Source organism: Narcine bancroftii, chromosome 3, assembly GCF_036971445.1.
Source record: "Narcine bancroftii isolate sNarBan1 chromosome 3, sNarBan1.hap1, whole genome shotgun sequence".
In the NCBI taxonomy this organism is placed as follows: Eukaryota; Metazoa; Chordata; class Chondrichthyes; order Torpediniformes; family Narcinidae; genus Narcine; species Narcine bancroftii.
In genome coordinates this window covers 56,713,287-56,785,375 of record NC_091471.1, presented here as the reverse complement: position 1 = coordinate 56,785,375, position 72,089 = coordinate 56,713,287, and the positions used below count along the sequence as shown (strand labels likewise).

The following is a 72,089-nucleotide window of genomic DNA, read 5'->3' as shown; positions in this document are numbered from 1 at the left end:
ATGAATATGCATGAGATGTATTCACCTGACCGGAAGTCACATGGTATGAGAGAGAGAGAAGAGCGCGAAATGGAGGAACAATGAAAACTGGAGAATAAAGACACGGAGATGTTTAACCGGTAAAACTTGCGTGTAATGTTATTAACTTCACATTTCGGGCCACAAATGTGACATTGGCGACGAAGATTAAAACAACAACATTTTGGAACTTCATTGTGATAAGAATTTTGATCTTTGATTCGGTGGCTTTGGGCTGAAAAAAGTTTCCTCATGGCAGACGCAGAAGCTGACTTTCTAACACTTCGAGGTGTTCCTCATTTTGACCCAAAGGGTGATGCAGGCACTGTAAGTGTGAAGTGGAAGGCATGGCTGGAAGAATTTGAAGCCTACGCCGACAGTCGTGGCCTATTTCTCGATAGCGGTACAGTGAAACAAAAAGCGCAGAGGACGGCGTTACTTCTTTTCACCGCAGGACCTGCAGTTCGGGAAACTTTTAAGACACTTTTGAATACAGGAAGGAAGGATGAATACCAGAAAGGGGTCGATGCATTGAATGCACACTATGTAGTGACACCGAATGCTACATTTCAATGCCATTTGTTTCGGAGAACGAAACAAGAAGATGGACAAACAATTGCTCAGTATGTGACAAGATTGCGCCAGCTGGCTGTTGGATGCAATTACATGGCAGCTGATTTGGACAACCAATTATTGGATCAAGTCGTGCAGCACTGCAGATCAGACAAGCTCAGGAGACGTCTGCTGGAAAAAGGGAGTGAGTTGAAGCTCACCAATGCTTTAGCCATTGCTGCTGCATTAGAGGCTGTTGAGGGGCAATTTCATACCATGACCCTGAAGGACAACTCAAGCCAGCAAGTTAAGAGACTCTCGCATCGCCATAACCAGCCAAGATATACGCTGACACATGACGTGGAGTGTTATTGATGTGGAAATTGAGGTCATTTTGGAAAAGACCCATGCTGCCAGCAAAAGGCAAAGTTTGCAGAAAGTGCGGAGGGAAGGACCACTTTGCAAAGAAGTGCAAAAGCAAGTCCAATGCAGACCAGAAGGGGAAGAGCACAGCTTCCAAAGGCAAAGCTTGGGGGAAAGGAAAGTATCCTGGAAAGAAAGACACTATTCGCCATATCGATGGTGACCCAGAAAGTGACGATGATGATGATAACCAGGATGGACAGAGATATTATCAATTTACATTGAATTATGTACATCATGAGAAGGTCCCAATGATCATTGGTGGTGTGACAGTTCAGGTCATTGTAGACTCAGGCAGTGACAGTAATGTAATTGATCGAGATTTATGGGAGAAATTGAAGAGGAAAAAGATCATCTGTACCTCAAAGAAGTGCTCCAAGAAACTGTATCCATACACAGGAACCAAGCCATTGCAGACCATTGGATGTTTTACTGCAACTGTTGAAGCTGGTGATAAGTACACCGAAGCAGAGTTTGTTGTCATAGACGAGAGGGGAGAACCATTGCTGAGTAGACGCACAGCGCAAGACCTGGCAATACTTCATATTGGAGCTCGTGTCAATTCAGTTCAGTCATACGAGGATATGAAGCAAGAATTCCCCGCAGTCTTCCAAGGAGTAGGAAAGCTGAAAGGTTGACAACTAAAGCTAACGGTGGACAAAACGGTCAAACCCAAGGCGCAACCAGTGCGCAGAACTCCGTTTGGACTTCGTGGGAAAGTCGAAGCCAAAATTAAAGAGTTGATCAAGCAAGACATCATTGAACCTGTGGAACATTCGACACAATGGGTCAGCCCAGTAGTGATTGTGCCCAAACCAAATGGTGACATAAGACTGTGTGTTGATATGAGGATGGCCAATGAAGCTATAATTCGAGAACGACACCCTATACCAACAGTGGAGGAAGTACTTCAAGAGTTAACTACCAGTAAGATATTCTCAAAATTTGATTTAAAATCGGGCAAAGCTGTACACAGATTCGAGACGTGGAGCCAGGTACTCAGACATCATGCCTGGAGATAAGAATTAGAGCTGGACCCAGAATCCCGAGACGTAACAACATTTGTGACTCACTGTGGATTGTACTGATACAAGAGACTATCGTTCGGCATTAATGAAGCTTCTGAGATCTACCAGTATGAAATCCATCGAGTGATTCAAGGCATTCCTGGAGTTGCCAACATTTCTGATGACATCATAGTCCATGCACCTACAAAGGAAGAGCATGACAGACGGTTGAGGCGTGTACTATCTAGACTACAGGAGGCAGGCCTTACCGTGAATAGAAACAAGTGCCAGTTCGGTGTGTCAGAAATGGACTTCATGGGACACAGACTTACACAGGAAGGACTAAACCCAGCAGAGGCCAAGGTGAAGGCTATTGCAGATGCACATGCACCCCAGAATGCAACGGAGGTGAGGAGTTTCCTGGGATTGGTCAATTATTGCGCAAAGTTCATCCCTAACTTTGCTACAGTGGCAGAACCACTAAGGAAACTAACCAGGAAAGGTGTACCATTTCATTTTGCCACAGAGCAGAAGAAAGTGTTCACAACGCTGAAGCAAAGTCTGACAGATGCTGATACTCTTGGATATTATGATCCGGCTGCACCAACCAAAGTCATAGCGGATGCTAGTCCCGTTGGTTTAGGAGCCGTGTTGGTCCAGATCCATGATGGAGGACCAAGAATCATTGCCTATGCCAGCAGATCATTGTCAGATGTGGAAAGAAGATATTCTCAGACAGAGAAAGAAGCACTCGGACTTGTATGGGCCTGTGAGAGGTTCCATGCATATTTGTATGGCATCGAATTTGAACTCATCACAGATCATAAGCCATTAGAGGTGATCTATGCAGCTAGATCCAAACCGTGTGCCAGAATAGAGCGATGGGTACTCCGACTCCAACCCTACAAATATAAAGTAGTTCACATTGCCGGGAAAGCAAACATTGCTGATCCGCTGTCCAGATTGGTGAAGGATGGATGCCCACAATCCAAGTCAGAATTGGGGATGGAAGCAGAGAGCTTTGTACGCTTCATAGCTATTCAGTCGACACCGAAATCTGTGTCCACACGAAGGAAGTCGAGAGAGAGTCCGAACATGACCCAGAACTCATGGAAGTGAGAGAATATATCCAAAGAGGACAATGGGACAAGTGTACTCACAAGGCTTACATTCCCATTAGAGTGTGTATTGAGAGGTTGTAGATTGGTAATACCACAGAGGTTGAGACCGAAGATCATATCCTTAGCTCATGAAGGACACCTAGGTATTGTTGGTACCAAGCAAAACCTCAGGAGTAAAGTATGGTGGCCAGGTTCTGATAAAGACGCAGAGAAATTCGTCAAAACTTGCCATGGATGTCAAATCACAAGTAGGAGTAATCCTCCAGAGCCGATCCGGAATACGCAACTCCCGACAGGACCGTGGATTTTCTTGGACCTTTACCAACGGGTGAATCAATCATGGTAGTGATAGATTACTACAGCAGATACTATGAGTACGTTGTGATGAGGTCCACGACCACTGAAAAAACAATACAAGCATTAGCAGTGATCTTCGCAAGATATGGATTGCCCGTTACTCTATACTCTGACAATGGTCCACAATTCCTTTCAGAGACATTTGCTGAATACATGAGGACCACAGGTATCCACCATCATAAAGTAACTCCAAAATGGCCGCAAGCCAACGGGGATATAGAGAGACAAATTCAGTCCATTGAAAAACGATTGCGGATTGCTCACGCAGAAGGACAAAATTGGCGAGAAGCATTGCTATCTTATGTGGCTGTCTATCGGGCAACGCCTCATGCAACCACAGGAAAAAGTCCTGCAGAAGCATTTTTTGGGAGAAAAATCCACACAAAAATGCCCGAAATAAAGGAAATCTGGGATGACCAGGAGATGAGGGACCACGATGCTGAAAAGAAAGGAGCAGCAAAGCTGTACACAGATTCGAGACGTGGAGCCAGGTACTCAGACATCATGCCTGGAGATAATGTTCTGGCGAGGCAGGAGAATGGTGGTAAGATAGACACTCTTTATTACCATCAACCCTACACTGTCATATCCAGAAGTGGCAGCATGGTAACAGTCAAGTCTCCGGCTGGAGTCCTGTACAAAAGAAATGTGTCAGATGTAAAAAGGTACCAGTCCAGAGAGACATCGAGCGAGGTGGTTGAAAGTCCAATATGAGATGCTCAACCTGAGAGACCAGATGATGTTCCCGAGGCGGTTACCAGCATTCCTGATGAAGTGACTAGAGGGCCAGAAGCACCCGAGGCCATGGCGAGCAGTGTTTCCGGCGCTGAGAGTGAACAACCAAGTAGCGACGATAGTATCACAGGAAGGCCGAAACGAGACAGGAAAGCGCCTAAACGATACGAAGACTTTGTGCCGTATTTCTAATTGTGCCCGCATTATTACAAAAGGGAAAGTTTGTGACGGTTGGAATGATAAAAGAACATTGGGACAGTGATTTGATCATATATCAAAGTGCGTGTATGAGTGCTGTATGAAGTACATTTTATTTAGTTGAGTTATTGTATTACAGTTAGTTACGACATGTTCATGTTCATGTTACATTCTGTGTAGAAGGAGTTTGAACTTGTTTGTTTGTTTGTTAGACATTGTTTGTTGGTTCCGAGGGATATTGATAAGGTGACGGTGTTTACATTTCAACATTAAGGTGTAAAGTTTATTTCTGGTAAAAGGAGGGATATCATGATAATGAATATGCATGAGATGTATTCACCTGACCGGAAGGGCGAGAGAGAGAGAGAAGAACGCGAAATGGAGGAACAATGAAAACTGGAGAATAAAGACACGGAGATGTTTAACCGGTAAAACTTGCGTTAGTAGTGTTATTAACCACATTTTGGGCCACAAATGTGACAGCTGATAATTGAAATGATGTCATCAAATGAATCAACTGGAGACAGGTCATCAGTGTTGAACATTTTTACAAGGCTTCTGACCTTTCTGAAAAGTGCACAGAAAGGTCACTCCTTAGAAGTTTGTTTACCTAAAACAACAGAAAGGAGCAAAAGACTAACTCCTATTGCTTGCTGAAGAAGGTGGTGGGGGGAGGGGGTTTGCAAGTGAGAGAGTCACATGGGCTTTCTAGCAGTTGGAAGATGAAGAGAGAGAGAGAGAGAGAGAGTCAAGCCAGGAAGATTGTTGGAACTGAAACAGAAAATTCAAGAGTGGTGGATGGCTGGAAGTGCTATCTGTCTGATGTTTCTCTTAGAATAAAGGGAACAGAAAGGAACTCTGTGGTAGTCTGAATGAAAGAGGTTATCATCTGGAGAACCCTAATGGGGAAAGTTTCATCAGCAAGATATTGAGGTGACTAATGGTGGTACCTCAGTTGTGGAAATCCTGGAACAACAAATCTCTGTCTGCAAACCCTAAGAGAATCTTCCTGAGCAGTAATCATTTAACTGTGAACTTTATACATGTTAAATTTTGGGCACAGTATAAGAATTGCCTGCAACCAGTGAACTTGGAAGAAAGAGAAGTGAGATTGAACTGTGAACTAAAGAACTTTTCTTAATTTACACACACATCATACACGTGCACTTAGAATTAAAAGGGGTTTTAATTTGAGTTAGCTAAGATAATAGAGATAAGTTAAAGTTTGATTCTGTTTTCATGTTTAAAGATAATTAAAAACAACTTTTGTTTAAGTAACCATTTGTTGTGATGAATATCTATTGCTGCTGGGTTTGGGGGTCCTTTGGGCTTGTAACACTTGTCAACAATTGCTATTCAATAGGATAGGTAAAGAGAAAGCCAAATTTAGTTTTAAGTTCTACTCCTCTATCAATCTGGATTTTTATCTTGAGCCAATTATAAATCGATTTGCTTAATCTAATTAATTATTTCCATCTTTTCTTTATTGGTCTTCTTCTCAATAGAGACTGTATAAGAAATAATTTGTCCTCTCAAATTCTTCTTTCTTTTTCTTTGGCTTGGCTTCACGGACGAAGATTTATGGAGGGGGTAAAAGTCCACGTCAGCTGCAGGCTCGTTTGTGGCTGACAAGTCCGATGCGGGACAGGCAGACACGGTTGCAGCGGCTGAAGGGGAAAATTGGTTGATTGGGCTTGGGTGTTGGGTTTTTCCTCCTTTGCCTTTTGTCAGTGAGGTGGGCTCTGCGGTCTTCTTCAAAGGAGGTTGCTGCCCGCCAAACTGTGAGGCGCCAAGATGCACGGTTTGAGGCGATATCAGCCCACTAGCGGTAGTCAATGTGGCAGGCACCAAGAGATTTCTTTAGGCAGTCCTTATACCTTTTCTTTGGTGCCCCTCTGTCACGGTGGCCAGTGGAGAGCTCGCCATATATCACGATCTTGGGAAGGCGATGGTCCTCCATTCTGGAGATGTGACCCACCCAGCGCAGCTGGATCTTCAGCAGCGTGGACTTTCATTGAATCCCATATAATAAATTTAGACACAGTTGAGGAAGAATTTGTAGTTAAAAAAAAAGTTTGTTTTCCCATAACATCTAAAAGAAATCTTTGTTTGAAAGTAAATTAGTATTGAATCACCGTTGCCTTTTTGTAAGAGGAATGTGAGAAAAAAATACAATGTCAAAATTACAGGAGCATGATAAGATAACTATTCCTTGATATTCATATATTTTGATCAAAAAGATAAATTGGCTATCAATTAAAAAGTAATCAATTCTAGAATAAGAATTATGCACATTTGAAAAAAAAAGAATATTTTCTATTATTGGGATTTTTAAAAAAAACATCAGGCCAGAATTTTAATATCCATGTGTAATAAACAAATTGGCCTGTAGGATCACTCCACTGGATCTTTACCTTTCTTTGGTATGAGTTAAATATATACCTTGTGAATGATACTTGTAATTAACCATGTCAGAACCTAAATTAGGTGAAAGCAATTGAGAGAATATTTTAAAAAACTCATCAGGTCCTCAAAATTTTCCTACTGTGTAATTTGAGTAATGAATTCCAACCTTCATTTTTAAAAATTTACTGCATAAGAAATAATTTGCTTCCTAAGATAAGCTTTCAGGTGTCCTATACAATCAAACTAGAAGCTTCTAATGCAGTATTAGTTTCAAAGAAAAACAGTTAAAAGTTCCTCTATAAATTAAAAAAAAAACTGAGAGTAACGTCAATTTAAAACACCAGTGCCTACTAATTTGAGCAATATCAGGATAGAGCGTAGACAGGGGCATGGTCTGATATTACAATATTTTGATACTCACAGGAACATGTCTGTGAAATCATTTGTTTATCAATAAGAAAATAGTTAATCCTTGAAAATGTATGGTGAAAATTTAAAAAAAAACTCTCTTCTATTAAAATGAATAAAAATTACCAGACTTCATAAACACTATCATTTGATTAAAAAAATAATGAATGGCTAAGGTGGACTTAATCAAGAGAGGAATGATCCAAGACAGGATATAACCAGCAATTAAAATCCTCTCCAAGCACCAGAGAATATAAGCTCAGGTCCGGTAGGGATGAAAAAAATGTTCAAAAAACACTGTGTCATCTACATTAGGAGCATAGTTATTATCTAATACTACTATCTTATCTACACAGAAACAATAACATAGTGACCATTTGTATCTGATACAACACTGTGTTGAACCAATTTAAATATTGAAACCCCCCTGCTTTTTGATTGAAAAGTAGAATGAAAATGTTTTCCCTCCATTGTGACATAATACAATAGTTATCACATCCATGAATTGGTGTTTCTTTTTAAAAAAAAACTGCAGTTTTAAGCTGCTTGACATGTGAGAACATCGTTCACTTGAATGGATGGTTAAATCCATTCATGTTCCATCTAACCAAATTTAATCAATTAGCCATTACTAAAAACTAATAATGTGGATTAATTAAGACACATGTTATTGAAGTCCCAGATGTTAGCCTTGAAGTAGGAACTTGAAACCAAAACAACATTAAAAATAAGCAGTAGAATGCCAGTGTTTATAAAAGTTCCCAGTGCCATGGAAACATCAGAAAAACATACCCCTACCTCCCCCACCCTAGCCCTAGCCCTTATTTCACTCTTCCAGAAAGTTGCTTAAAAAAAATCAACAACAAGCTTCCGTTAAATAAAATGAACACAAATACCTTCCTGCTAATCATTTAATCTCACGCTCCTTGGCTTCAAATGTAAACATTCTCTGCATTTCTAAATTAGAACAAGATTGTGTTTAGTCTTCAGCCAAGCATAGCAAATAAAAATCATTTATGAAGTTTCTCATGCAATTTTTAAAAAAACTACATGTTTAAAAAGTAGCAATATTAATTGTTTTGCATCTTTAGTAGTTATTACTAAATTATATATATATATATATATATATATATATATATATGAAAGTATACTTAAGATTCTTGTCATGAAAATTAAATAACTCAATGAATTGAATATCAAGAGAAACCCTTACATAACCTCAATCCAAATGGATGAATCACTCTGTATAATATTATTAAAATGAACTTGAAATAATCAAACAATCTTCATCCAATGGACCTTGTATATTAAGTTATAGAAACCTTAAAACTAGCAGTAATTTATCAGCCTCAGTCATGAAATAACAGTTCACACAGGGTGAGATGCAGAAGTAAGATCATCAATATATTTCTGAGACTCATCCACCAAACTCAATGACTTCTTATGACCATTAGAATGTGTAAGGCAGAGTAAAAGAGGGTATATCAATGAAGGTTTAAAATCCTGATGATATAGTTCTGATATAACTTCTCTGTACTTGACACATTGATGCCTCTTCAGGACAATAATCTTCGACAATCTTGATCTGTTGGCCATGATATTCAAGCTTCCCTCTTCGTAGGGCTTCACCGATCAAAGATCTTTGGTTTGGTAATTATGTAATCTGAGAATGACCAATCGTTGTTTCTGACCCATGATCAGCTTGGGTACTAAGGAATGGTGAGCTTTAACAATCTCAGGTGGAGATGCAAGATGATATCTCCCAAACACCTCACAGAGCAGGTGTGAAAAAAACTTTTCATAAGCTTCCTATTTTCAGACAAGCCCAAAATATGTTTATTTTGGCTCCTGCTTTCCAGATCAATGGCCCTTGTCATTAACTTCAAATTGGTGTTGGTTAGATTGGAGCATACATCTTCTAATTCTTTAACATGGCCACACAATTTATTTAATTTGATCTCAATAGATGACAACCGCTCACAGTGTTCCTGACCTGCTGAATGGATCTGTTGAAGTTTAACTTCATCCTAGCCCAAGCCATTTTTAATTCTTCTGTCAATGCTTGCTTAAGCTGCTCCATTATCTCTGTGAAGGTCTCTGTAGTTAAACTTCTCACTTTTTCTTCTTTTTTCCCCTGCTTGTGCACTTCTTGTAGACATTTTAAAATAATTCTTGGTGAGAGAAGCTGATAATGAAATGTATGGAACACTTTGGTGGTATAAAAAAAAGTGGAGGAAAATGAAAAGTAAGCAGGAGCAAGTAACACACACTGTTACTTCATCCCACAGCTAACTGGAAGTCAGTGATGTCTTAAAGATTGTCCACAAACCCAAACAAGAAATTGTATAAAGCTAGGAGGATAATCGATGAGATTAAAGACGTGACAACTGGGAAGTGATTGACTCTCTCCCCGGCTAGTCATCAGTCTTTATTCTTATGCCTTCCTGTTCTTTGCTTATTCCTTGAGGAAAGGCTCAGGCCTGAAATGTTGGTAACGTGGTCGTTGCAAAACAAGCTGAGTTCCTACAGCATTTCTGTGTGTTTGTATTGACAGTTGTTTGCATGCTTTCAGAAGCTGAATATTGAAGTTATTTCAGTTGACATGTACAGTACTTGTCCAAATATCCATTGACAAATGGTAATGACTGTTCTATTTAATGATACTGAATTTTGGAGGCAATGAGTAATGCATCGCACATTGAGTGCTTCAGTCCATTGATTAAGTTCTGGACAGGCATCTTTATGCATTCAATATAATTGTTTTGTTCCTATTGTTTGAGAATGGGTTTTGGATACTTTCCATAACTCATCCAGCACTTTCAAAAATTACTTCTCCACAAATCATATTATCTGTAACAACATTTAACTTAGACCAGTAAGCAAAGTATGATCTTTGGCTTGGCTTTGCGGACGAAGATTTATGGAGGGGGTAAAAAGTCCACGTCAGCTGCAGGCTCGTTTGTGGCTGACAAGTCCGATGCGGGACAGGCAGACACGATTGCAGCGGTTGCAGGGGAAAATTGGTTGGTTGGGGTTGGGTGTTGGGTTTTTCCTCATTTGCCTTTTGTCAGTGAGGTGGGCTCTGCGGTCTTCTTCAAAGGAGGTTGCTGCCCGCCGAACTGTGAGGCGCCAAGATGCACGGTTTGAGGCGTTATCAGCCCACTGGCGGTGGTCAATGTGGCAGGCACCAAGAGATTTCTTTAGGCAGTCCTTGTACCTTTTCTTTGGTGCACCTCTGTCACGGTGGCCAGTGGAGAGCTCGCCATATAACACGATCTTGGGAAGGCGATGGTCCTCCATTCTGGAGACGTGACCCATCCAGCGCAGCTGGATCTTCAGCAGCGTGGACTCGATGCTGTCGACCTCTGCCATCTCGAGTACTTCGACGTTAGGGATGAAAGCGCTCCAATGGATGTTGAGGATGGAGCGGAGACAACGCTGGTGGAAGCGTTCTAGGAGCCGTAGGTGGTGCCAGTAGAGGACCCATGATTCGGAGCCGAACAGGAGTGTGGGTATGACAACGGCTCTGTATACGCTTATCTTTGTGAGGTTTTTCAGTTGGTTGTTTTTCCAGACTCTTTTGTGTAGTCTTCCAAAGGCGCTATTTGCCTTGGCGAGTCTGTTGTCTATCTCATTGATACAGTATATGAAATTAGGTGACACAGAATCCTATTACTAGTCTCAATTTATAAACATTGAGTCAGAAGGAAAAGACTATCTGCCATCCATCCGTCTAAACCCAGCAATGAAACAGAAATTCATTGAAGGTGCCAGATACAAACAGTAGTGACACATGTCCATTGGGTGTCTTAAAATTTGAATGAATCTCGGAAGAATACATTTTATGATTAAATACAACTGTCAATCACAGAAGGCTGTAAGATATCAGAGTGGTCTCCAAGTAATAGCAAACACCCTTTTAACAAGACCAAGCTCTGAAAGCCCTGCTTCTAAGACTCCCTGATGAGACAAACAATCACATAAGATTAGTTGTGTCTATTACTTGCAGCCAGGCAATCAATATTAAGTGTTTCCATCACCGATGCAGACTTGGCAACTATGACAATTTAAGCAGTCCATGTGGACTGAGGTGACTCATTCTGCCCTTTAAAGTGACAGTGGCAGCTGAGTAAACCTCTCACATTTCAGCAAGCAAATTAAAAGACCCTCAAAGAATAGACAACTTGAAGATTCCATAACTAAATATTCAAGCTTGGAAAAAACATTCCAACATGATGTGCCACCAGTCATACAGGTATTATTAACTCTCATCCTTTCACCACTAAATCAGCCAGATTTTAGTGGAAATCTATTCTATTGTAGAATGGTTGAGCAGAATTATAGTATAAAGCATTAACTGAGTTCCATATTAATTCATAGAATACAGCATTAAGAATTTTTCCTATCTCAAATGTGGTTGGCCAAAATAAATTTTGCATTATTTGAGCAGTAGTGATACAGTTTGCTGGTATATGATTGAACATAATTGGTGAATAATTTTGGCTTATTGCCTGCAGCATGAATATGATAATTGAAATTATACTCAGTTAACTTCATAGCTGTGACACCTTTTAAATGTCATCATGTCAACAAAAATGGAAAACAAAATTTCGATAAAGCTGTTAGCCCATTATTTTAATCTAAATGCAACAAAACCCAAATATTACTGTGTTGTAGTATTTTCATGCTTTTGCATTCAGCAACATTTCAATGTTAAAATTCTCATTCTAGTTTGAAAATATTTTTCTTGCTTTTTCCCTCATCAATTCCATAGCTGTCTACAGCTCTGCAGTTTGCATCACCATCTAATTCTGGTCTGTTGTGGATTCCCAATATTGTTCACCTATCATTTGAGAATCTCAAAGACTTTGCCTTTGCTTGGCTTGGTTCTGCAATTCCTTTTCTAAACCACTCTGACCCTCTTTCAGATGCCCATGAGCATTGATGCCCAATTACACCCAATTGACCTACAAACCCCATAAATTTTGAAGGGTGGGAAGAAATCAGAGCACCCAGAAGAAACCTACGCAGACACGGGGAGAATCTTCAAGCTCTTTACAGACAACACAAAATTCGAACCCCGGTCCCTGTCGCTGGTGCTGTAACAGCATTGCACTAACCGCTACGCTATCCATGCTGCATGAAAAAAATAGTTATTTGGCCAAACTTCTGGTCTCAAGTACTAAAACCCCCTTACAGGTGTTGGTAAAGTATTTGTTTGATATTTATTGCACAGGGCATTCCAGATAAAATATGGATCCACATTTGTACTTGAATTAGCTTTCATATTATAAATTATAGTAGATTGAGAAGAATAAAGCTCCAAGCATAGCTAATAACTCCTTTTAATAGAGTGCAAAGGAGATTCAGGGGTAATCCATGAGTAAACTTGGCCCATTGGTATGTTCCTCCTGCACTATGTTTGAAATCAGGGACATTTCCAGTATCCCTAGTGAGTATGGGGAATTGTGTCCAACTATAACTTCAAACTGGCTGCACTGCTCAGCTGGAATTGCAGATGGTTTTACAATGGTGCATCAGGAAGCTGAGGATCCCACAATTGTCACTGCACAAACAGAAAAGCAATGTATGACCACCAGGTGGGGCAATAGCTGAAGACAGGCCAGGCAAGAGGGCTTTGTTTGCATTGCCCTCTCAATAGGTAGACTGCATTGCCTATTCCTGAGAAGAGTGACCTCCCAGGGCCAAACAGTAACAGTCAAGTTCCTGGATCTGTAAGTGCCTCTGCTACAAAGGAAAGGTGAGAGGATAAGACTGGTACAGTTAGAATGACAGGAGATTCAATAGTAATGGGAGCACACAGGCATTTTTCACAAAAGAAGATTGAGGTTGTGGTCAACATTAGTGCGAACAATGTAAGCGAAAAGAGGTGTGAGATTCTGCAAGATGGACTTTCAGAGCTTGGTAATAGATTAAAGACAACAATCTCTTAGTGGAATACACAGATGTCCAGGAGAAACCCAGCAGATCACTCAGCATCCATAGAAAGTAAAAGGTAACCAATGTTTTTCTAACTAACAATCACTAACGTTGTGAATGCTAGATTATGTCTGGTTCCACATTCAAATGATAACGACTGACCAGACAAATGGGTGGCTGATGCGATGATGATATGTGAGAGAAAACTTTATGTTTTTGGATTGTTGGGATTATTTCTAAGGAAGATGAAACCTGGACAAACTGGATGGGTTAAATCTGGGAGAGAGAGAGACCACCTAACATACCTGCAGGGGTATTTGTTCCTTTATTTTTCCAAATTTAAAGTGATTTGTCAGGAGAAAATCCCAAAACCGATAACACACATCCTTTTTCAGTTAGGAGAAATTTAGAAACACAAAAGCTGCAGATGTTCGAATCTGAACAGACTCAGCAGGTCCTGACAGTATTTCAGTTATGAGGAGACACTGAATAGGGATGGGTTTGTTTTCCAAGGAGCAGAGGCGGTTGAATGGGAATTGACAAAGGTGTACACAATTATGAATGGCATGTTGGTTTAACTAGGGCATTACATTCGGTACAGACAAAAACGTGATGATCTGTTTTCTTTTTCTATACTTACTGTTATGTGCATTATTGGTGTGAATAGAATTAATATCTAGAGTAAATGGGTTTGAAGAGATTGGAATTTTTTTTTCATCCAGACCATAATTGCCTTGTGGAATACATTACTTGAGATGTTGGAAGAGAAAAATACTCTATATAAACCTATATAAATGTATCTGGGTGAGCACTTTTATTTGCCAAAACATAGAAGGCTATGGAACACGTGCTTTTAAATTGAATTAGAATTCTTTCTTTGGCTTGGCTTCGCAGACGAAGATTTATGGAGGGGTAATGTCCACGTCAGCTGCAGACTCGTTTGTGGCTGACAAGTCCGATGTGGGACAGGCAGACACGGTTGCAGCGGTTGCAAGGGAAAATTGGTTGGTTGGGGTTGGGTGTTGGGTTTTTTCTCCTTTGTCTTTTGTCAGTGAGGTGGGCTCTGCGGTCTCCTTCAAAGGAGGTTGCTGCCCGCCGAACTGTGAGGCGCCAAGATGCACGGTTTGAGGCGATATCAACCCACTGGCGGTGGTCAATGTGGCAAGCACCAAGAGATTTCTTTAGGCAGTCCTTGTACCTCTTCTTTGGTGCACCTCTGTCACGGTGGCCAGTGGAGAGCTCGCCATATAACATGATCTTGGGAAGGCGATGGTCCTCCATTCTGGAGACGTGACCTACCCAGCATAGTTGGATCTTCAGCAGCGTGGATTCGATGCTGTCGGCCTCTGCCATCTTGAGTACTTCGATGTTAGGAATGAAGTCGCTCCAATGAATGTTGAGGATGGAGTGGAGACAACGCTGGTGGAAGCGTTTTAGGAGCCGTAGGTGATGCCAGTAGAGGACCCATGATTCGGAGCCGAACAGGAGTATGGGTATGACAACAGCTCTGATACGCTAATCTTTGTGAGGTTTTTCAGTTGGTTGTTTTTCCAGACTCTTTTGTGTAGTCTTCCAAAGGCGCTATTTGCCTTGGCGAGTCTGTTGTCTATCTCGTTGTCGATCCTTGCATCTGATGAAATGGTGCAGCCAAGATAGGTAAACTGGTTGACCGTTTTGAGTTTTGTGTGCCCGATGGAGATGTGGGGGGGCTGGTAGTCATGGTGGGGAGCTGGCTGATGGAGGACCTCAGTTTTCTTCAGGCTGACTTCCAGGCCAAACATTTTGGCAGTTTCCGCAAAACAGGACATCAAGCGCTGAAGAGCTGGCTCTGAATGGGCAACTAAAGCGGCATCGTCTGCAAAGAGTAGTTCACGGACAAGTTTCTCTTGTGTCTTGGTGTGAGCTTGCAGGCGCCTCAGATTGAAGAGACTGCCATCTGTGCGTCTTCATTGTTGAGGTCTTTCATGGCTTAACGACCGACATGAATGCAATGGGCAGGTAGTTCGTTTCTTTGCTTTATGTTGCCATGGTTCTATGATGTTTTGCCTCTCATTTTTTTCCCAGACCTGATGGAAGGCCATTGATCTAAAACATAAATTGCTATCTCCATAGATGCTGCCTAACTTACTGAGTTTTAAGCACCATTTTCTGTTTTTCTGTTTTTGCTGTCGTGTAGTATGACATTGGAAATCCTGGCAAATTTCAACAGATGTGTGGGGGAAAATGTGCCAAGTGGCTGCATCGCCATGGGGACACCAATACCCCTGAGCATAAAGGCCTGTAAACAAGGTAGTGCACACAGCCCAGGACATCAAAGGCAAAATCTTCCCCACTGTTCATATCCTCTGTGGAGAACGCTACCATCAGAGAGCAGGAGCAATCTTCAAGGATCCAACTCATATAGTACACACTAGGTTCACGCTGCTACCATCAGGAAAGAGGTATAGATGCCACAAGACTCACATCACCAGGTTCAGGAACAGTTGCTACCCCTCCACCATTGGACTCCTCAATCAGAGACTCATTTCAGGACTCTTGCTTCTGCACTTAATAGATTTTTTCTCTCTGCATTACATTTAGTTTCTTTACATTTCTTTATTTGTTTACATATATATACGTGGTGTACAGTTTTTTTGCACTACCAATAATTGGTAATCCTGTCTCGCCCACACAAAACTGAAGCTCAGAATTGTATGTGATGTCATGCATTTATTCTGACAATAAATCTGAAATCTGTTTTACTTCACTGGTTTCTTGTTTGGGCATTTGTCATTCTATTTCAGGATCTTTGGGTTTTTATTAGGATTCACTCGCTCTTCTCTGGATAATGTGATTGTGCAAGAAAGCAGATTTGTACCTTACAAATTGCACTACTTTCAAATTAGTCTGAAAGACAGAAAGAGAAGTCCTGAAAGATTCTTTTTTAAAAAAAGAACTCCAGGGATACTTTACCTTGTGCTGCCTTGAAAATAAAATGAAGGGATTCTTCTCCTTCAGATGTAATTACATGGATTTTCTGTCTTGTATGCACAGAACATAGTGCAGCAATCTACAATGTCTTCTGGCTATGAGCATTGTAGCTCTGATCAGGGCCAAAGATGCTTACAAGTTTCCAATCAGAGTGTAATAATAAGTATGTGAGGCTGAGCTAAATGCATATGAGGCCAGCGTTTTCATTAAAGTTGCTCGTGGTATTAAATTATTTGATTAACAATGTATTGTAACCAGCAGTAGGGATTATAAATTTTGCTGAAGGAACTCAGGATTATAGTTATTTGTAACTGATTTATAGTGGGTGACAAGAGAATTAGATAACGATTGTAAAGTTAACTCATTAATGACATATTATGACTAACTTGTGCACTAAATGTAGTAACTTTTGACATTATTTGCACTTTGTGATTATTGCATCAGATTATTTTCTTTTCCATGGGTCTTTCATGTTCTTATCTCTTTTTTTAATCATTTAGTTAAAATCCTCTGGATATAAAACCCAAGCTCTGCTTTCCATAATCTTTATTTTTCAGATTTAGGTTGTCTTTTTCACTTTGCTGTCATGATGCTTTGCTGCATTAGATTTAGCCCTTTATCTTAATTTCTTGTTAAGAAGGAATAAAAATAAATGTGAAGGTCATGGAAAAGTAACATGTCCTTCTATTGTCCTAGCACTCCAATTAACAACAAGAGGCTCTACTGTGTTCATCATGATTTTAAATATAACAATGCAGATTCAATACATTCAATGCAAATTTAAAGAATCTCACAAACTAAAACTGAAATCCAAATAGGAGTATTCCTAGAATGGTTGTAATCCTTGTCAGATTCTTTCGCTGTGCCTTAGCCAATCACAGTAAAATGGAATCTATAATGTTTGTACTGTCATTTGTGGTATTTATGGTATTAAGGAAAATTGTTTTAGACCAAGGAAGGAAAATTTGCTCTCTACACTGCATACTTGTGTCTGTGGCAAAAATAATGAGCCTTAAAGATTGGAAAAGTTGCCAGTTTTTAAGCAAGTTATTTTCTACAAAGCACATGATTGCTTTTCCATGGATCTCAACAAAGCTGAATTTTAGTGTTACAAATCAAGTTAATATACCATGTGTTATATCTTTCTCATTTGCTTTGATTCTTTTTACTCCTGCCATTTGTGGTTAAGGACATATTGCGTGTCCTTCCTTAAAATGGTTGACAAACCTTCCTGAATTATTTGGAGAGATGAAAAAGAGAGTAGATAATGAGAATCTACAGAGTGTAATTTATATAGATTTTTTAATGGCCTTTGATAAGGTATACTAAAATAGACATACATATAAGATAAGAAAATGCAGTCAGGAGACAAAATAGCAGAGTTGATTGAACAGAATAGTGATCTTTCAAGAATCACACGTCAGGAATAGTTCCCAAGGACTGGAAAATTGTAAATTTCACTCCACTCTTTAAGAAGTGAGAAAAGCAAATGACAGGTTAGCCTAACTTCAGTAGTTGGCAAGATTAGAATTGTAAGTGATGAAGTTTCAGGGTCCTTGAAAGCTCAAGATAAAATAGGCCTTTGTCACCATGGTTTTCTTCAGGGGAGATCTTAGTTAACAAATCTATTGGAGTTCTTTAAGGAAGTAACGAGCAGGCCAGACAAAGGAGCATCAGTTTATATTGTTGATTTGTATTTTCAGAAGGGGTTGACAGGGTGCTGCTTATAAGACTGATAAATTATATAGGAGTCATGGTACAGGAAGAAAGGCAGAGCCTATTTTCCAAATAGGGATTGTAGTGAACTGGGATTCTCAAAAGTGTGCTTTACTGACAACTGGTCCCACCACCTGGCTCCTCCCCTGGGGGCCCATATATAAGTCTGGTATCCCGCCTAAACCCAGAACCCCTCTGAAGCCTGTTGATGAATCTTACCTGAGTAGTAAGTTAATCAAAGTGTTAGTTCTCCCTTCAGTTGAGTGTGAGTTTTTATTGTATTAGCTTACAAACAAGGATGGAGGTGTTTCTCAAGCCCAGTATGCTGTTAATAGACCCCCAGTCCCCCAACACGGCTGAGGAGTTCACATATTGGCTAGACTGCTTCCAGGTCTACCTGATCGCGACCAGGGACATCTTCCATAAAGACGAGCTCAGGAGGTTGATCCTTATCTCAAGGGTAGGAACAAAGGGGTACGCAGTAGTCCAAGACTACCCGACATACGAGGCCGCCATCGAGGTGCTGAAGGCCTGCTACATGAAGACTCCGAACGAGGTCCTTGTGAGACACCAGCTCGCTTTACACCACCAACAGCCTGGAGAATCAATTGACGACTACCTGCTGGATCTACAGATGCTGGCTAAGAAATACAGGTATGAGGCTGCTTCGGGCTGGATCTGGGAAGATGAACAGATCCAGGACATCCTAGTTGCAAGGGTTCATGAAGTACGTGAGGCAGCAACTGCTCGAGTCGGGAAATAAGGACCTCGCTAGCCATGTCGAGCTGGTCAAATAACTGAAAGAGGCCATTTTCAAGAACAATAACCTGGAGGCCAGCGAACTCATATTCTCGGGTGAACACCTCCAAGGACCGGCTGCTCCCGCTATGGCAGCCCCCGCTCTAATGGCTGCTGTTTCTCGAGCCCGGGAGTGCTTTTTCTGTGGCAAGGGACAGCACCCCCATGCCCGGTGCCTGGCCAAAGACTTGGCGTGCTCCAGCTGTGGGAAGAAGGGACATTGAGTGAGGGTCTGCTGCGTGATGGGAGGTCTGGGAAAGTCCACAACCTATACCATTCCTGGATCTAATTTCAGTCCCAAGCCATTTGCCCTGGACTCACCCAAGATCATCTGCTGCACAACCCACCGCCTACGGAAATGGTGCGTAAATGAACGATTTTGCAGCGGCACTATTTTGATTCAGTGCCATTATCATCATCAGAGGAGGAAGGAGGGTGGCCATCTTGCTGCAGCATGAGGTCAGCACCATCTTATCTGCACAGGTTGACTCAGGACTGAGGAACCCACTCGAGGGAAGAACACGATGTCTCCCGCAACCTGTCATTGCTGGTCCTCAACTAGAATAGACCTCACCAGCTCAGCAACTCAATGGTAACGGTGAAGGTTAGTGGACATTCGACCAAGTTTCATAGACTCATTGACTGTGCAAAAATATAACTTAAAAATGTACCCCTCTTATTTCAGAATCTTCCTAGCATCCCAGTCCCATTTGGCATGTGTACAGAAATATTAAATAGTTCATCTGTCATTTGAAGGGGAGGGACTTTTGTAAATTTTGCATGTACATTTTAGATGAATTGTTTGCTCCAATATTGTTGGGTCTGAACTCCCTGTGTCATCTTAAAAGCGTGACCTTGGCATTTTCTGGTCCCCTTCCCCCAGTAACAGTTCAGAAAGGAGGGGCCTCAAAACCAGCACTCACTTGCAGCCCCTCCACGCTGAACATCGATCCCCCCGCCTCTGTACCAAAACCTGTCTGCTGACTGTAAGCCCATTGCCACCAAGAGCAGAAGGTACAGCACGGCAGACAGGGAGTTTATAAAGATGGAGACCCAGCACCTGCTGGAGGAGAGGATCATCAAACCCATGGAGAGCACAAGTGGTGGTAGTAAAGGGTGAAAGCAAGACCAGGGTAGTGATTGACTACAGCCAAACTATTAACCAATACACACTCCTGGATGCATACCCCTTCCCTCGCATTTTAGATACGGTGAACAATATCGCGCAGTATTGAGTCTATACAATTATCGACCTGAAAGCTGGCTATCACCTGCTGCCAATCCATTCTGAGGACCACCTGTACACAGCATTTGAGGCTAACGGTCAACTCTATCAGTTCCAGAGGGTCCCTTTCAGTATTACCAAAGGGGTGTCTATTTTCCAGTGGCAGATGGACAGGATGGTGGACAAGTACAGGTTGAAGGCTACCTTCCCCTACCTTGACAATGTCACCATCTGTGGTTATTCCATGGAAGACCATGATGCCAATCTCCAGAGTTTTCTCCACATGGCGAGAGCCCTGAATCTCACCTACAATTCTGACCAATGTGTATTCAGGTCTACACGACTGGCTATCCTTGGCTACATGGTGGAGAATGGCGTCATTGGCCTCCACTCTGATAGGATGTACTCTCTGTTAGAGCTTCCCCTCCCTGGAACCACAAAGGCTTTGAGGAGGTGTCTTGGGTTTTTCCTCATATTACGCTCAGTGGGTCCTTCAATACGCTGACAAAGTTCATCCCCTTTGAAAGGCCACCACTTTCCCCCTTTCAGCTGAAGAACAGATGGCTTTTAATTGCCCCTGAAGTTACATTGCAAAAGCTGCCATGTACATGGTAGACGAGAATGCATCTTTCCAAATGGAAAGTGATGCTTCAGACATAACCCTGGCCGCTACTCTCAATCAGGTGGGCAGGCCAGTTGTCTTTTTCTCATGGACACTTCAAGGCCACAAGCTTTAGAACCCATTTGTGGCAAAGGATACTCAGGCAATTGTAGAAGTTGTAAGGCACTGGAGGCACTACCTGGCTGGTAGATGATTTACGCTCCTCACGGACCAGCGCTCAGTCGCATTCATATTCACCAACTCTAAGACAGGCAAAATCAAGAATGACAAAATTGCTAGGTGGAGGATTGAAATCTCCACCCACAGTTTTGACATTACCTACTGGCCAGGGGGCTCTTAACCACCCTCCAGATGCTTTGTCCAGGGTATGCTTTAGGTATCCTGGCTATATTCATAGTGACCGGGGCTTAGCCTTCATGAGCGATGAGCTGTATCAGTATCTGCTGGTGAGGGGCATCGCATCCAGCAGGACTATCAGTTACAACCCCTGGGGTAATGGGTAGGTTGAAAAAGAGAATCCCACGAAATGGAAGGGTGTCAAACTTGTCCTGAAGCAAAAGGCCTTCCAGACTCGCCCTCCCCATTGCACTCTATTCAATATGGTTGCTACTCTGCGATGCGACTAATGCTACACCTCATGAGCTCATGTTTACATTCAACAGAAGGTTGGCATGAGGGACTACACTCCCAGCCTGGCTCACGCTCACTAGTCCTGGTCTGGTCCTTCTCAAGAAGCACATGAGGAGAAGCAAGACCCACCCACTTGTGGAAAGGGTGAAGTTGCTCCATGCCAAACCCACATACACCTAGGTGGAGTACCCGGATGGCAGGGAGGACACCATCTCCATTGGGGACCTGGCATCCATCGGAAATGAGGATCCTTTGCTCAAGGTGCCCCATGAGGTACCAAGCTCTTTTTTCCCCACCTCCATGCAGGGCCTCAGGGGACCTGGTTCAGGAAGAGAGTGAACCGCCCCTCTTTCATCAAGCCAGAGCTCCAGCCCACTACCTTTCCATCACAGGTGAACCAGGAGACTCAAGGAGCCCCAGGGCCCCCCCAATGCTAAGATGCTCCACTAGGATCTCCAGTCCCCCAGGCCACCTGAATCTGTAAATAGTATTGTAAATATTTCTCTTCTGTGTCTATTGCCGGCTTCTGATCCTTGTTCTCTTCATCCATAGATCCTTAATTCTGAAGGAAGGGTTGAATGTAGTGAATTGAGATTCATTAGAAGTGTGCTGTACTAACAACTGGCCCTGCCTCCTGGCTCCTACCCCTCCCACCTAAACCCAGAACCCCTCTGTAGCTTGTTCATGAACCTTACCTGTGTTGTAAGCTAATCAGAGTGTTAGTTCTCCCTCCAGTCGAGTGTGAGCTTATATCTACGCTACAGGGGTATAATTTAGAAAGCAGATATCCAAAGGGACTTGAGAGTCCTAATGCAGGATAACTTGCAGGTTGAGTCAGTAGTAAGGAAGACAAATGCAATATTAGCATTCATTTTGAGAGGAGCGGAATATAAAAACTAGGATGTAATGCTGAGGGTTTATAAGATGTTGAGCAGTTTTGGGCCATATGTAAGGAAGGACATGCTGATGATGGCGAGGGTCCAGAGAAAGTTTACAAGAATGATGCTGGGGTGAGGAGTGTACTCACTAAATTTAAGGCAGGAGGGGGGATCTCATTGAAACATATCAAATATTGACAGGGCGGGGTGGAGAAGATGTCAAGAAGATGTTTCCATAGTGGGCAGATCAAAGACCAGAGGGCACAGACTCAGAATAACAGAATGCCCCTTTGGAACAGAGATGAGGAGAATTTTACTTTCAGCTAGAGGATGGTGAATCTGTGGAAATTGTTGCCACAGATAGCTCTGAAGACCAATTCATTGGAGAGATTTAAGCAGATGATGATAGGCTCTTTATTAATAAGGGTGTTAAATGTTATGGGGAGAAGGCAGGAAAATGTGATTGAAAGAAAGAACACATCAGAATTTACTTGAAGAGAGGATCAGGATTGATGGGCTGAATGGCCTAATTTCCTATAAATTATGATCAATGTTCTAACTAGTTTCATGACAGAACATTGGAAGAAAAGATCAAATCTGGTATTCTACATGGATCATTTGCTTCAATTATTTTGATTTTAGAGACAAAAACATATTTTAGAATTAATAATTACATCAAATTGGGTAAGTATGTCAATAATGGAGAGGCCTGTAACAATATGGATGAAGACACAAATAAACTTTGAAAATGAACAAATAATTGATAAATAACATTCAGTACAGATAATTGTGAGGGAATATATTCAGTGGGAGAACTAAGAGGGAACTTATTCCAAATTCTGCAGTCTTGGTTAGACTACTCGGAAACATGGTATATCCAACCATATGATTAAAGAGGGATATAAAGGCACTGGAGAGGGTGCAGAGTAAACATTAAAGGATAAGATCAGTAAATGAAGTACTTGCAGAAGTGAATAGACTAAAAATGAATGCTGAATTGTGGGCTCATCAAAATCTTTAAAATCATGGAAGATTTTGACAGAATAGATATTGTGCAAATCATTTCTCTTTTTTAAGGATGAATACAACTAGAGATCTCCAAATTAAAACAGTCACCAAAAATCAAAAACCCAAGAGGAAATTCAGAAGAAACCTTTCACCCAAAGGGTGTTGAGATGATGGAAGTTATCTTGGCAGAAAGTGGTGAGGTGAATACACTGGATGTGTTTAATTGGAGGCTGGAGGGGAAAGGAAATAGATGCCCACACTAATAGATTTGGATGAAGAAAGAATGAAAGAGGTATTTGGCTTTATACCTCTGTACTTGTTCAAGTGTCTGTAAAGACATTTGTTTATTTATGCAATCCGACACACTCCATATTCTGCCTTCAAGCTTTTTTCTAATGACAGGTGGTTAAAGTTAGAGCCATTAAATAATTTGGAACAAAATTCTGGTGGGTTCATAAACATTAAAAAGGAGCACAACTTTGGAACTGCCAGTCAGAGGTGGCTTCCTTTCACACTTTTGTTTCAGATCAGTGATAATTCATCAAAACACAGTTGCATTGAAAGCTAATTGACCCTGAAGTGTTTGTTTTTTTCTTTCACAAAGGTAAAGGTCAAGGTTTCATTATTGTCACGTAATACTACATTTGGAATGTAACATACATTAAGTTCTTTAACTTTGTCTATCGTAAGGCAGACAGAAAGTCACTATTTTTTTTCCAGTACCTCTCACAGAAACTAGCAGCATCTCTTGTTCCGAGGCGGTTTCCCCTCCAAGAACTGACCAGGCCTACTTACCTTCTGAGATCAGATAATCTCAGGTGTATTCAGGAATAAGGCTTCTAATAAGGCTTAATCTACTGGTGACCATTTCCAGCAGTTTTGATTTTTAATTTATTCTGTATGCAGTGGTAGGCACTTAAATTATCAAAACCACCCAGCCAGCCAAGTTAAAAATTGTACCTGTGGGGAAGAACATGACAGTTATAAGCATCAAGAAGATAAAAACAGATTAACATTTCTCATCACCTGAAACCTTTCACTTTGTTTCTGCTTCAGTGTCATTGGTAGTGAGAAGTAACGTGAAGACACTTGTGTTTGTCCATATCAGTGCCATTTGGTTTTTAGGCATCTCATTCTATATCTGAGTCGATGAAGGATGTGGAGGTTTTGGAGAGGTTGACCAGGATGATGTCTGGATTGAAGAGTATTAGCTATAAGGAGAGGTTGAACAAATTTGTTTTCCTCTTCGTTGGAAGGTGACCTGATTGAAGAATATATAAGTATGAGAGGGATAGGCAGGGTAAATTTTTGAATCTATTTTTTTTAAAGGTAGAAGTGTTAAATACTATAGGGGATGAGTTTCAGGCAAGAGGGGGGACATTTAAAGGAGATTTACGAGGCAAGTTTCCTTTTTAACACTGGAGTATTCTGCCAGGAGAAATGGAGTAAGCAGATATGAGAGCAACTTTGAAAAGACATCTTGACAGACACATGAACAGGGAGGGAATAGAGGAAAATGCAAGAAGTGCCAATAGATGTTGCTTAAATTGGCATCCTGGTCAGCACAGATATCATGGGCCAAATGTTCTGTTCCTGTGTTATGTTCCATGTTCAATGTGACAACGGTGTATTGTATAAGTTACATGTTACACTTTTTCATCATTTTGGTATTCAATGTTTGAATATTTTCTGCCAATATTTCCAAAGTATATTGCATTGAAACAAAAGGGGAGTATGCCGGTCATATTATATTGGAAAACTAATGAGATTTTTTTTTAATTTTCAACTTATGATAATTGAATGCAAAATCCAAGAACCTATTGATTCCACAGATTTAGGAGGCAAAGTGGAATGCAATTATTTTTAATGAGTTATTTCACTTTATTATTGTAATTGCTTTTAAAATTATGAGATGTTTTAGCTAACTTTATTTGCAATAAATTTTAATTAATTCAGTTTTACTGGTCACTAAATGTCTCTTCAGGCTAAATTTGTGTCAAAAATATTAAAAATCCATTGCATATAGCAATATCTCACCCTTGGTTTCATTGACTTGTCGAGTGATGGACCTCCTTAGTCTACCACTTGTGACCTAGCCACCACTGACAGCATACGTCTAAGCTCTTGGATATGGAAGAAGCACAAGATAAGCTCCTAAAGTTTGGCCCAAGTATACGTACACATGGGAAATAAAGGTCATGGCTCTAGCAGGGAGGATCAGGCCTGAATGATCTCCACTTACTGTCATTTGGAGAAATTGCTGCAATGTGAAGAATAAAATTTATGAAAATATATGTATGATTAAATAGCCAATAGGGCTTAAAAGTGTTAAAATATTAAATATCCTTGAGTAAATAAAATTGTTCTCACAGTTGTGAGCCTGGAAAGTACAATGAAGAGTTATTTCTCTGATCATTTGCATAATTGTTTTAAAGTTGATTCTTTGCAAAATTATCCATGGATTTAACCTGTCCATACAACACAATTTATTCAATAATTTGAAGCTACTGTGTTAGTTTTGTGAAGATATGTTAAATATATTTAAATTGTAAAATTATTAATAACATTTGCACAATTTAATCATAAAACCAATATTTATTTTGAAGGAAAGAATTTAAATGTGCAAATTTCCAATCAAAGCATACCAGAGAAGAAAGTCCATGAGTAAGATAATTATTTTAATCGTATTGAATCCAATGATTGAATTTCAGAGCTAACTATTAGATTAGAAAAAAAAAATATGAATAGCAGGCTAAACATTAAAATAATGTAAATGATAATGGGCAGTAGCAAGCGGAGAAATACTAAAGAAGAATGTTTTAACATGAGGTGATATGTGCTTGCAGGCATGAAGATTATTTGGATAGGAAATACTGTATGGGGATATCGTTGGAGTCAGGAACATTGCATAGGATAACAGAAGAAATTCCGGATCCTTGAGCAAATGAAGAGAAGCTTGGAAAGCTAACATCTATGGAGACAAAAGAATAGTCAACATTTTGAGTTTGGACCTTTTTTCAGGACTAAAGTGAGCAGGAGAGATGGCAAGTACCAAAGGGAGGATGGAGAGCTGGGGAGGAGCCACTTATGGCACAAATTAACTTCTTATAAATTGCAAGCTGGAATTGTATTAATCAAAATGACATCCAATGTGTTGTTAGCAAAATATGCATTGAAAGGTTTGAAGAGATTCGAATAGAGAAAGTGCGGCCACTGCTGCTGCTTTGCTTGTTGGTTGCTTGCTCAACAGAATGATTGCATTTTCCTAAAACTGATACACTCTGTGCTAGAATCTATCTTCAAAAACTGTTGTCTTAGTCATCAGAGAGTATTTTGAAAATAGAGTGTAATAGGTTAGGTAACGATATTTATTGCATATTACTAATATCCAAGAATGACCTTATTTGTTACAATGGAATACAATATTCGATAAAGTAGAAAAGAAAAACATTATTTAGATTTTTAGATTCGAAGGTGGTTATATTGGACAAAATATTTTGGAGAACTGGCTTGCCTTTTCATATTTTATTTTTGATTCTGCAACTTCACTTTCTCATTTGTTGGTTAGTAATAACAGTTTAGCCCAGAAATGGCCAAACTGTGGCTCCCAAGCCACATGTGGCTATTTGACATATAATGTGCAGCTTGTGGAGCTCCTGACACCCCAACTGCAGACTTTCACCTAGGCCCCAGCTGCCTGCCCACCCATCTGAGCACTGAACTTGGACTTACCAATCAGTCCTGGCCCCGGCCACCCGCCCACCCACTGGAGATCCTGTCACCCCGCTGCCCTGACCACAGACAGCAGACTCTCATCCAGGCCCTGACTGCCTGCCTCCCTATCTGAACTCCTGACACCCCAACCACCTGCTCATCTGAGTTCCCAATTCCCCGAATGACACAGTTACATACCGCAGTCAAAGGTAGTATGCATATAATAGTTGACCCCCTAAATTTTACCCAAAAAATTAGTCCACAAAATTCAACTATTACACATGTATATATTGTATTTATACTTTCTAATTATTGAAACTAATAAACAAGTAGTTTAAAAACTATATACTGTACACAAATAAATATTATTTCATCCATGTATTTCTTAATACTTACATTACACATTTGTAACAAAATGTGCATTTAAGAGAAAAAACGTGTATGTAATGTTTTATTTCATGCCTTGCAGCCCTCAAGCATCTGAAGTTTAATGAATGTGACTCTTAGGTTAAGTAAATTTGACCACCCTTGGTTTAGCCTCTGAGTTGAAACACTGATCATGTATCCAAGCCAGATTTTAAAGTTTGTTGTATAAATTCTAATGGACAGGAGTGGATATTTTGATCTTCTCACTTTGAAATTAATCACAGTTAGCATTCAAAAATATATCAGTCTCCAATTTTGAAAATGTTCAATGACTACGTAGTCACAGACCTCTGGGATAATTTCTTTTTAATAGATGCGTAGCTTTGTGTCGTATGAACAGCTTTCTTAAAATTTTAATTTACCAAATACTCATTTTTTTTTCATATACCTGCAAATCAGGCATTTTCTTCAATCTCAGGTGCCTGGGGCACCTGATGCAAACATTGTTGATATATTCTTGTAAAGGTTTAATATCCATTATTTATGATAAGTTGGTGGGTATGAGACATACCCCTCTAGTCCAAATTAAAATGACCAGGGAACAGGAGTTAAACTTTTTGTGCACATCATTGTTTCAATTTAAAGTTGTACATAGTGCCCATATATCTACAGTCAAATTATCTCATATTTATTCAGATATAAACTCTTGTTGTGTGTTACATACTAGTCCATCAGTAGAAATTCAATAAGTCAATGATATCTTCAAAACAATAATTTTTATTAATAACTATTAAAAACATAACACCAAATGGTAGAACATCATATTCATATAAACCTGAAGGTGTTATGAATGTGATTTTTTAAAAAATCTCTAAAGGAATACACCAATAACCTTTTAATAAGTCTATCTTGATTTTTAAAAAATAGCTTTTCTGACCTTATCCACACTAACTTTTTTATAATCCTCGCAAAATCTAACCCTTTCCCATCTGGTTTAGGGACAAGGACACAAGGCGAACTCCAATTTGAAATAGAACACCTAATAATATGATTCTTGACCCACCTGTTTAGATTTTTCAATATTCATTCTATATCAATGCTGTTTTGCATCTCCAACATTAACATCATGACAAGCTACAGAGAACCTGTGGCACATCTGGAAACAATTTTTTAAATTTTATAATTTGCTATTTCATTTGTTCCTTTTCCTGGGGCTGCAAATGATCCAATTTCTCATCCAAATTCTGCAAAATACTTGAATTAGATAGACAGACTGGAACAATGTTTTCTTTTAAGTGACCCTCACAAGAATCAGCTTGATTCAACACATGATCCATAACCTCTTTAATTTTGTCGATAACTTATATTTCTGGTGAAGGCTGCTTCTTGCTAATATCCAAATTCTCAAAATAAGGTTTTGAAATGTTGATATGGCAACTCTGGGTTTTCCACCTCCAATCAGGTGTTTTAACTACATAATGGGTGAAGACTTCAACACATTTTTGGTGTTACTCCTGAACATCTAACACCCTTTTCCCCACTACTTAAGAGCTATTTTAATTTGTAAAAGCTGTTCTTTCTGGGAATTTAAAAAAAAAAAAATCCCTCTAAATGACAAAGTTAAGAAGTGGAAGGTCCATTCTTGAATCGATGCAAGGGAAAAATGGAAAAAAAAATTTCTAAAACGGAAGCTTCACAATCTGTTGAAGAAATTCTCACAAGATTAGAAGCTAAAATTGATAATTTGAACTTGTATTATGAGGCACTGAATCAGAAAATTACAAAGTTTCAAGGGAGTTTTGATGACTTAGAAAAACAATATAACAAGCTTTCAATAGACTATCAAGATCAGTCAGATCATATTGACACTTTGAAAAAAAAGATTTGATGCCTCTAAAAAACATTTTTGAGAGACTGCAGCTGATTTGCAAAAAAAAAGCATAAAGCTATTGACCTAGATAGCAGAAACTGAAGACAGAATGTATGTATTTTTGGACATCCTGAAGACATGGAAGCTTCTGACTCAATTATTTTTTTTTACATTCATGCTGTTTGAGTTATTTAAAGGAGTGATGAGTAAACCTCCAATTTTGGATCAGGCATATCATGCTCTGAGTTAAAAACCTCCACCCAAAGTTAAACCTCGACCTGTCATCGTCTGCGTTCATTATTTTCAAACAAAGGAAGCTATAATCAGAAAGGATCGTAGATAAGGTATGCTGAAATTTCATGATATCTCCATTCACATTGTGGAAGATTACTGCCCTGAATTCTTGGCAGAAAGAATGAAATTTAAAGAAGTTATGTCAGAACTCTATAAAAACAACTTTGTCCTTCTCTTCATTTCCCTGTACATCTGAAGGTTTTCCCTAAGAATGGTTTACTACTCCAGATCAAGCTTGGAAGTAACTGAAAGATGATACATCCACTCTGTAGTAATCTACATGAACTGTTTCCAAGTTATGAGATGGCATGGCAGAAGATATTTTTGAATTTTCCCATTTCTTTTTGTTTTCTCTCTTTCTATTTTTTTTTGCTTCAATAAAAGGTAATAGGTGATTTCCCCCTTTTTTAATATATACATATTAACTTTACCTTTAATCACCTTTGGTGATTTTTTTTATTAATTAATTAACAGTCAATATTATATTGGTTTGTAAAATGGCAATTTTTTTTTCAGGCTTGTAATTTCTAGACAGTTGATCTTGTTGTTTGATGGCTTGCTACACAGAACTCAGTTTGTTTTGTCTATAATGTGTGGGAATTACATGACTTTGTAATTCTTGTTTAGAGTGTTCCCAGCTGGAGAAAGGGGTTAAGGGATGAGTAGCTTTAGCTTGCTGCCCTCCTATTGAATTATTTTTTGGCTTTGAGAAGTGGGGCTGGGGTCAATTAGTATAAGCTTTTTTTTCCCCCTGAGCAGCTTTAAGTGGTTGTGGAATTCATCATTTGTTCCTATCCTATGGTTCATGGTGTGCTCTATTGCCCTCTTTGGAATGTGCTTGTACATGCGCAATAAGATTTCCTTTTTAATTTTATTAATCCTAATATTAATATGGCTGTAAATATATTTAATGTTTTTTTGGAATTTGAATGGCCTTAACCACCCTATTAAACAAAAAAATGTTATTTTTTTTTTAATATGATTAAAAGATTCCAGGCCAATATTATCTTTGTGCTGGAGATGCACATTCAGAAAAGGATGAATATTGTTTTATTTAATTGTGGAAGGGGTTACAATTACACTCCCTTTCTCAAGCTAAAGTTAGATGTGTCTCAATTTTTATTAATTCCATGGTTCAATTTGTACATCTTAATAGAATATTTGATGTAGCAGGAAGATTTGTAATAATTATTAGTTCATTCACAAATAAGAAGGTATATATAAGATATTAGTATTGACTGTCATGAATCTTTTCAAAAGGTTGTTAATTCCTTCCCTAATGTGTATCAATACATGTTGATTATGGGTGGAGAATTTAAATATTGCTTAAATTCTTTGATTGACATGTCCCCCACCATTCAGATTCTTCCAAATAAATCAGATAGTTATATTAACTCTTTCCAGTTGATCTTTGATTTAGTTGATACATGGAGATTTTTACACCTTAAGGAAAAAAAAATAATTCTTTCTTTTCTCATGTATACCATAAATATTCTAGAATATTTTTTTTTATTGATATTGGTGCCTTCAATAAGGAAATGTGAATACAACATTATTTCTGTTTCTAATCATGCACTTTTAAGCTTTCTGTTGAAATCTCTGGTGTTACTTCCAGAAGTGAACAATGCTGGTTCAATTCTATTCTTTTTTAGGATGAGAAATTCATTAGCTTCATTATCTGATTTATTTCTTTTTTTTTTCAGACAAATTCCACTTAAGGAATGTCCAATTTGGTAATTTTGGATGCACTTAAAATATTTCTATGAGGACAAAAAAATCTTATTGTGCTGGACTTAATAAAGATTCCAAAAATGAATGGATATTAGTTGCTAACAGAATTAAAGAGATTGACAGATTATATTCTATAATACCTAGTATGGACCTTTATAAGGAAAGAGTAGAATTTCAAACTCAGCATGACTTATTATTATTAACTTATCCCATCGAGAATCAAATACTTAAAATTAAATCTCAATGTTATGTACATGGAGAGAAATCAGGTGAACTGTTAGCTGGTTAGTTGAAGGCAGCTACAGCTAAAAGACAAATTAGAAAGATACACAAGAAGAGTGGAAATTTTACTTTTGATCATGCTGAAATTAGTAAAGTTTCAGAAATTTTATTCAGATTTATAACAAATATGTATTTCCTGATAATTCTATTTTAATGATTTTTTTTTTCCCAAAGGTTGTGAATATTCCTAAAATATCATCAGAAGATCAAAATTTTTGGAAGCTCCAGTTTCAGAGTCAGAAGTTTCCAAAGTTATATCTTCTCTTCAATCTGGCAAGGCCCCAGGTCTGGAAGGCTTTACAGTGGAATTTTTAAAATCATTTACTGATTTACTTACTCCTCGACTATTTTAATTATTTGAAAATTCAATTTTCTCTGGGACCTTACTGGCAACTTCTTACGAAGTGTCAATTTCAATTATTCTTAAAAAAAGATAAAGTTCTGACTGAATGTACTTCCTATAGGCCAATTGCTTTGTTGAATACAGATTTTAAGGTTATTTCTAAGATTCTAGTTTGCAGATTGGAAAATATTCTTCCCTCTGCTATATCTAAAGATCAGAACAGATTTATTAAAAATCGCTATTCTTATTTTAACATTCATAGATTAATGAATATTATTTATTCCCCTTCAGACACAATTATGGAATGTATAGATTCTCTAGATGCTGAAAAAAGCTTTTGATAGAGTGGAGTGGAACTATTTCTTTGAAACATTAAGGAGATTTAATTTTGGTATGGATTAAATTGATCCATAGTTATTATTAATAACTATGGTAGTTATTAATAATAATGATAACATATCCCTTGCTATTTGATCTAGCTTTAGAACCTCTGGTAATAGCCCTTGGAGACTCTCATGAGGTTCAAACAATAGTCAGAGATGGAGTAACTCTTATGGTTTTATTGTTTGCAGATGACTTATTAGTTTATATTTGAGATCCTGAAGGAGCCATCTTGTTATGTTACCTGTGTTTTCTCAATTTAGCTCTTGCTTGGGATAAAAATTAAACCTTCATAGAAGTGAACTTTTTCTAATTGAAATTCAGGTCCCTATCTTCACTCAAGTTCCATTAAAGATTGTTAGAGATAATTTCACATGCTTAGGAGTTATAATTACTAAAGGATTTAAAGATTTCTATAAACATAATTGTTCTCCTATATTCAAGTATGTGAGATTGTCTTTTTCTAGATGGTCTCCATTATCATTATCTTTAATAGGTCATATTAATTCAGTTAAATGATAATACTACCTAATTTTTTATATTTATTTCAAGCAATTTCAATTTTCATCATGAATTTTTTTTTTCAAATGGTTTCTTCCTTTATTTGGAAGAACAAAAATACTAGAATTAGTAAATTTCATTTACAAAAATTGAAAAAAAGATGGTGGTATTTCCTTAACTAATTTTAGATTTTATTATTGGGCTGCTAATATTCGCTAACTTTTTGGAGTTTTTATTCTAATACATTAATCACTCATTATGGACAGATTTAGAATTGAAATACATACAGCATAATTCAATGGCCTCTTTATTGGGTAACTCACTTCCATTTAGTTTTTCCAAGGCAATAAAGATCTGTCTAATACCCAAACCTATATTGCAATCTAGTTCCAATTTAGGAAATTTTTAATTTAAAAAATCTTTGTCTTATCTAATGCATACTTTTCGGCGACTATCAATAATTGATCAATATTTCTCTATATTGAAAATCAAAGGTATTGTTTCTTTTGCAAATTTATTTAAGCAAAGTTGTTTAATGTCTTTTGAAGAGTTTGCAAGTAAATATTACTTGTGAAATACTCATCCTTTTAGATATTTACAGATTAGAAATTTATTAAATACCGTATTACTGGATTTTCCATTTGTATTTCCACCAGATTTAGTTGATAATATTTTTCAATTGAATGCATCTCAGAATGGATTAATTGGAATCATATAGATTATTATATAAGATTATATAATATAAGATATTATATAAGATATATGATTAATATTACACCCATTACTTCATGATAAGATTAAAAAGGCTTTGGAACTGGAAGTTGAAAGACCCTTATCTGAAGATCTTTTGCACAAGATTTTTAAACTTGTAAATATATCTTCTATGTATAACAAACTTTCATTAATCCAATTAATATGTCCAATGATAAACTGACTAGTATTTTTTCCTCATATTAACCGTATTTGTGACAGATGTAAATCTAAATTTGCTACATTGACATATATGTTTTGGTCTTGTTCATCCTTTGAAAACTATTGGAAAGAAATGTTTAATATCTTTTCAACTGTATTTCAGGTGGAGTTACAACACAATCCAAGAACTTCTTTTTGGGGTTATTGAATGAGTCATAGGGAGTGTTTTCTGCACTTGTTGAATGGGTTGTGGCCTTCTCTACATTGTCAGCTAAAAGAGCCATCCTATTCAAATGAAAAGACTCTAGACTGCCAATAGTATTTCAATGGGTTTCTCATATTATGTCTTGTCTCAGCTTAGTCAAAAATTAGATATCCTATATTTGATTCATCAGTGAAATTTTAGATTAATCGTAACATTTTTTTTTCATATGACGCAAATATTTCTAATGTGATTAGGCGTATTTACTCTTTCAGATGAGATAGAGCCTTACCTTTTTTTTTTGAATCACAGTAGGAATCAAACACTACAAAATACATGTAACCCTCAGGATAAGCTGCTCAGCTGTTTTTAGTTAGTTTTTTTTTCTTTTTTTCTTATTAGAGTGGGTTAGGTGTTTATTTTTATACAATACTTTTTAAAATTTAACTTTTTTTAAATTTCCAACATCACAGTGGAGGGGGAACAGGTTTATACTGTGTGAAGTTTTATCTTAATATATACATATGTGATACTGCATTTTCAGTTGTGTTCCCTTTTCTTCATTGTGTTGTATGTCTTAAAAAAAATCAAAAAATGATTTAAAAAAGGTATGTATACTCTTATTTCATCTGGTTTACAAGTGACGTGAACCTACTTGGTTTAAAGGCAGCTAGAAATGAACAGATTCTTCTTTGCAGCTGATTCCACCTCCTCGTACACCTGTACTGTATTTGTACTATAACAAATCTACCAGGGGAAAAGCCCTGAATCTATGATGAGAAAACAAAAAGCTCTGTACGAACCTCCCTTAATGTCTATTTCAAGAAATTGATTCCAGTAGTAAACCCTCTCCCCCCCCCCCCCCCACCCCACCCCAGCAGCAGAATCAAACCCTGTCTCTTCAGCACCAGGTCCATCCTCTCCAATAGTAGACATCTCTTCATCATCTTCTACTACATCATCCAATTATGTATGATATTATTATGTTTATGATGCTGTAGTATATTTGGAAATGTTTCTGAAGCATTTTACATGCATAGAAAGGTAAAAACATATACTATATATGCTGTATACCTAGATAAACATTTGACTAACTGACACTAAATAAGGACTGTAGGTACTTGTTCCGAATTATATACAAATTTGAGTTAAAGACCTAGGTTTAAAAAAAAACTTATTTTTAACCTGGGGATTCCCTATTCTTTAATACAAAAATGTGCTGGAGAAAACCTGTAAAGTCCTTAAGAAGCAAAGATATATTATCAAAACTTCGGCCCTGAGCCCTTTGTCAAGGTATGACCAAAAGGCAGGCAGTTGCCTAAACAAAATGGTAGGAAAGAAGGGAATAGGGGCAGGAAGAGGAACACAGACCAACAGGCAAGGGTCATGGCTGGATATGAGTGGAGAGGTAGAGGTGTACAAAGATGAGAAAGGTACGTTATGTAGGACTAGATGTTAATATCCCTTCTTCCAAATTCAAGTCAGGTCAAATCAAGTTTATTGTCATTTGATTGTCCCAGTACGAAACAATTTTTGGTGCACTCTTTAGATAAAGATCCCAGTAGATCATGTCGATGGGGGAAGGGAGACTCCAGTGATCCTCTCTGCCACTCTTATGGTCCGATGGATTGGCCTCTGATCCAGTTCAAGGAGAGAACTCTGAATGTCGAAGGAAGAGGGTGAGAGTTGCAGGAAAGGAAGCAGAGAGATAGGAAAGAGAGAGAGAGAGATAGAGGAGGTGCCGAACAGAATCTGGTGAATTTGATGTTAATGCCATCTTGTTGGAAGATGTCCAGATGGAATATTGGGTGTTGTTCCTTCAATTTTCAGATTTGTCAGTCCATTGGGTCATGGACAGACATGTCGGTGTGGGAATAGGGCATGGAAATGAAGTAGTTGGCTATTGAGAAGTCCCCACTATTCCAATAGTGGGAACCTCCCACTGACCAACCATGCACAATAATAGAGCATCCATTTTTTTAAAAATATGTTAGCATCATTGCGACCATCATTATTATATTTTTTATTACTGCTTCTATATGAACTGTGTCATTTGGTCTTTGTGCTTAAAAAAAATCATTGGATGGTTTCAACTTGACAGTATAGGAGGAGTCCTTGAATAAATAAGACACTTTTTTTGGAGCAGCTTACAAAATGCTGGAGGAGTTTGGTGCTCCAGGCAGCCTCCATGAAAGGCAATAGATAGATAACGGTTTGTGACAACTGTCCGAGAGGGAGAGCAAGAAAAGGGCAAACATTGTTTGCTTAAATATTTGCTTATATATAATGTGAACTTCTGTGTTTCATGTGTATTTGTCTGTACACTCTGCAGGTGAACTTTTGCTGAAAGCCAGGAACTCATAGGGAACACAGAACTTTCAGGTTGTTAATCCAAATCTCATTTTGGTCTCTAAAAGCAGATGACAAATGCCAAATCGCATTATTTGAAGAATAAAGTTCTCCTGATACAAAAAAAAGAGCAGCTGGAGGAATTTATTGGGATGAGCAGTATCAATGGGAGAAGAAAAAGATTGAGTGACATTTTGGTTTGAACCCCACGACAAAATCAAGTTTCTGACAATTTTAAGACTGTTCCCACACCACCGCCAGTGTCTGTATGAATATTCAGATTCCCCTTTTAATTCTTTGCATCAGTATTTGCCAGGGTTATAATAAGAATATTACAGCATAAGCATCTTGAGGGGTCATGTCAGGGTGGATGTGCAAGGAATATTTCCTCTCGTGGTAAAATCTTGTACAGAGAATTGCTGCTTAAAAATAATTTCCCTCAAGTAATGAGGAGATTTCTGTTTACCTTCAGCGAATTGTAATTCTTTAGAACTCTCGATGTCAAATGAAAAATGTTTTTGAATATTTGTAAAATCAAGGCAGATTGCTTCTTGATCAGTAAAGAGGTCAATGTTCATAGTCTGTGGAGTGAAGGTCACTGTCTGATCATTCAATATCCAATTAAATGAAGAGGCAAGCCCTTCCTAGTTCTAATTTGAATGCTTCTATGAGCAATCAACTCAAGAAAACATTCCATGCTCCTTTGAATTATGTGCATACATGAAAACAGATGAACCATTTCATGTTATGTGTAACCATACAATCATTTTGCAAAGGAGCTATATTAATGACTTCAGTTATAGTATGAACATGCATGAGAAATTTTAATACTCAGTTTTGTGTGTGTGTGTGTGTGTGTGTGCGTGTGTGCATGCGTGTGCATATGTGCATGTGCACAGGCTTGCATGGGAGTGTTTGTGTAAAATTAAACTTTAACAATATCTGTATGTAATATCAGTTTTATATCATAAATATATAATTGGACCTGCTGAGGCGATATTTTAAATTCAGGACTTAAAAAGTTGTTAGAAATGTATCAGCACATTTGAGGAAAGTTTTCTGCAAAAAAGGGCTCAGGTCCAAAACATTGTTTATTATATCTTTACCTCAAATGGATGTTGCGAGACCTGCTAAGTTCCTCCAACATTGATGTGTTTTAAAACTTTTTCTCTATTGGTTATTGGTTTGCAAAAAGTGATCAGTTTCTCTAATTGTCCACAGAATTAACCCATGATTTTCCAGCAATCCAATAATAGGAATAAACTGTTACTTCTCATCAACATCAGAAACGCCAAAAGACCTGGAGCATTAAAACCTTTTCATAAGATGAACAAGGTACGATATATAACACTTCCCTGGAGAAGTATTCTTCTGCATTGTACTTGTCAGCCACAAACGAGCCTGCAGCTGACGTGGACATTAGCCCTCCATAAATCTTCGTCCGCGAAGCCAAGCCAAAGAAAGAAAAGGAGAAGTACCATGCATCATAATCTATTGTTGGTCAATGTCTGGTTTCAATTATAGGGTTTTATCCACTCAAGTTTTCTTCCTGTAGTTTATGAAATTAAATTAATCCTTTGATCAAGTTATTGTATTAAAGAACAAATATCATTACATTCTAATTATTCCAAAAAGAATGCCTCAGCCCTGAAACGTCAGCAATATAGCTTTGTCTCCTATGGATGCTGCAAAGACTGGCTGAGTTCCTCCAGCATTTTGGTGCATTTTTAACCATCATTTGGCTTGCTGCCTATTAGCTCTACACATTTATTGACAGGTTTCAATCATTGAAAATTTTAATTTCAATGTTTTACATAGATTTCTGGTGTTGAGGAAACTGATTATTTTTAAATGAACGTTTAGACATTTAAGGAAGTACAAAATATTTTCATAGGTCATTTATATTGCTTTGTTTTAAGGGAAACTTTTTTAAAAAGCAAATTATAAAATGAGAAAATGCTGGAACCACACATCAATCCAACCAGCATGAGTGTTGAGAGAGGCAGAATTAATATTTCAGGTTGACCTTTGGACTTTGAGAATGAAAAGCACATGCAGATTAAAATCTTGGTTTGTTATTGAGCTGAAATGTGTATTTTTGCAATTAGCACCACATTGATTGTTTGAACAATTTCACTGTCAAATGGTTTAAGTTGTTTGCTCTGTGTAATTAGCATCATCATTGATTAAAAGGGAATCAGAACAAACATTAATACTAAAAATCAAACATCAAAACAGAAGTTGCAGATTAGTCACAGTCTGATTTTAAAAAAGCTCCTGTTATCCTTCAAACTCAGTGTTCACATTCTTCTGATGAAGTGTCATAATCAAAGTTTAAGCTTCTCTTTCAGCTACTTGTGTTCTCCAAAGAGCTATCAACTTCTGATGTTGATTAATATATCAGTGAGGACAAACATCAACTGGCTTCAGGCTTCCCCAAGGGCCTCGGAGGGTGACAGCTTCTTGATTGGGAACCAGGGACCAAGAAGAGGATGACTCGTGCTTGAATTCACCACTGGACTGGAAAGGAGTCACTGTGGCTGTGGAGGTAATGCAGTAACAGGAGGAGGTGGTGTGATCCACAGACCTGATGTTTCTCTCAGAACTCTATTTTGTCTTCTCCTTCTCATAGTGGGGGTGGGGTAGTGGCACCTATTTGCCTGCAGGGTAAACAAAGGAAAACAAATGTTGTTAACATGACAATAAAAAGACCTTTATTACTCTCATTTTACCAGATTAATTTTTGGGAGCTAACATTCTATGGGAAAGGAATAACTGGAAAATGGTTGAAATTGAGTAAGGAGATTTTTCAATCATCTTCTCTAGTCACCTAAAAGATGCAGTGAGTATCACAAACGTTATTGAAGGCCTAATGCCTGTGATTTTCTGCATGACAGTAGTTTGACTGGGGTAAAGGTCAGGTCGGCTTCCTCAATTTCATTGGCTGTACTGGACATGATAGTATTATTTTGCAGAATTTTTCTCTGCAAGAGGTGTGCACTCACATTCCTGGTTCACAGGAGGGTTGCACCTGACTTGTAACCACTACCGCCAACAGTCTCTCTGCTTCCCTCCACACAGTTTGGAAGAAGTTAGCAATGAAGTTGCAACTGCATTGTAGTTTACCGCAGTTATAAATATAAGGCCCAAGGATTCTGTATGCATTCCTTCCGGGAAGTGCAGAGAGACCTAGGGGTACTTGTACACCAGTCTCTGAAGGTGAACATGCAGGTACAGCAGGCGGTTAAAAAGGCATATGGTATGTTGGCCTTCATATCAAGAGGGTTTGAGTATAGGATCAAGGATACCTTACTGCAGCTGTACAGGGCCTTGGTGAGACCCCACCTGGAGTATTGTGTGCAGTTTTGGTCACCTTATCTAAGGAAGGATGTTCTTGCAATGGAGGGAGTGCAGAGGCGATTCACCAGGCTGATACCTGGAATGGCAGGGATGACTTATGAGGAAAGATTGCGCAAATTGGGATTGTACTCGCTGGAGTTTAGAAGATTGAGAGGGGATCTCATAGAGACCTATAAAATTCTGGCAGGACTGGACAGAATGGATGCAGATGGGATGTTTCCAATGATGGGAAAATCCAGAACCCGGAGCCATGGTTTGAGGATAAGAGGCAAACCATTTAGGACCGAGATGAGGAGGAATTTCTTTACCCAGAGGGTGGTGAATCTGTGGAATTCATTGCCACAGAGGGCAGTAGAGGCAGGTTCATTAAATATATTTAAGAGGGAATTAGATATATTTCTTCAGTATAAGGGTATTAAAGGTTACGGAGAGAAGGCGGGGACGGGGCACTGAACTTTAAGACCAGCATTGATCTCGTTGAATGGCGGAGCAGGCTCGAAGGGTCGAATGACCTACTCTTGCTCCTATCTTCTATGTTTCTATGAACAAACATTTTTTTGTAGATCTTTGCTGCAGAAAGTTGATTGCCATATTTGTTGGCATCAATAAGAAAAAAAAATTCCCAGAATAATGACCATGGAACAATTTGGGATAGCCTAATTGTGTGAAAGCTACATGGTTAACGTATTACTTGTACCTATTACTACAATCTAATTTTATTTTGAGATAATATTAGTTATCCTATGTTTCTGTGAGTTTTGACTGTTCTTACAGACGAGCATGGTGTGTATATGTGGTAGAATGTTCTGACTTTACTGTTGAAAGTGAGTGCATTATTATGCCTAGGTTTCTTTGAAATAAGGCAAGGAAATATTTCCTGGAATTCCATCTCAATTGTTACCAAATAACTTCCTGCAACCAAAAGACCAAAAGACACAAGGGCAGAAATAGGCTATTCAGCCCATGGAGTCTGCCCTGCTTTTCAATCATGAGTTGATTTATTTTTCCATTCAGTCCTACTGCCTGGCCTTCTCCTCATACACTTTAATGCCCTGACTAAACAAGAAGCTACCAATCTCTGCCTTAAGTAAACTGAAAGGTTCAGGAAGCCTAATACACTGAATACGCCTGAGATTGTCTGATCTCAGAAGCTAAACAGGCTCAGGCCTGGCCAATACTTGGAGGGGAGACTGCCTAGGAACACCAGGTACTGTAGGTTTCTGTGAGGGGGTGGTGGACAAGTGGTGACTCTCTGTCTCCCTTATGGTAGACAAAAGTTAAAGAATTTCATGTATACTACATTTCAAATGTGGGATTACATGACAATAATGGAACCTTTACCTTTAACTTTACCTCCACAACTGGCTGTGGCAACAAATTCCACAGATTTACTACCCTCTGGCTGAAGAATTTCCTGCACATCTCTGTTCTAAATGGTCACCCTTTAATCCTGAAGTTGTGCCCTTTTGTCCTGGACTCTCCCACCATGGGAAAGAACGTTTCAACATCTACTTTGTTTATGTCTTTCAACATTTAAAATATTTCAATGAGATCGCTTCTCATTCTCCCAAGTTCCAAAGGATACAGGCCAAAAGCTATCAAACACTCCTTGTATGATAACCCTTTCATTTCTGGAATCATACGAGTGAACCTCTTTTGAACCCTTTCCAACGTCAAAACATCATTTCTTAAATGAGGAGCCCAAAACTGCTCACAATACTCCAAGTGAGGTCTCGCCAGTGGCTTATGGAGCCTCAACATCACATCCTTGCTCTTATATTCTATTCCTTTTGAAATGAAAACCAAAGTCAGATGAGGACAAAACCAGCCAGATATTTTCATTGGACCATGTTTTGTACAAGTCGCAAAGGTCAAATTTATCCCTTGTAAAGTAGGGAGAAGAGGAAAGTTGGCGAAGGAAATTGTGATAGAAATAAACTGTGGTTCTGTAGTATGATAAAATGCATATTGCCATGTCTTGATTTTAACAACAGATTCATTTTGAATTTGCTTGAATAATTTACATTACCTTTCTTAGCTTGCCAAGCATCAAAAGGAAACAGCAGTTTGCCAAATCATTAAGGACATTTATGAAACAATGAAAGTGCAATAATTCAATCATTTTAAAAAAGATGTAGAATACAATGTTTATTAAATGCCAGGACAGCTGAGGTTAGCATTGTGATGAACAGAAAGCACACTCAGCATTGTGTCATACAAATGTTTTCTGTTTTGCTGACGGGTGGATAACCTGACCCAGGCATTTAATAAACCAAATTTAATGAGTGTTTTCAGTGACTTATTGGGTCAGGTTAGAGTACTAATGAAAAAAATGACTGTAGCAAGGGAGCTTGACTACATCTGGTAAATGCATTTTCTAATATCCCAAGCACTATTGGTGTGTTCTTGTAACAGGTTTACCACGGCGGCGAGATGAGTTAAGTCCACAAAAGGCTGAGTAAGAACAGACAACCATTTACTCAGTGCCACTCATCCAGCATCTAATTTGAACTGAGGAGGACAGTCATTGATAGAGATTGAATAAACACTGAAATACCTAAAGCAGCAATTATGATATTTTTGCAACATTGCCATGTCACAAAAAAAAGGATGTCAAGCAAAAAGTGAAGGGTATGAGGTCTCCGTAGGCTTGTGCCATTAGTTTGTAAAATGGCAAGTTACTCCTGCTGTTTGGAATGGTTTGGCAGTGAAACAGAGATTTGCTTAAGCTGACTACATCTCTTCCCCTGTAAGACAATAGAGAAACTCTACTCTGGGTCATTGAAAACCGCTTCAACATGATCAACCATTGGTCAGTATTATTCAAATTTTATACAGCTTCTTTGTTCTATTCTTTTCTTTGGCTTGGCTTCGCGGACGAAGATTTATGGAGGGGGTAAATGTCCACGTCAGCTGCAGGCTCGTTTGTGGCTGACAAGTCCGATGCGGGACAGGCAGACACGGTTGCAGCAGTTGAAAATTGGTTGGTTGGGGTTGGGTTTTGGGTTTTTCCTCCTTTGCCTTTTGTCAGTGAGGTGGGCTCTGCAGTCTTCTTCAAAGGAGGTTGCTGCCCAACGAACTGTGAGGCGCCAAGATGCACGGTTTGAGGCGATATCAGCCCACTGGCGGTGGTCAATGTGGCAGGCACCAAGAGATTTCTTTAGGCAGTCTTTGTACCTTTTCTTTGGTGCACCTCTGTCACGGTGGCCAGTGGAGAGCTCGCCATATAACACGATCTTGGGAAGGCGATGGTCCTCCATTCTGGAGATGTGACCCATCCAGCGCAGCTGGATCTTCAGCAGCGTGGACTCGATGCTGTCGACCTCTGCCATCTCGAGTACTTCGACGTTAGGGATGTAAGCGCTCCAATGGATGTTGAGGATGGAGCGGAGACAACGCTGGTGGAAGCGTTCTAGGAGCCGTAGGTGGTGCCGGTAGAGGACCCATGATTCGGAGCCGAACAAGAGTGTGGGTATGACAACGGCTCTGTATACGCTTATCTTTGTGAGGTTTTTCAGTTGGTTGTTTTTCCAGACTCTTTTGTGTAGTCTTCCAAAGGCGCTATTTGCCTTGGCGAGTCTGTTGTCTATCTCGTTGTCGATCCTTGCATCTGATGAAATGGTGCAGCCGAGATAGGTAAACTGGTTGACCGTTTTGAGTTTTGTGTGCCCGATGGAGATGTTGGGGTCTGGTAGTCATGGTGGGGAGCTGGCTGATGGAGGACCTCAGTTTTCTTCAGGCTGATTTCCAGGCCAAACATTTTGGCAGTTTCCGCAAAACAGGACGTCAGGCGCTGAAAAGCTGGCTCTGAATGGGCAACTAAAGTGGCATCATCTGCAAAGAGTAGTTCACGGACAAGTTTCTCTTGTGTCTTGGTGTGAGCTTGCAGGCGCCTCAGATTGAAGAGACTGCCATCCGTGCGGTACCGGATGTAAACAGCGTCTTCATTGTTGGGGTCTTTCATGGCTTGGTTCAGCATCATGCTGAAGAAGATTGAAAAGAGGGTTGGTGCGAGAACACAGCCTTGCTTCACGCCATTGTTAATGGAGAAGGGTTCAGAGAGCTCATTGCTGTATCTGACTTTCGTGCAGTTGGATAACCATGTTGAGGATTACAGAAGTGTAAAACCCTGTGAAGGATTTCTCCAGATGTAAGTTTAACTAATCAAGCATTTCTCCTTAAAATTTGTCAGGGCAGAGATCTCTATTTTTTTTTCAGTAATAGCTGATAACATTGATGCCTAGAAATCCATTCCTCATCAACATTACATAATATTAACAGTAATTTATTTCTATTGTAATCATTAAAATGAATTATGGAGGCAAATATAATGCTGCATCTCATTTAATGCCATTAATTCTTGGTTTCATTCTTCCCATAGAGCTGTGAAAGACAGTGTTATGTTTTTTTTTCTAGATCTGATCCTCCTTGGAGCCTGTGGTTTAGCAGTGTTTTACTCTGCAGAGTTATTCATGCATCCTCTGGTATTTCTGCATTTGCTGCCATCAAACAAGCTCCTCTGGTGTTCTTCCTGTCATGCTGTTTATTCCTCTCACAAAGGAGTACCTTCTTTGATATTACTTTGTATGATCCAGGGTCTGCCTTCTGCTACATCAAAAGGTGGTCTGGTGTGGGCTTTATCCCCATTATTATGAGAAAAGAATGGGTAGAAATTATTTTCACCCACTTGATTCCTAAATACTGCTGTCACTTTAGTCTTCTCTGGTTCTTTATATGACATGCTGTGAGAAACTTAAGTCAGTTCTTTTGAAAGAATAATAAAAACATCAAATGCTGGGAAAACTCAGCTGGTCATGTAATATTTGTTGAAAGAGAAACAGTTAATGAAACATGTCAAAAATCCTTCATGGTGAAATCTAAGAAATATGAGAATCTATCTTGTTGGGTTCCAGAAGCAGTGTATGGTTATGGGTGTTATAGGCCTCAGTATGAGGGCACATATTTGGAATATAGGCTGAACCAGATATGGGAGTAAATGTGGAGTGAAACACTGAAGTCCACAGACACGGTGATTGCTGCTGGGGGATCTCAGCAGGTCTCACAGCCTCCACTGGAGATAAAAGGCCTGCGCCCTTTTTCAAGGTATGAAGTTAAGTTCTATGGATGCTGATGAGACCTGCTGAGTTCCTCCAGCAATTTTGAGTGAATGTGGAGGTCAATTCTTTTGAGGAAAAGATAGCAAGATGTCTTGGTTAGACAAGCTTGCATGTAGTACTGCAACTGAGTTCTACTTCTGAAGGGAGTAAAATATTTCCATTCTCAGCATATGGAAATAGTCCACATGAAAGAAATGGTCAAATGTTACATTCATTAGCCTGGGATTGATGAGGATATTACAGATCTTCTGGTATCCTATTTGAATGCAGTTTTGACTGTTCGTTCTTCTGATATACAGGTACTCCCAGACTTGAGTCCTAAGTGATTTACGTCCATCGGCGCATATGACTGATATTATTTTTAAAATAAAGTAAAATATAAAACTTACGTGATTAAAGTGAAAATTGGTCCTATCACCTTGTTGGCTGGTGGCCTTGATGGTCGCCATGTTGGCTGTTGTCCAACCTTTGGCCGCCATGTTGAGATATATCACTGCCTTTTAATTCCTTGGGTCCTGTTTTTTTCTGATTCTGTTGTTCAATATTCTGACAGTCAGACAAATTTTAGGCCACAGGGTGCTCAAGGTCTACAGCAACAAAGAGATCGAGAAGGATTCAGAGATAGGGAATGGAAGAAAATCAATTTGTTTTATTCTTCAGTGTCATGGGTAGGGCAATTCTAACATATGTCCATGCTGTGATCTGACTAGTCATCCAGAACGGAACATGGACATATGTCGGGAGTACCTGTACTGTAAATGTGGAGTTGAATTGCTGGATCTTTTCAGGCACTCTAAGTTACTTCAACTAGGAATAGATTTCTCCTTCCACCTGATTGAAAGTCACAAAGTGTTAGATTTTTCTTCTTTTGTTAGCTTTTGGTTAATGTTCTAAGGCCGATCTTTGAAGCCAATGGTCTCAAAAAGATTGGGTTTCTAGCAGTGGTGCACAGTGCAGGTTTGCACAGGTTACTACATTTCTCTCTGCTTTAATAGAATCCCGTTGTTGTCTATCTCGTTGTCGATCCTTGAATTCGATGAAATGGTGCAGCCGAGATAGGTAAACTGGTTGACCGTTTTGAGTTTTGTGTGCCCGATGGAGATGTGGGGGGGCTGGTAGTCATGGTGGGGAGCTGGCTGATGGAGGATCTCAGTTTTCTTCAGGCTGACTTCCAGGCCAAACATTTTGGCAGTTTCCGCAAAACAGGACGTCAAGCGCTGAAGACAACAGACTCGCCAAGGCAAATAGTGCCTTTGGAAGACTACACAAAAGAGTCTGGAAAAACAACCAACTGAAAAACCTCACAAAGATTAGCGTATACAGAGCCGTTGTCATACCCACACTCCTGTTCGGCTCCGAATCATGGGTCCTCTACCAGCATCACCTACGGCTCCTAGAACGCTTCCACTAGCGTTGTCTCCGCTCCATCCTCAACATTCATTGGAGCGACTTCATCCCTAACATCGAAGTACTCGAGATGGCAGAGGCCGACAGCATGAAATCCATGCTGCTGAAGATCGAACTGCGCTGGGTAGGTCACGTCTCCAGAATGGAGGGCCATCCCCTTCCAAAGATCATGTTATATGGCGAGCTCTCCACTGGCCACCATGACAGAGGTGCACCAAAGAAGAGATACAAGGACTGCCTAAAGAAATCTCTTGATGCCTGCCACATTGACCACCACCAGTAGGCTGATATCGCCTCAAACCGTGCATCTTGGCGCCTCACAGTTCGGCGGGCAGCAACCTCCTTTGAAGAAGACCACAGAGCCCACCTCACTGACAAAAGACAAAGGAGGAAAAACCCAACACCCAACCCCAACCAACCAATTTTCCCCTGCAACCGCTGCAACCGTGTCTGCCTGTCCCGCATAGGACTTGTCAGCCACAAACGAGCCTGCAGCTGACGTGGACATTTACCCCTTCATAAATCTTCGTCCGCGAAACCAAGCCAAAGAATAGAATCCCACATGGATTTTCATCCCCATATCATCCAGCATCTAATAGGACATCTGAACTAGCAATCTACAATTTGAAAGAAGTAATGATATAAAAGGTAATTGCAAAGAGTCATCTTTGGTAGGCACTGACCACACATATCGTAGGAGATGGTGATTGAGAATATGACATGTAGGACCAAAATATGTGCTACAGGATGAATTATAGGAGGTAACCATCACTGGATAGGGCATATAGAGGACCTGAAGCTGAGTGGATATCACAGTCTATGGGAAGACATGATCCACCAAAACTGAGGGTACTTATATGCACATTTATAATTGCGAGATCTCTGATGTTAACAAGGACAGTAAATTGATTGAATTTGGGAGTCACAGTGGTGTAGCAACGAGAGCTTCAGAATGCTAGAGATCTGGGTGCAATCTTGGGCTCTCATGCTGTCTGAATTCACACATTCTCCCTCCTGGGTTACCTTTTGGGACTCAGGATTTCCTCCCTCCTTTCAAAGGCGTGCAGCTTGATAAATTAATTGGCCACTCTTAACACCTGGACTGTTGGTGAGGATAGAATCTGGGAGTTTTTAATGAAAGGGTGGATACAATAAAATTGGATCAATGTAGAATGAGTGTAAAAAGAAGGTCACTGTGGATTAGGTAGGATGAAGTGTCTGGTTTTGTGAAGTATCTGATTCTATTTGAATTCTTTGGAATGCATGGTAATTTTATGGGAAAGAGTCCATGGTATGATCAAAAGTGAAGACAGTTTGGTCACCTTTGTTCTGCAGGAAATCAGATGATAGGAGTGAAATGCATCACTGGAATTTTTATTACAAATTTGACATATGGGTAATAGTTTGAACATGAGCAAAGAATGGAATTTGAACCAAAATAAACAATTTTGAAAATAAATTATTTCACATGGTTCCCTTCCCAGAATGTAAAGTGCATACCTAATGAGGAATTGCAGTGCATATCACATGTCATTTTGAAGCCAACAGTGCCCAATCCACCTGAGAAAACAATGGTTTGCAAACCATTGTCTTGGTCCTTGAGTCAGGTTTGAGAGGCAACAAATATACCTTGGAAAGGGCAAAGAAGGACATTTTAAATTGTGAGAGAACTGAACATGACAATCAGACCTATAGGGCACTTTTAACATTTTTGTTTCCCTTTTGGGCACAATAGAGTTGCCTTTGTTTTTGAGTAAATCAAAGGACTAGTTGTTGGGTATAAGCCCGCCCACGTCATGATGTCACTCTTCCGTATGTGTGTGTGTGTATATATATATATATATATATTACCTGTGTGTCAGTAGCCAGGTTAGTCTAATAGGATGAGAAAGGATCACGTCTCCGAGTCTTAATCTTGTGAGTGCATACACAACACTAGTAAACTTCTGATCATAACTGCTTTCATTCTAATAATTATTAAGTACACAGATTAGCCCAGAAAAAGGAAATAAACATCGCAAATCGCTGAAAAAATTATTGAAAATTATGTCTTTAACAGGATCATCTCAAAGGCTGGCATGGTGTCTGAAGTAGTTTAGCCAAATTCATCTGAAGATCTCAGGGGGTATAACGAGCATCAAGTTGATAGATGATCTTTTCAGTAGTTCAAACCAGGAGGAAATTGGGTGGTCAGCACTATGATTCTCTTACAGCAAATAATTCTTCCTTTAGGCTGTTACTTCTTGAACTCCATTTATATAGTAATTTTCTACAGTTTAAAGAAAAAAAGTACCTTCTTGATAATGTAAGGAGTGGATACAATGAGTACAATCAGTTATATTAATTTCACAAGCTAGCGTGCATATAATTCAAATTAAGGCAATGAGAAATCCTTTCAGTGTGATTGTAATAATCAAATTAAAGTGATTGCTATCATTAATATGTTTAATGATGAGGCTTATTTTTATTTCGAAAAATATCAGCTGACATGTTTAGTCCATTTATACAATTACAACTGCTAGCAATATTAATAGCAGCAATTTACATTTATGCTGATAACGTTACAACAGATGCCTGAAGCATTAGAGTGCGTTCAGTGAGTGTGTTTCAGTGGAGACTGACAGCGTCTGTTAAACATTTTACATTATTTTTCTGTCTGGGATATGGTATGGATCCATTCCATGTATTTATCTCTGAGGTTTGTCTCCATGTGGAATATGTATTGGGGCCAATTTAGGGGTATCCTCCCAAATAGCTTCAGAATTGCATTCAACAGCATATTAGATCTGGCATTGGAAATACATGGTGAACAGCTACCTAAAACAAGTGCAACATCGCTGGACCACATAACTAAGAGGACTTTATGTGCCTCAGTCGTTCAATCAGAAATGGGTTTACATTGAATGCACAAATTACATTGCAAAATTTTCATATTTCCCATTTGGAGTTCTACAAAAATGTTTGTCAACTAGCAAATTATCATTGTGAATTTAGAAGAGCAGAAGGCACATTTTTTTTTGTTTTTCCTCACTTTTTTCATTGTCACTCATCTTTGTCTTCCACCATCATCACTATTGACATTCAATCTCCTCTAATTTCCACTCTTGTATCCTTTATCCACCATCCTTTATCCTTTCCCACAAACTACTTTTTGCTAGCTCTGTATTTACAAAATATTGTTTGTATTTCTAAAGCTCACCAGTTCTGATGTGAAACATTAACTCTTGTTTCTTGCTTGACTCGCTCACCATTTCTAGCATTTCCTTATTTCATTACAACTTCGCAGAGGCTCAATATTTTAGATCACTGGTAAAACTTTGTTTGATTCACCATCGAGGTCGAGGATGATGACCTTCATTCCGTTGATCTATTTATGGGCTCTTAGGTGGCTTATGAGTTCAATCTTGGCTTTGAAAGTTCTTCCGCAATCAGGACAGGTAGTTCCAGATGGCAGATCGGGCTTTGGTTGTTGCTGCCTCTTTCCATTTTCTTTTTTTTAGTTCTGCACATCTGTTGGCTTAGCAAGTTGCTGCTCCTTCTTGGATGATGGTTTTCCAGAGTTTCCTTTCCTTTGCATTGGTTTCCCAGTTGTTGATGTTGACATTGAAGGAGACGTGACTTCCCAGATATGGAAAGTGGATCACGTTTTCCAGGGTTGTTTCACCGAGTTGAATTGACAGTTCTGTCTGATTTATCGCGGTTGATAACAGTCGGTAGATGATTTGAGTCTTCTTGGAATTCATAGTAAGTCCAAGTTTCTTGTATGCACAGATGAAGTCAGTCAGAATCTGTTGTAGATGGTATTCTGAGATGGAGTTCACTACTTTCATGATGCTTCTTGGCTAGGACATAGATAAAAAGAGGGAGGAGGTACTAAAAAAGTATTACAGCGAGCAAGGACAGAAGCTAAGAAACAGGACCGCCAGGGTGGTGATCTCTGGATTGCTACCTGTGCCAAGTGCAACTGAGGACAAAAATGGAAGGTTAAGACAAATTAATGTGTGGCTGAGGGGCTGGTGTAAAAGACAGGGTTTTGGCTTCTTGGACCATTGGGATCTCTTTTGGGGAAGGCATGACCTCTACAAGAAGGATGGGTTACACCTAAATCCAAAAGGGGTCAATATATTGGCAGCTAGATTTGGTGCAGCTGTCGGATGCGGTTTAAACTAATTTGGCAGGGGGATGGGAACCTGTAATATAGGGCAAAGGACAGGAAAGATAAAATAGGAAAAGTTAGGTGAGGCAGCGTAAGTAAAAAATCAGAAAGAGCAAGGAGGGTGAAAAAAGCAAATCTGAAGGCTTTATATCTTAATGCAAGAAGCATTCAGAACAAGGTAGATGAATTGGCTGTGGAAATTGAGACAAACAAATACTATTTGATTGGCATTACAGAAACATGGCTGCAAGGTGGGCAAGCCTGGGAACTTAACATCCCAGGGTATACAATATTTAGGAGGGATCGGCAAGAAAGAAAAGGAGGTGGGGTAGCTTTAATGGTGAGAGAAGGGACCGACACGATTGACAGAAAGGATATTAACTTGGAGGATGCGGAATCTATATGGGTAGAACTGAGGAATAGCAAGGGGCGGAAAACGTTAGTGGGGATGGTATATAGGCCTCCAAATAGTAATGTAGAGGTGAGGGAAGGAATAAAAAGAGAAATTAGAGAAGTGTGCAATAAGGGAACTGCTGTCATCATGGGAGACTTAAATTTACATATAGATTGGACTAGCCAAATTAGTAAAACTACTGAGGAGGAGGATTTCCTTGAATGTTTACGGGACGGTTATCTAGACCAATATGTCGAGGAACCAACTTGGGAGCAGGCCATTTTAGACTGTGTATTATGTAATGAAAAGGGGCTAATCAGCAATCTTGTTGTACGAGGCCCTTTGGGTAGGAGCGATCACAATATGATCAAATTCTCACTCGACATGGAGAGTGAAGAAATTAAATCCGAGACTAAGGACCTGAATTTAAATAAAGGGAATTATGATGGTATGAGACGGGAGTTGAGTAGATTGATTGGGCGGTGTTTATGAGGGGGTTGACAGTGGATAGACAATGGAAACCATTCAAAGATCTAATGGAAGAATTGCAGAAATCGTTTACACCGGTTTGGCATAAAAATAAACCAAAAAAGGTGACTCAACCATGGATAACAAGGGAAATTAGAGACAGCATTAGGTCCAAAGAGAGAGCATATCAATTGGCCAAAAAAAGTATCAAATCTGAAGACTGGGAACAGTTCAAGATGCAGCAAGCGAGGACAAAGGGATTAATCAAGAGGGCTAAAATAAATTATGAAAGTAAGTTTGCGGCAAACATAAAAACCAGCTGCAAAAGCTTTTATAGATATGTCAAGAGGAAAAGATTGGTGAAATTCAGAGTAGGTCCTTTGCAGTCAGAATCAGGGGAATATATAATGGGGAATAAGGAAATGGCAGACCAATTAAATTTTTACTTTACTTCTGTTTTCACAAGAGAGGATACAAATAACCTCCCAAGGATGTTAGGAAACATAGAAACTAATGCAAGGGAGGAGCTGAAAGAAATCAGTATCTCTAAGGACATGGTCTTGGGGAAATTGAAGGGATTGAAGGTCAATAAATCCCAGGGGCCTGATAATCTACATCCTAGGGTACTTAAAGAAGTGGACATTCAGAATGTCAGTAGTGGGCAAAATGATGGAATCCATTATTAAGGATGTAATAGCAGAGCATATGCTAGCAGAGAGGGATTGGACAGAGTCAACAAAAGGTAAATCGTGCTTGACAAATCTATTGGAATTCTTTGAGATGGTGACAGGTAAAATAGATGGGGGAGAGCCAGTGGATGTGGTGTATCTGGATTTCCAAAAGGCCTTTGATAAGCCCACATAAATGACTGGCATGCAAAATCAAGGCTCATGGGATTGGGGGAAAGGTAAGCTAGGAGGGGCTGTGTGCACTGAAGGGCGGGGTCAGGAAGCTTCAGTGTGATTTGGATAAATTGGGGGACTGGGCAGATATATGGCAAATGCACTACAATGTGGATAAATGTGAGGTTATCCACTTTGGTAATACAAACCGAAGGGCAGATTACTATTTGAATGGCAATAAATTGGGAGATGGGGAAGTGCAAGAACCTATGGGTTCTTGTGCACCAGTCACAAGAGCATGCAGATACAGCAGGCGGTTAAAAAGGCAAATGGTATGTTGGCCTTCATATCAAGAGGGTTTGAGTATAGGAATAAGGATACCTTACTGCAGCTGTACAGGGCCTTGGTGAGACCACACCTGGAGTATTGTGTGCAGTTTTGGTCACCTTATCTGAGGAAGGATGTTCTTGCAATGGAGGGAGTGCAGAGGCGATTCACCAGGCTGATACCTGAAATGGCAGGAATGACTTATGAGGAAAGATTGCACAATTTGGAATTGTACTCGCTGGAGTTTAGAAGATTGAGAGGGGATCTCATAGAGACACATAAAATTCTGGCAGGACTGGACAGAATGGATGAGGAAGGGATGTTTTCAATGGTGGGGGAATCCAGAACCCGGGGCCATGGTTTGAGGATAATAGGCAAAGCATTTAGGACCGAGATGAGGAGGAATTTCTTTACCCAGAGTGTGGTGATTCTGTGGAATTCATTGCCACAGAGAGCAGTAGAGGCAGGTTCATTGAATATATTTAAGAGGGAATTAGATATATTTCTTCAGTATAAGGGGATTAGGGGTTACGGAGAGAAGGCGGGGGAGGGGTACTGAACTTTATGATCAGCCATGATCTCATTGAATGGCGGAACAGGCTCGAAGGGCAGAATGACCTACTCCTGCTCCTATCTTCTATGTTTCTTTGTTTCTATCATATTTCATATTGCCTACTCCAATCACCCTTCCCTGATCACCAAAAGACTTGAGGAAATGGCCCACATAGCGAAGATGCCTGTGCATATATTTGTTTAACGTGTACTTGATGTTGCACTACAAGAAGTACACAATACTTCACAAATCAGCCAACTAATTCCAATGGCATGGAAACCATGACAATTGGAACTGATGGATTTGTTGCATCCTTCATCCGCCTTCACAGACATTGAGTTCAAAGTGACTTCATCTGCCCATTCCGCCGTTGTGGACTTGGTTGGATTGTTCTTCGTCAGGGACCTCACCCTCAACAGTACAACCATGTGTGGTACTACCAGGAGCATAGCTCCTGATGCCATCACTCTCAGAATCACAGGACCACACAAGCTTCTCCATCATGACAAGAGAAGTTTGTTTGATTATCACTCAGGTATATCAAAAATGTGTTTTTATTGCTGTCTTTGTTTTTCACATATATCTCCGACTGCTTGTGAAACCTGGAGATTATAATGCAACATGATAAATATTTACAAAGATGTTGCTGGGACTTGAGGAGCTGAGTTATAGGGAATGGTTGAATTTATTGGGATTATTCCCTAGAGTGTCAAAGAAATAGTGGTAATTTGACAGAGGTATACTAATTTATGAGTGATATGGATGTTATAAATGCAAATAGGCTTTTTCTACTGAGGTTGGATGAGTCAAGAAAGAACTAGAGGTAATGGATTTCAGGTGAATTGTAAAATGTTTAAAGGGAACATGAGGGGAATGTCTGTATTCAGAGAGTGGTGAGAATGTGGAATGAGCTGCCAGAAGAAGTGGTGCGGATTCAATTTCAAAATTTAACAGAAATTTGGATAGGTACATGGATGAGAGGTATGGAGGGTTATGATCTGGACATAATCCAATGGAACAAAATGGAAACATAGTTAGACAGATGATACACAAAAGACTGCCGGCACTTGAGGAAGAGCTCAGGCCTAAGCAATGGAAATATAGCTTTACCTTCTAAAGACGCTGCGAGATTGGTTGAGGTCCTGCAGCATTTCTGTGCTTTGACATAGTTAGATACAAACTAAATTCTGTCTGCTTCATCTTCATTCTGTTCTGGTGTTCAATGGTGCTATGCTTTTCTGATATTTATTAATATATTTTTAAAATTATTGACACATTGCTTAAATTTGTTTTGAAGCTAATGAAAATGTAAAGGAACTTCATATTCCTAACCTCTATGAAAGAGTTACAATTGAGAACCTTTACTCCTGAATTTTTTTTTGGACTGATTGAAAGAAAAGCTATATTTTTCCGAGCCAGAAATCCCAGGGCATGCTACTGGTTTATTGAAAATTCACCATTCTCCTGTGTAGCATTTAGAGAGATAATGAAATTACAAGTAGATAAGAGTGTAAATGAGGATGACATCCAGTCATCCAGAAATCCTGCTAATCCAGTGCAACCAGGTTGTAAAGGTGCCAGATTATTGGATATTATGCATTTTGACCTGTGTCTATAGTCATAACAAAAGGTGACCCAGAGACAATCACAAGGCTAGTCCACAAATTTGAATAGACTGCAGTTCTCAGAGAACCTACCAGGAATGTGAGTTCAAACTGTCTTCAAGTTCCATGCAGACAGATGAATTGAAATGGGAGTTCCTTCAATTATATTCATTTGTGTAGTCTAAGTTTGCCATTGTGAAAGCACTGGCGCTGTTTGTAAGAAGTACATTTCCCCCATGATGGGAAAAGGTTCTTCATCCCAAATAAACACTGACCACCACACAATCATTCATGTTGATATATTCTACTTACATCCCCTCAACTCCCCCATCCCAGTTACTAGAGGCAATTAATATTGGGCATTTAAGCTATCTATTCACATATCTTTGGAAGGTGGAATGAAACTGAAGCTCTGTGTGGAAACTTATTTATTTACAGTCCAGCACTGGAAGTTAGGATTAAACTAAGGTCACTGGAGCTGTGTTACAAGCCCCTTCACTGTGCCGACAATTCAAAAACTCAGGTCTAATGTTGCCAAGCTCAGACCATGGGGCTGAATGGAGCCGCCGGTTTCTCATCCTTGTGGATTAATTGAAGGGAGATGTATGAGAAAAGATGATTGAGATGTGCTGTTGTCAGGAGAGACAACACCATCATTTGTGAACATTCAGCTGTTTCTTCTGCTACTGGGCATTATTTCAGCACGCCTATTTGTTTTGTATGACAGCAGACTCAGTGGCAACAATGAGATTGCACAAGCCTCTGATCAACTGCTGAATCCACAGCATCTCCATGTTTGTCCTGAATAGATGAGACTCTGATTCACACATAGGATCTCACAACAGATGCAACAGCTGGTGTTTAGATCGACATGGAGATACCGGGAGACAGCAGGTCTAGATGTTGCTGGAGATTCCACAAGGTGAATTGCAGATTAAAGCATTTCAATTCAATGGCATCAAAATTCAGACAGTGGAGTCCTGGGATCAATGTATTGAAAAAAAGTGCTTTCTAACATACAGGTATCACGCTTGGATTCTTCTCCTGCCCCTTCCCTTTGTCAGTAGGAGAAGGATGTGCCTATTTGAGTGTACAGAGGAGGTGCTGCCTCCTTCCCCCATGCATAATCCATCTTTTCTAATAAAGAAGATGAATTTAAATCATTATCAGGATCCAAGAAGATGCTTCCACATCAGTATGAAGCTCACAACAAGTTATACCATAGACCGTGGTGTTACGTGTGATCAGATCAGGTTTGGTGGGTTCAAAGAGAAACAAGTCCTAAGAAAACAAATGATGATCTTTATTGAACACATGGGGAAATAGTAACAGGGAAGGCACAAAACAACAGTCAATATTTTAAACAATGTAAGTGGTCACATTGGTTACAGCGATCTCCGATACCAGTGGCTGCTTTCTCTCTCTCTCTCTCTCTCTCTCTCTCTCTCTCTCACACATGTGCAATAATATTCAGTAACTAGCACACTCTTACTATACAGGGACTTCAACACATAATGCTTAAGGTTAAGCATTCACATACACTCTGTAGAGCGTGTCGAAAGAACCAAAGACTTGTTGATCCAAACCAAGGCTTTTATTAACTAAAAAACTGGAGCCTATCACATGTAGGTCGACCAGTCCAGAATGAACTGGTCTGGCTAGAAGCAATCTTTTAAGACCTGCCTGTAGGTGTGGCTACGGTCTCAGCCAATCACAGTCATCCTGCACTGCAATCTGTACATATACACATTGGTGGTAGAATCTGTACTATCACACCCGACCAATGATTCCTCCAGTAATGCCCACAGTTTGTGACCTGGCGTAGAGCAGCATTTGTAATTAGGACCAAGGAGCAATGAGAATGTGCCTGCTGCTGCACAAGGTGCGCTTTTAAAGTGCAGTAAGCTGATGAGTCTGGCCCAGGTCATCACAGTGGTTCAAAGAGGCCAATGGTCAGGTGTGCACTAATGGGTGATTAGGAGGTGATGTGACTTCTGATTAGGTTCCAGATGGAGTGGTCACATGACCCCCCGCCACCAAAATCCACATTCCCCCCCCCAGATTCAAAATGGAGAGACCATGTGACCCTCCATAGTCCACTACGCATGATGACAGAAGAAACTTTATGGGTTTAGGCACCCAGCAGAGAAAAAAAAAACTCCATCCACCTTTATATGTTATTGTGATCAATAATCCATTTATCCAATATCTAAGTGAACATTCATTTTGTGGTGAGTATCGTGAATTAAAAAAAACAATTATAGGTAAGCAAGTCGAGCAACATCAATGGAAAGAAAACAACATTCAATACTTTAAACAATGTAAGCGGTCATATTGGATATAGCGATCTCTGATACCAGTGGCTGCTTACTCTCTCTCTCTCTCTCTCTCTCACTCTCTCTCTCTCTCTCTCTCTCTCTCTCTCATACATGTGGAATAATATTCAATAACAAGCACACAACATTGTTGTTGATCAGAAGACCTAAAATTGAATCTAATATGGCATTTGAGGAATTTAAAAGATCATGTTTGAATGGTATTGTAATAGGTATTTGTTTAAAATTGAGGCATACAGCATTGGTAACAGGCCATTTTGGCTCACGAGTCCATGCTATCCAATTTACACCCAATTAGCCTTCACCCCCGGTGCATTTTGAAGAGTGGAAATAAACTGTAGCCACCAGGGGAACCCCATGCAGGCATGGGGTGAACCTACAAGCTCCTTACAGACAGTGCAGGATTCGAACCCCGATCACTGGTGCTGTAAAGGCATTGCACTAACCATTATGCCAACCATGCCGTCCCATTATCATGAAACTTCTTCATGCTCAAATGACTTTATTCACTTGTGTCATTCAAGTAAGGAAGCTTGACATATTCATCCTGTCTTACTTTTAAATAAGCTCAGAAAGATAGCAGTGTATTTTACGCTCAACACTTTATGGAGATCATCTAAAAAGCTGCCCAGTTCTTGGGCATTTTGGAGTGGCTAAAAATTATTGGCCTAACCACTGATGCCCACATTGCAAAACTAAATACATTTCATAAATATGTAATATTGAGTGGAAGAAAAATCTACAGTGAGGTCCATCTTGTGCACATTGTGTCTTCATAGTGGTATGGAAGAGAGTGCGTACATGGGACTAATCTTCCTGCACAACTTAAAATTCAAATGGAATATTTAAGCTATGGAATTACAGAAAGTAAAGAAAAATAATGTATGTCATCATCTCAAGCCACTGATACAGAAGAATTCATCGTGATGTTTGTAATGTACAGGTAATATTGGGTATGTAGCCTTTTAAGAATTGTGCCATCTGTTCACCAAGTACATATTGTTACATTTTGAAATTGACCTGGTGGTCTGTCTTGCAGTAGATTCCCAGATAAAGTAATACACTGTCCATCTTTATGTTTCTCTGATTAATAAAACAATTTATTAATGAGAGATACTTATTGTTTGCAGGTTTGAAGACTACTGTTCTCTGAAAACTAAAGTGCAATGCTATTGAACGAACTACTCAGTGAGATTCTATCATGCCAACAGGTATAGGTATCTATCTACCTTTGGTTGCTATTGGATTTCCTTACACACTGTTGGCTATTAAGCAGTTCTGGGAACTATTTATGTCTGTGACTGGCTTTTGCATACATGTGGAATTGCTTGAGAAAGACGTGTGAATTTAGCAAAAATAAAATCCAGATGAAATCCTGTTTAAATTTCGCAAATCTAGAAAAATATTGTGTGAATTGTATTACTGTGTGTAATGAATCTGTATTAATATTATTATTTAGGTTAATGTTAATCTATATTTCTTATAAATATGTTTCAGGTTTGTTGAGGGGTGGTTACACAGGTACACAGTACATTCATAGAGAACTATTGTACTCAGAGAAGAGAGTTCATTCTCGGAGTCACAGCATTTAGAAAGACAGAGATAATGGTTCTGAAGTGGGTCTTAATTTTTCAAGAACAATGGAGATTTGGCTTCATTAAAAACTGAAGTATCCAAGTATCCATGCTGAAGGAGCCCATGTTTTTAAACCAAACCACTTAAGTCTTTTGAACAGAGATGAGATCAGTGGTTGTTATGGATATGGAGTGGTTTTGAAAAAGTCCAGAAGTTTGATATAAATAAAACTAATAGCCATCTGGTTTTCAAGAATTGAGACTGACCTCATTGATGATGCAACTGTTGCACGATTTGAAGAAATATATTATCGAATTCAATCATTTTTAGATCAGTTTACAGAAGTCAAAACCCTGTTATGTGTTTTTTCTAAGAAAAGTGGGACACAGAATGAGTAGATTTCAAAAGAGAAGCCTACTTCTAACTGTCTCTTTAAGATAAACAAAGCAGTTTCATTTGGAAAACAAATTCCAAAGTCTTCATTCAAAAGAAGAAGATTTGATCCTGGGAAGACAGGATTTGTATTCTTCTTTTCACAGGAGATACATAGGTGGGTCAGAAGATGGTCACTTCTGCTTGAAGAATTTATCTCAAGAACAACTCATTAAAAGAATTGTGAGTTTAAAGAGGCCTGAAGAAATTATTTTAAAATTATATTTAAATAATTTTATAATTATTTCTGAACTGAACACTTAAGATCTTAAAGCAAGACTAAAGTTATGCTGAAGTTTTAAAAAATGACTTTTCAGAGTGGAATTTTATTACACCTATGCATTTACATTTGTGCATAGTGTGGTTAAATTTAGAGTTAAGTTTAGAGATATGTAAAAGATGTTATGTTATGAATAATTTAATAAAAGCTATTCACCATTGTCTGGTGAATTTGCCATTGCTGATCCTTTGTTAGTACTAACAAAGTATCTTCAGTCCTAAACAAAATTTAAAAGAGTTGTTTTAACATATGATCGGTTTAAAAAGTGTCAAAAAATTAGAGGCACAAAAGATTTTAAAAAGTTTTTTTTGTTGGAGTGTTTAATATTAGATTTGATTCTTAATAGGCTGAAGTAAAACCAGAATATGTTGATGTGTGAAAGTCATTATTTTGATTATTCAAGCTGAATAATGCCAAAGCAAGCAGACTCAGTTATAATTTGACCCACTCCTTTTCATCATATTTTTGGTACTTACATTTTTTTATTACACTTTAGTGGATGATTAAACTGAAACCAAATTTGGCTTATCGGACAATGTGTCAATTAAAAGGAGGATTCATTTCAAGTGCTTCTGTAAATTTAGAATCATCATTTCAGTCGTTAAAGAAGCCATAAACATTAACATTATTCAAATGGGACATTTGCCCATTTCTTTTGTTTAAATATTTTCATTTGCATTTCAACTTGCTTTCAAGGTACACATTATGAAACTGGTTTAGGGATGCTATATCTTTTATATTGACAGCTGACATTATTTCCTTACAAAAATATAAATTCAGAAACTTGGTTCAGTCCTAAAAAATCTCTGAATGATCTGTCCATTTGGTAGTAATTCCATGACATGCTTTGCCCTTCGTCTCACATGAAGCAACCAATATCTTGAATTCTGGTGGCCCCTTCTCATCCTATTTATTGAAGGTGGGCAATGCTTCTACCTGTCTCAGCCCCACTCTCTTCAATTTCTTATTGCAAGTTGATTTCCTTTTCATGAACATTTCAAGATTCAAGATTCAATTTATTATCATTGTAATAAAACAATGTCATATGACATGAAATTTATTTTTGCCTGCTGAAAGGCAGACAGATTCTCCACCAGCAAGAATTGCCTAAGTGCCGCTTACAGTTCTTACAGTCAGAGAGAGAGAGAAGCAAAAGAGAGTCCCCCCCAGAGTTACCAAGTATCTGCAGATATGCCTCCAGTGCTTCTGCAGCCAGAGTCCAATCCAAACCATCGGCAACCCAAGCTCCAAATCTGAACAGTCAGTAACTTCAGCATCACCTCACATCCTGGTTCCAACACCTGGTACCCCCCCCAGCCAGTTCGAGCCAATCTCCAGCTGTCTGCAGCCCGGCACAATCTCCCCGACAGCAGTCTCCAACAGTCCACAGCTTCCGTGGGTTCCTTGCCTTGAGTCACCAACAGCCCACCGCGTGCACTGATCCTTCAGCTGCAGAGCCCCCTCACTGGTCCGCCACCATGGTTACCATCCCCACAGGTCATCTTGTTTGCTTCTCCCTCTTAGACAGAGGATGGTCTTCCCTTCCTCTGGTACCCTGTTCCCGTCCTCCACTTCCCCAGAGTCTGCAGCCCCTTGTGACCTGCTGCTGATTAGTATGAGCTGCCATCAAATAAAAACCCTCATTGGCTCTCTCAACGGGCCATTCAAAGTCCGTTTGGAGCTGATGGCAGTTGACTGGGTGGCTGGACCCTTGTCAACTCCCTCGCTCCCCATGGGTCCGCATAGCATTATAACTCGATAGCAGCTCCAGCAACATCACCATCTTCATCATTTCCATGACTGGAAATAACATTTTTATTTAAAATGCTAATTTATTTTGTGCACAAATTTACAAAATATAATTTCAAGAAATTAGAGTTTTATCTAACATCCAATTTTCTAAAAACCTTGAAATCATATTATATGTTATTCAAACATTGGTAAAAGAGGCACAGAATATTGACAGATTATGTTTATTGAAGCTCCTGGCAGAACCACCAGACTGTTTTTATTTGAAAGCTACATTGACAGAAAGAGAACTAATGTGGGGAGAGGAGTCACATGAATATTTAAGGCAGGTCCTAGTGCCCAGATGTTTCTCCACTCTGGCACTTATAACTCTATATCTTGAGGGACTGCTCACAGAGGGCTCATTAATGAGTAGAAGCTTTCCACAAAGTTTTTAGAAAACTTTGTATCTTTTGTATAGCAATCACGGCAACCTGAATATAAACTCATAATTCAAAATGAAGAAACTGGCAACTTTGTCGATATCTTCAGGGTTTGGTCCTTGGATAAAATTTCAAAGCTCTGTAGTTTTATTTTTATGTAGCTAGAGGAACCTGCACAATATTTCTTTCTCTGTGATCCAAAGGGGTTGGCTGTAGTGAATTCTGAAGGAATTTCTGAAAGCAAAGTTAGAGCCCTGGATCTGTTTTCATTTAAACCCCTGGACATTCACATGGGACAGCATCAACAGGAGCATAGAAGGAGGAGTGACAGATTAGTCATTTAAGATAGAGTCAAACCACAACAACCCTTCTCAAAAAACTAGAAGAGAATTGGAACAAGTAGCTCATGTTTGCAGAGCTCAACCGCTACAAAATCATTTCAAATTTCAGATTTATTGTCAGAGTACATACATGGCATTGCATGTCTTCTTTTTCCTGCGGGCAAGGCAGAATTGCCAGTTATTAGTTGTGTAAAAAAAAACTGTACTCAATGTACACATGTAAATATATAAAGAAATGTTATCAAACTGTGCAATACAGAGAGAATTTAAAAAAAATTAAGTGTCAAAATAAGAGTCCTTAAATGAGTCCCTGATTGAAATTGTTGATGAGGAGTCTAATGGTGGAAGGATAGCAACTGTTCCTGAACCTGGTGGGAGAGTCCTGTGGCACACATACATCTTTCCTGGTGGAATTGGCGAAAACAGAGAGTGTGTTGGGTGATGTAAATCCTTGATGATTTTAACAGCAGCATTCCCTGGTCAATGTTCTCAATGGTGGGGAGGATTTTACCTGTGTTGTCCTAGGCTTTGTCCACTACACTTTTCAGGGCTTTACACTCAGGGGTATTGGTGTCCCCATACCAGACTGTGATACAAAGGGTCAACACACTTTCTACCACACATCTGTAGAAATTTGCCAGGGTTTCCAATTTCATACAAAACCTCCACATACTCCTGAGGAAGTAGAGACACAGACATTCTAGCACATTGTGAACTAAAACAGAGGTGTAGCTACAGAGTCATGCTGGCTTCCTGCAGCTTGAATTATGCAATTAAGGGAGAACTGCCACTCTGGAGATAACTTAATCAAGACAAGTATCAGGAAAGCAGAAGTAGAGAAAGTTGTCAAATATTGCAAGACAGATACTGTTGGAAAGAGTATCAAGTTCAGTGGGTTCCCAGAGAGATGAGACTGGACACAAGGTTATAATCACATGTAACTTCAATTAACACATGGAAGATAAACAGGGAAGAACATTAAACGGTAATCGATCACTATTTCACTTAAGCAACAATATAGCTATTCACTTTGGATCTAAGGTTGGACTCCATCAATAGTGAATTTATACTCAACACGCTCACACATTTGAATAAACACATCAATAATGGGATGCGACTCACTACAAGTAATGACTTATTGCAATACTGCTGCTCACCTTCAGTGCAGTGCACACCTTACCTGCGACACTCCCAGTGATATCCACAATAGTGTACTGATGTGGAACAATGTTCAGGGCTTGGACCACAAGGCAGAGAGAAAAAATGTACTATGAATTGGTGTATATAAAAGAGCTAATCTGTGCTTCCAGCTAATAATGACCCTAGGTGATTATTGGCAAGGTGTACAGTAATGGGCAGCCAGAGTCCAACCTTGATTGACAGGTAATGTGACTTCTGAATAAGTTTTGGACAGGGAGGACATGTGACCACCCACAATACACACATTCCAGACAGGCAGGGAGGCCATGTTTCCACCACACAAAACAGATACATAAATATTGGAGATGCCTGGATATAGAGTTGGTGCAAGCCAATGAAATTGGACTGAAAATACTATTCAAGAAATGAATAATTGTGAAAAAACAATATGTCTTTTTGTGGACTATTTTAACTATCTGTTCTGTCAATTACTAATTTATTATGTCTACTCTGCAGTATGCCACTCTTACCCATTCTACTTCATCCAGTTTTTAACCTTGTCACTGAATGAACTCTTTCCTGTTGACTGGTTTTCCTATTCTGAATAGAAAAAATAAATGAAATACATTAACTTGATAATTTTGGACATCAATTTAAATCTACAAAGGACTTTTTCCTCACTGATCATCAAATGGTGTATCCATTGAGAAGAATTCCTGCTTCAATATTTTATTCACCTATTGTAAAGAAACTGAGGCAGAAAATACATAGAGATTCCAGACTCAAGATGTCCGCAGACTTGCGTTCTCCCGTTAAGCTTTGCCACACCAAAGCCAATAGAAATTTGCTAATTATAGCTCTCAATCACCATTGAACAAAACAAGCATTGAATTTTCCAAAGTGTCTTACAGGTTAACATTATGAAAGAGGATAAATGTACGATGCCAAGCAATTAAAAAAATAATGGGTGATTGAATAAATTGAAGTATTTTAAATATTTATGCATTTTTGTAACATTTGAAGAGCCCAGAGTGTTGTTGAGACTTAGTCATAATAGAGGTGGAAAGATTCTTGAATATTAGAATAATCAAATAATATGGTTCTCTTCTTTGGCTTGGCTTCGCGGATGTAGATTTATGGAGCGGGTAAAAGTCCACGTCAGCTGCAGGCTCGTTTGTGGCTGACAAGTCCGATGCGGGACAGGCAGACACGGTTGCAGCGGCTGCAGGGGAAAATTGGTTGGTTGGGGTTGGGTGTTGGGTTTTTCCTCCTTTGCCTTTTGTCAGTGAGGTGGGCTCTGCGGTCTTCTTCAAAGGAGGTTGCTGCCCGCCAAACTGTGAGGCACCAAGATGCACGGTTTGAGGCGATATCAGCCCACTGGCGGTGGTCAATGTGGCAGGCACCAAGAGATTTCTTTAGGCAATCCTTGTACCTTTTCTTTGGTGCACCTCTGTCACGGTGGCCAGTGGAGAGCTCGCCATATAACACGATCTTGGGAAGGCGATGGTCCTCCATTCTGGAGACGTGACCCACCCAGCGCAGCTGGATCTTCAGTAGCGTGGACTCGATGCTGTCGACCTCTGCCATCTCAGGTACTTCGACGTTAGGGATGAAAGCGCTCCAATGGATGTTGAGGATGGAGCAGAGACAACGCGTTACAGAGTAGAAAAATAGCATTAAGCTGAAGTTCAGCCAATAGCAGCACAGGTTAAAGGGATTGATGCTTTCTTCTCCATAAATTTCTATTATTGATTCCATTCTTATGATCATAGTAATAGATTCTCATTTAAATCAGGCAACACAAATGTTATAACAAGTATTAAATATTTTCAATGTGATCATTATAATTAAGGACAAGTAGCATTCTGTGGATACATTTGCAGGAAGTGCTAGACAAAATATTAATAATGTTTTTAATCTATCAATGGATTGCTGTTCCCGGTATTGCAGCATTCTGTTACTTTTTTTAGTGAGTTATTTTTGGGGTTGGAACATGGTGCAAACAATTACAGATTTCATAATAACATTTTGAACAAATGCAGAGGTACCTAAGTCCAAGCTGTAAATAGAGTTAATGGTCTCAACTAAACACTATAACAATGGATTGTTTACCTCAGACAAAGACATCTGGTGAGAAGAGAAGATATATGTTGATGACTCATACTTTTGGAAAATTGAAACTGAAACCAATATTTATCAAGCAAGTCATGTGATTGAGACCCTTGAAGAAGCAGCATTCAGTATCATCAGCCAGTCATCTGAAAAGACAGAAATTAAGTAACTTTGTGTGAGATGGACACTGCTGTTGTTTTCTCCTTCTCAAGGGGGAAACAGTGATCTGCTGTGTCCATTATAATGATCATTTTGATTTTCCCATGTCTGGGTAAAGGAAGCAGGATCATTCCTGTATATGGATCATGATTATTCTAATGGTCATTTTGTTTAACCCTTGCCTAGGTTTGTGAAAGTATTGTGGAAGTCACAAGTTTTGTTTCCCCTATGTAAGAAGGATGGGAATTGTAACAGTCATTTGTAGGAAGGAATTTTTTTTCTGGAAGCAACTCAATAAGGATTTGTGAGTTTTGAGAAGTTGGCTGACTTGGTGTCTCATCTACTTCATAATTACTTCTGAACATCAGTTTAAAGGTTCTGAGTTTCAAAGCAGGATGTCAAAGGCTTAACTTTGATTTGAATTTTCTGAATTGTGCCTAAGCTGTAATGGTTTGAGTAATCTATATCCACACGCACACACATTTGCTCATAGTTGGGGTTAAATTTAGATTTAAGTAAGATGTTATATTATTAATAATTATGAATAAAAATATTGTTTCAAAATACCATTGTCTTGGTGAATTTCTCTTGCTGATATTCCATGATGTAACAACTTCTCACGTGTAGAGAATCAGCACAGTTCTTCAACGTCCTGCTCCTTTATGTACACTGAAATTTCTACCATAATATTGATAACTGTTGGAAAACTACACAACAAAAATAGGTTTCAAACCTCATTGACATGAGGTAGAATGGAATAAATTGCTTGACAATCTTCGTTGTTCATTATTCACCATATACATAAAATTTGGCTTTGTGTCTTTTACTACAAGCAGAATGTGAATTATCCTTGGATCAGACATTAAGACCATTGACATAAGAACATAATTAGGCTAAATGGTCCTTCCAGTCTGCTCTGCCATCCAAAGTATTGCTTTGTTATTTTGTGTTCCAGCTTCGACACACTTCTGATGAGTGATTCCTGACCCTGCCACCTGTCAAGCAATTAATTTATGTGCCACTATGGAGTAAATGTTCAAGTCTCTGGTGAAGCACTGTTTACCTTTTTTTGAACAATTATATCAGCAAGTTTATTTCTAGAATGGAGAAGAAGAGAAAGATTAGCTTAGTATGATGTATAGGCTCTTCAGTACTTCCCTCTTCAGGAGAGAAGTAGTCCTGAGACATTTATGGTCAAACTGTCTGAGGGCTGCCAGTATGAGAGACCCTGGTGTGTATGGGGAATTTGGAACTCCCATCATGCCTCTTACTGAGATCTATTATTTCGCCCTTTGACATATCTTTATCCTCTGCTATCACAGTAAGTACATTGAATATTTCCTATGCAAATCCCTTAAGTATAGTGATATTATGAGTAGAATAGAATAAATGGAGAATCAAAAGACATTACAAAATCTCAAGGCACCAAAGAGATTGATATAGAAGACAACTAACATCAATCTTTTGCTTTTGCTGCCAAAATCACTTTCAAGCACTATCTACCTCAGAAAGATATTCCTCGATCTACCACTGTTCAGATATGTAATGCCAATGTATATTTCAAATGGGTTTGGGTGGGAAAAATAGCTCAGCAACTTTATATATATCAAGTAACTCTTATTCCAATATGTTGAACTGAGTTCTTTCTGGACATTGAAAGTGTGTGTGTGTGTGTGTGTGTGTGTGTGTGTGTGTGTGTGTGTGTGTGTGTGTGTGTGTGTGTGTGTGTGTGTGTGTGTGTGTGTGTGTGTGTGTGAGTGTGTGTGTGTGAGAGTGTGTGTGTGTGTGTGTGTGTGTGTTGTCTGTATGTGTCTATTTATTTGTCTGTGTGTGAGTATGTTTTTAATGTCTGTGTGAGTCTGTATGTGTGTGTCTGTATATATGCATGCATGTGCATGTGTGTGCGCATGCATCTCTGTGTATTCCTGTGTCTGTGTGCACATCTATGCATGTCTGTGTCTGTCTTTGCATGTCTGTATGTCTGTGTATGTGCATCTGTGCATGTGATTGTGTCTATGTGTGGATGTCTATGTTTTCTCAGTGTTGATTATATTCTAAACTGGCACTTTGGGACAATATGCATTACTGCTCAGTTTTATTCTGTTTTCAACCTTTGGCCTGCATCAAAATTGCAGCAACTTATTAGGAAAATCACATATTCCTATTGTTCTCAAGATTCTGAAAATTCCATGAAACACAAAAGTCTGCAGTCACTGTGATTGTGGTCTGCCCAAAACGTCAGTTATATATTTTTACCTCCTATGGATGCTACAACCTGCTGACTTCTTCCAGCATTTTTGTTTTTTTACTATATTCACAATGTCCTCTATCATTTTACATTAGAACTCACAAATACAATAAGAACCTTCAATTTATATACTGCTTTCACCAAAATTTACAAACCTTCTAAAGCAAAAGTTTAAAATATGCCTTTTAAGTATTTTGTATTAATAGTCCATTGTGGTTATATAGCTACCATCTTGTGTTTCCTTGTTCAGTTTTGATCAATAAAGAGAATATAGTTAGCAACAATATGGATTCTGAATTGAGACATTAAGCTCTGATGAGGGACTGAAGGATCTTATGCTTTATCGTACCAAAAGAAAATGATTCAGACATGATTTTCAAAGGATTTTCAATAAAGTGCATAAAATATAACTGATGTAGATCAAGTAAGTACAAATTGTAACATTAACATAAATGAGAGAAATAGGCCCAGAGAACGTGAATGAAAATTAGTGAAAGGTAAATATAAAATATCTCAGTGTGATAAGGGCTCAGCATCTGGTAGTAGGGTCTTGTTAAAATACTGAGATTGTGTAATAGCATTCTTAAAAAAGTAAGGGGAGGAGCTTTGATGGTCTTTTATTGATTCAACCATATTGCTCATTTCAGTCATGAAGGGACAGATGGAAAGGGTTAAATTTCTGTGCAACCTGTGGCTCCTCATTCGACTGGAACAAATGTCTTTTGCCTGTCAATACTGAGATATGGTGCACTGCAGCAGTTAATCCAGACCTTGGGTGTAGCAATCCTGAGATCTCAGTTCAAATCCCATATGGCTACAATGAGATTTAAAATCAGTTAACAACCTGACATTAAATACAGATACTCCCTAACTTACGATCTACTTGACTTACATCCATTTGCACATACAACTGATTAAAAAATATACAAGAAAAAAATATAAAATTTATGTGGTTTATATTGTATTTGACAAACTATAATAGGGATAAAAGCCAAAATGTGCATATTTATCTTGTTAGTCTGTGTCCCGGGGTCCTGAGACTGGGTACGGCCAGTATGATTCTTCTGTACATGCACTAGTCTTCGGTTGGCGCTTGCGCAGTGGTTTCATATTTGTTTGGCGCATGTGCAGTGGATTCGCATATTGGAGTTTGGTTGCCATATGCATAAGAGTTAAGGGCACAAATTCAATATTGTCCTGGTTCTTAACTCTTGCGCATGTGGCAACTGAACTCCAATATGTGAACCCTCTATGCATGAGCCAACTGAAGACTTATGCGCACAAGAATCAAGAATCAAGATGGTTATGGATCCTGGAAAGCTGACTGAGAAGTTAAGTATGCTCATTTTGGCTCTTACATGCCCTGTATCCCTATTATAGTTTTTCAAATACAACATAAATCTATGATGAAAGAAAGATTTGATTGAAAAGTTTGCTTTAATACTTTGGTACTCCACACACACGTACAAAATTCTGACTTACATCCATTCCAAGATACGGCCGATCCTTCAGTCCCAAATATGGTGGTAAGTTGGGGAAATCAAATGTCCACAAAATCTGCTGGATTGGCATGCAAACCCTTTGTATTCAATGATGTCCTTCAAGCACCTTTCATACTTGGCCTGCTCATAAATGATTCCAAACCCAGCAATATGGTTGACTCAATAAATGACCTGACAAGCAATTCATGGTAGGTAGTTAAGGATGGGAAATACATTTCCAATAATGGCCAGATCCAAAAAGGAGAGACACTGAGGTTGTTGCTTGTCAATGGGCACAGTTAGAAACAATGAGTCATCAAACCACTGTTGTTAAAATGGGCCGTAGTCTCATTGTTACATGGCACTGAGGTTTGCTCTATCTTCAAACACAAGTGGATTGCAAGGAGCTAAGAATATTAATTAATTAATTATAACCCAAAAACAATGCTTACTGTATATTAACAAGTACTGGATATGTGTATTTTCTTTAGTGGAAGGATGAGTAGACATTAGCTCAAATAAAATTTATTTTATGTGTTATTTTTCTCTAGCATTTTATAACATTTTTCCTATGGATCAGATGAAATTTTTTTTAGAAAGTAAAGACTTTAAAGACATTCACCCAATTGAATACTGAGCACTAATACTCCACTTTCAATGGTAAATGTGATTTTAGTGCGTTGGAGAGAAAGAGTTAAGAAGCATTGCCCCTGGGATCAGATGCAATTAAATTGAGCAAGCATCTGAGTCTTTCACAGTGATTGTGCCATTGTGAGTTATTTCTTCTTAGCTGGGATTTGTAGAGCTTTTTGTTTGAAGTGTGAAATGGGGAACTGGGCATAATTTTATGCAGAATTAAGGCACAGATTAAAATGAAGATACATTTATTTAGATGAATTACCCATCTATTACTCCACAAAAAAATGCCAGTATCTTGAGTTTCAGTCACAATACACATGCTGGTCTGACACTGTTGGAATGATCCTTGTGGCTTTGTTGGTTTTTCACCTGGACATTTTTCGTAGTATGAACCTACTTGCTTAAATAAACTGAAGCACCGAATCTCATCACCATTGCATTCAATCATTCTTTCACCAGACTAATGATCAAGAGAGACACAAGGTATATTTCACCTTGTCTTTTATTTATTCGCTCTTAACCTGTCTGACCAGTGGAAAACCTGAAGTATGGAAGAGAGACAAAATACCTCACTGTTCATTACAATTCAAGAACTGCAATACCACCAAGGATTCTGATGCTCTGTTGTTCAGATGTATGTCAATTGGACAGACCACATTTCCGATCATTATCATAATGTAGTCAGCTGGAATCCACTGTGGAACAGACCGATTAATCATTTTTGGAGGTAAAAATAGCAATAAATTATTAAATATAATTTTGTGCCAATTTAAATGTAACAGAATTAACAAACTATAGTGTTATATTTGGATTAACATTTAGTCAGCTTTTAGAGATTGTTTTAAAATTGATGTCACTGTGTTTTCTTTCCTCCAATTTCTTCTTTTATCCTCAAGACTTTGACAAACAGAGGAGGGCATGACACCTATTTTATGCTATTCACTTACTTACAATGGAAAATATCAGAATCAATCTCCACCTAGTTTGCCTCTTATCACCCATTAATAGCCCATCTATGCACATATAGCCAACAATCAAGGGATAGTGAAGCCAACAACAATACACCAATTGTCTATCTAACTGAGATGGATAATGATGGTACAGATCAGGTCCTGAATATGTTCCAATGATTGATTGCTATGCTGCGCAGAGCTTTTATACATCAATATATTTTGTACTGAAAGAGAACTGAAATGAAAATGTTCTTTTTATAAGAACTTGCTACGTTGTTGTTCATGAAAAATTTGAAAACTTCATATTATTGGATTAGAAGTTATATTGTACCTTTCTTGCTTGATGAAAAACATGATTGCATGAATAATAGCACCAAATTGGTCTTCCAAAAAGGATGAATAAATGATGAAAATTAAGTGTAGAATGGTTTAGCAGTGTTTCTACCTGAAGTGATATGTCGAATCAGATCTTACAAGAATCCGACGAAAGCAGTATTGCTCTAATGGTTATTTCAATCACTTTCCTTGCAACACTCAAATAGATCAGTCATCCTTTCACACACACTCCTCTTTAGACCAGGCATCTGTAGCACTCAAACCATTACAGGGGAAGGGAGGGTGTGGAATAGTAGGCCCTAGTAGTAGGCACTTCCATTCCCACAGGATTAGCTTCCATTCACAAATCACCAAAACCACCTTACTCCATTCTGATCACTGATTTAAGATCATGTTATTTTCCAAAAAAAAATTTGCTGTGAGTATGATGATGTAATCAACACTTTGGAATGCATTTGAACAATTTACAGTAAGTGTTGCAATAGGGAGTTTCATTTTATTGTCACGGAGGATGAAGCTCACTGTGCATGCTGGTTAGAGCAGTTAATGTTCATCCCACAATAGAAACACAAAGGGCACATTGAGGAGGATTGTGATCAGTATTACCTGGTCCACCTTTGCAACTGGGACGATTTCATCTGGAAATTATTGTTCATGTGTTTGCTTCCCGAGGCCTCATTCCTGGATAAAATGTTGCCGAAAAGAAAATACACTGAGATCTAATGTTTGACAAAATAATTGGAGTTTGGAACTGGATTACATCATTTAAAGTTACATTTACATCAGAAAATCAGTAGAATGAAAAAAAAATGCAAAATGATTTGTTAGACATAACATACTCTCAAAGCAAATTCAATATAATATTTGGAGAAAGTATATCAGAACACCTCTACTTCAGAAACAAGCCCAACACCAACACACCACAGTATGATAACATGAACATGAAGTGACAGGGGAATAATATAAAAATCATCCAGGTCAACACATGTTGCAGAAGATCCATGACCTCCCTAATGATCTAAGGCTGAAATAACATTTCAATGTTTGCTTCATTGTTGTGGTGAAGTATCAGCACTCTTATCTACCACAGAATATTAACTGGCTGTGTTAAATGTGTGTATAGTATTGTAATATGCCTATACCAGGTGGCCTGGTGATAGAATGATTAGTTGACTATTTAATTTTTGTCAATTACTTTGTTAATTAATTAATCCATTAAAGCTGATTCATGCTATTACTTGAGCAATTATCACCTTTTTCAGGTAGACAAAATATGGACTGTAAAGTGACAGAGCCCCTACAGAGCTGCAGCTAATAAGGTTATGTGGTGGGTGAACCGGCCACACTTGTAATCCACGTGGCAGGGCAGCCGGGTAAAATGGCACCATCAGGGGTTTCCCTTCTTCTCAGCACATGGCGCAGAAGCCCGCGCTGGGGACCATGTGATGCCCAGGTGACGTCAGCGCGGTTCTCAGCCAGGTCCGGGCTTATCAGCACTCTGCCCATATCCCTCCATCCCCCTCCCATCCATATACTTATCCAACTCTTTCTTAAAGGACAAAATTGACCCTGTCTCCACCACCTTTCCCGGAAGCCCATTCCACACAGTAACCACTCTCTGAGTAAAGAAGTTCCCCATCATGTTACTCCTAAACTTTGCCCGTCAACTCTCAACCCATGACCTCTTGTATCCATCTCTCC

General features: G+C 39.0%; 1 long non-coding RNA gene across 1 annotated transcript; it reads left to right on the top strand.

The window, feature by feature from the left end:
* Positions 1-31,450: 31,450 nt before the first annotated feature.
* Positions 31,451-38,735, top strand: LOC138756115 (uncharacterized). Its single transcript, XR_011352762.1, has 4 exons — positions 31,451-31,554; positions 37,179-37,292; positions 38,309-38,505; positions 38,693-38,735. It is a non-coding gene; the product is annotated as an uncharacterized lncRNA (long non-coding RNA).
* The last annotated feature ends 33,354 nt before the right edge of the window (positions 38,736-72,089 follow it).